The 72,089-nt window shown below is 32.4% G+C and overlaps 1 protein-coding gene across 12 annotated transcripts; it reads right to left on the bottom strand.

The window, feature by feature from the left end:
- Positions 1–12,758: 12,758 nt before the first annotated feature.
- On the bottom strand, positions 12,759–70,406 carry LOC143241036 (leucine-rich repeat and calponin homology domain-containing protein 1-like). 12 transcript variants are annotated; one of them, XM_076484484.1, is made up of 18 exons: positions 70,075–70,406; positions 66,422–66,566; positions 62,983–63,109; positions 62,257–62,362; positions 57,528–57,664; positions 56,965–57,089; positions 54,833–54,950; positions 49,185–49,361; positions 48,918–49,030; positions 45,876–46,052; positions 45,364–45,439; positions 44,449–44,874; positions 38,025–38,142; positions 33,799–33,911; positions 26,627–26,764; positions 23,191–23,268; positions 20,093–20,196; positions 14,690–14,824 (listed from the first exon to the last, which is right to left on the bottom strand). In XM_076484484.1, exons 1-17 carry the CDS (start codon positions 70,250–70,252, stop codon positions 20,113–20,115), a joined length of 2,436 nt encoding a protein of 811 aa, XP_076340599.1. In that variant the 5' UTR covers positions 70,253–70,406; the 3' UTR covers positions 14,690–14,824; positions 20,093–20,112. The 12 variants fall into 12 exon arrangements, 11 of the variants coding, with proteins under 11 accessions (XP_076340605.1, XP_076340597.1, XP_076340601.1 ...); XR_013022157.1 differs by having other exon boundaries at positions 14,713–14,824; positions 20,034–20,196; XM_076484482.1 differs by lacking the exon at positions 20,093–20,196 and having other exon boundaries at positions 12,760–14,824; positions 57,528–57,625.
- Positions 70,407–72,089: the final 1,683 nt, after the last annotated feature.

Below are 72,089 nucleotides of genomic sequence, written 5' to 3'. Positions count from 1 at the left end.
CTTATGGTTCTGATTAGCTTTAGCTAACGCATACGAAGTGCGTATTTTTAAAAATAATTTCTTTCAATACTGAAATTATAATTTAATAATTAACGTAGATAAGGGCACTCCACTTGTAATCTGAGGATCACACCAAATATGCTCGCCCGCCCTTTCAGCAATGAGGGCGTTATAACGTGACGATCAATACCGCTATTCGTGGTAAAAGAATAGTCCGAGAGTTAGCGGTGGGTAGTGATAATCAGCTGCCTTTCCTCTAGTCTTACACTACTAAATTAGGAATGGCTAGCACAGATAACTCTCTGTATCGCTTTGCGCAAATTTCAAAACAAACAAACAGTTAATATAGATCTCTTAAATTATATTTATTTTAGACTTAATACAACAAATGATACATGTTGTAACACCAACTCTGTTGTGTAAATAAGTTATTGAAAATTTCACCATAAAAATAGTAAAGTATAAAAATTGATGTATTCCCACACGATTGAGTGGTGCCCTTCAATAGGTTTGGTTTGAGTTTCGCGCAAAGCTACATGAGGGCTATCTGCGCTAGGCATCTCTCATTTAGCAGTGGGAAGGAAGCTAGTCTTCAGCACCCACTGGCAACTCTTGGGCTACTCTTTCTCCGAGGAATAGTGGGATTGACCGTTACATTATAATGCCCTCACGGTTGAAAGGGCAAACAAGTCTGATGTGACGGGGATTCGAACCCTCGAATTACGAGTCGAGTGCCTTAGCCATCTGGCCATGCCAGGCCGCTTCTCTAGGTAAAATTCGCAAATCAGTCTCTGTGTTTTAGGTTTGTCTTTCTGACTTAGTTATTTAATCTATATCACAACTCTACCGAAGGACTTCTAATGCAAAAGGTTAACCACTGAAATTATTTATGCTAAGACATTCTCGTTTGTAACCATATAACATTAGAAATGCTAGAAATAGAACTAAAACAAATCAGAAAAGTAAATTAATCAGAACTTACCAACACTAAGAAAACATTGCGAAGATGTATACGATATATATAATCAATTTTCGTTTTTCTTTCTGTTTCATTTTTAAGGAATTTAAAACATTGTTTCCAATGTTCTTCTTCATTTCTCAGTTTAAAATAATTATTCTCAGTTGATCGTTGGGTAAATTATTTTTGAAATATTTCATCGACTCCCTAATTTTTACATGAAACAAAATGGCTTCCTCCTTCTTCATGTGCTAAATCATTGTGTTTCATGTGCTTACAGACTTTGATATTTTTCTCAAAACAGCTAGTGTATTTTTTTTCGTTCAAAACCCTCCTTCCACACCACTGCTTAGTTCTTCTCGAAGTTTATAAAAATCAATAAATAACTAAAATTCGAATGCTTACCGAAAAATGCATTGTCTTTCCCGACGTAATCAATCCTTTCTTTATTCAGATAACCAAAAAACCTTTTTGAAATAAATAACCCGCAATTTTCCCTACCTTTTATACATAGTCTCGTCCTACAAAGAAAACAATGTAGCATTCTTGCGAAACACTGATTGGATAATGATTGTAAATTACTTGTCTTTATATTTCTGTATAGCACGAGTCTAAATAGGCATCATGACCAAAGTTAACAAACCATACCGTTCTTCCTGGATTATGTCCTCTTACTTGAGCACTATTTAGTGCAGTGACTACAGAAAGTCAGGTCTTGGATAAGAATCTATAATAAAGTACCAGTTTTCATTTATTTTCACTTTCTTTCTTTGTTATCATAATTTTCTTTTTTGTAGAAAATATCATTTCCAGGTGAGGAATAAAGAGTACAATTGAAGTTCAACCACTCAAATATCAATTTTAATATCTGTCAGTAGCCCTATCATCTGACACCCAGTGGTAAGTCTGAGAGTTTACCACTCTAAAAAGTGGGTTTTGATACCAGCGGTATGTAGCTCTATGGTTACCAAAAATCAAACAAACAAATCTATCACCTAGACGATCATTTGACTTCTGTTTAATTATTATGTTTTGTTCATTCATAAAATACTTCACATGATTTTTGCATCTTTTATTCTGCTAATGACAAATTACTACAATTGCCTTTCAACAGGTACTCGAATCTCCATTTATTGCTAAGTTCGGATATCTGTGAGTTAGGGGTATCAATGGCAACTGGTAATGATATACTGCTATCAAACAATCATGATGGTTATTACGTAGAAACTATTTTATTTTTATTTTTGAGAGTATAGGAGAATATGGCCCGGTATGGCCAGGTGGTTAAGGCACTCGACTCTGAGGGTCGTAGGTTCGAATCTCGTCGCACCAAATATGTTCCTCCTTTTAGCCGTTATATGCGACGAGCAATCCCACTATTCGTTGGTAAAAGAGTAGCCAAAGAGTTGCGGTGGGTAGTGATGACTAGCTGCCTTTCTTCTAGTCTTACACTGCTAAATTAGAGAAGGCTAGCGCAGATAGCCATCGTGTAACTTTCTGCGAAATTCAAAATAAACCAAACAAGAGAACATACTGTTAACAAAAACTAAATTAAAAAATACCGTCAAATTGCTTTTACTTAATAATATTTCCAAACAAAAGTGTGATATAATAAACTAGAGTACTGTAAGTATCAATGAATAATACAAAAACACTTGTTGAACAAAAAGCACCAAACGAAAAGTTAATGTAAACGAGAATGACTGTTCACATCGTACGACTGTCCTTCTATGTACCTTGCCGTTTATGTGAGGAAACTGTGTGTATGGTGTGTATGGCTTAATTCAAAGACAAACGTGTTTTATCAAGAAGTTGGAAAAGTAAGTCGTAGTTAAATAACAGCGGGATTCAGAAGAATGTTAATTCAACGTCGAAAAAAAATGTACTATTATCTTATCGTAACCTCAGAGAGGTGAATAGTAAACAGCGTATTCTGAGAATAACGACTAACTCGTGCCTCTTCATTAAAAAGTAATACTCTCTTTCTCTTCCTCAGCAGTAAGTCTAAAGGTTTATAATTCAGAAAATAGGGTTGCGATACCCGCGGAAGCGTAGCATAGATATCTCATTTTGCAGCTTTGTTATTAACTGCAAACAAAAACAAAACTCTTTCTTTTTAACGCTTATGGATACTTAAGTAACTTTCACAGGGCGCAGATAGCATAGTTGCTTTGCGCCACAAAACGCCAACCAACCAACTTTCACATAAGCCACGGTTGTCAGTTTGACAATAACGTTTACTTAAAACATTTTAAACTAGTCTCTAGAATTCATGTACTGTATCACACAGTACTGATTCTGACTTAGTTGAATTGTTTAAAGTGTGTAGTGACAAATTATGTAACGTATGCCTAAATCTACTATACAGGTATTAAATTGTCTTGTCTGAACTTTGTCAGGTATAGAAATTTTACAAAAATTAAATTGATTTTATGTTAAAATAAATACCATTTATCATCGTGAAGCCGAGGACACGGTTTTCAAGTTATGACAAAATGTGAATAGAATCACGAAATGTTCTTTGAAATAATTTTAAGACACAAAAGTGAAATCCAACAACAAAACACACACACGTTTAACATTTTTTTTCTGCAACTGTAGTATTCTTCTGTTGAGAAATGTCGACAGAAACTCTACATTCACGATAATTCTACAGAGAGAAGTGTACTGATTAAGTAAGAAAAATTTACAAATCATCACAGCGTAGCTACATATGAAAATGAAGAATTTGCATTGAATAAACAAGACAAAAGCTGGAGATTTTAAGCAAAAGGTAAACGATATTTATTTTACACAACTTTGTAGTCATGTCTCTTTATTAACTCCACTTTCAACTAAAGGCTTATACAATATCACAACTTGACAAAAACTCGAAATACAAAGATGCGAAGCTTCAAGTCTGAACTGCAACGTTCAATTTCTTTACTGGTTTAATAAAACTGAAATTCATGAGTTGCTCAGAGGAAGACTGAGAGAGAACTTCATCTGTCAACAACTGACAAATCTAAACTAAACGAAAACTAGTGCAAGACTGAAACAGTTAGAAACAAAGATACTTAGATGTACAGGTAAAGAATGAAAAACGACGGTGCAATCAATGCAAAATGATCTTTAAGGAAGGTGCTCCCCCCAGTGGCACAGCGGTGTGCCTACTCACACCGCTAGAAACTGAATTTCGATACCCGTGGTGGGCAGAGCACAGATAATCTATTGTGTAGCTTTACACTTAACTACAAACAAAGATCTATCAATAGAGGGCTAAGTAGTGGTAAAAAATTGTTTGTTTGTTTTTGAATTTCGTGTAAAGCTACATGAGGGCTATCTGCGCTAGCCGTCCCTAATTTAGCAATGTAAGACTAGAGGGAAGGCAGCTAGTCATCATCACCTACCACCAACTCTTGGGCTACTCTTTTACCAACGAATAGTGGTACTGATAGTCATATTATAACGCCCCCACGGCTGAAAAGGCGAACATGTTTGGTGTGGCGAGGATTCAAACCGTGATCTTTAAATTACGAGTCGATCACCCGAACCACCTGGTCATGCTGGGCCTCTTTTTTCTGAATCAACGTGCCTTTCTATTGACTTTGAACAAGGTTTTGTGTAACATAAATATGAATACATTTTTATGATAAATTTATTGAGAAAAAGGATGGGTTAGCATTAGAGATTTTTGTTGTTTGTTATCTTTTTACACAAGCAATGGTTTGTGACTTAAAACGTCATTCTTTAATACGCAAACTACTGTACGTCCATAAAGCGCGACTTGAATTTCAAACTATTAATTACTCAACATAGTACGGTATGACTTTCTAGAGTAATTGACAGTACTGAGCTAATTAAGCCGTTTAATATGCATGAGTTAATGCTATATGTTTCTTGATTTTTTTTACAAATTCTTGCGTAACCTAGATCTCAGAAATTGATATTTTAGTATGTAAACGTTTCTACACCTATATCATATCTTATTTTTATTTACACTGTATCAGGAAATTAGTTGTACTTCTGTAAGTATAGTTGTGATTAAAATGTTATGTATCACGATTCTCTATAAATTATTATCGTATTTCACTCCTGAATTCATCATGTTTCAAACGTAAACATTAAAACATTTGCTAGGGTTCACTGCATGTGAGACAATAACAAACTTACGTTCACTCGTTGTGACTGTCTTTGTTATTACAATAGTCCCAGATGTGTCAGCTTATAGGTCAAAAGGAATGGACAGTTCTACAGAAATTCACTCAACAGCAATCATAATTATCATGCTTCAACAGATAAGATCCGATAATAACCATCACGTACATAACTACGTTATTTTTAATCGGATCTAATACATTACACTTGGAGCTGACTTCGGATATCGGCTCAGACATCAGATTTTCTTCGAATCATGTTTACTGTTTTAAAATCATTTGTTTTATTCATATATTTCCGAAACTATCTCAGGATATAATGTTATTAACCCTTTCACTGATAGCAATGTTAATTCATGTGGAACCTATTATTAATTATAGTACAACGATAACATGTTCTCAAAGGACGTTTTTCTTTTTCGTTTTTTTAGTACGCAATGCGCTAAGTGAACTTTGTTCATTTCAGGGAATCGAACCTTGGATTTTAACATTGCAAGTTCGTAAACTTACTGCTGACCGCCTCTGGACTGTTTTAAAGAAAGTCATAACATATCATCATTCACAGTCACATCTATACTGTTAGTAGTGAGTTCATGCAGGGCGCCAACTCGAAAGAAGGCTTTTGTTTGTTTGTAATTAAGCACAATATACAATGTAATAACTTCTACCAGAAGAACTGCTGAAAATACTCAATACAAATGACTATTAAATATAATAAGTCTTAATTATCAGTGACACCTCCCTTCACAAAAATAAATAAAAGCTCCATGGTTACTCTTTTTTAGGTAACACGTTAAGCACTTTTCTGTTGGTGGTGTTTTCGGCTCTTAATCCAAGAACATCTGGCCAGGGTGTGCCTGCTTTGTAATGTTACCAAGCACAGAAAGAGAATTATAACATGGAAAGCTTATTGTATCATGCCTATTACATTTTGATAGTGTAGTTATTATTTAAGAAGTTTAATGTTATATATTCAATATACCTAATACTATAAATAACTACAATACGTATTGAGAGAATTACATTTAATGCTGTAAAGGACATATAAAACACATAAACTTATGCCTTATTTAGTAAGTGTCAATTACATAGGTCTGTGCTAGAAACTGCTTTTACACCTTAAGTATGCTAAAATCTGATGTTAACTGAATGAAACTTTCGGTATTTAAACTACATTAAGTATATTATATAATAATGCAAAAGATGACTAATATGTATGTAAAGTGTCTAAGAAATCGGACAAAATCGACTTGTAGAGTCTCTAATATTAAAATAAGACTAAATTTCGTAAAATGTTACCATATTTTACAATTTAAATGTGTAAGTCTGTACGTGTTTTCTTAGATCAAAGCCACATCGGGTTATCTACTGAGTAAATGTGTAAGTAAAGACATTATTTGTATTAAACTTTATGTCTTCCTTTAACATTAATGAACCTTAAAATTATGATATAGTTTACGTGTCGTGTATCTTATAATTTCGACACAAAAAATAATGTTCATAAAGAAAATATTTCACGAAGAAAGCGATGTGGGATTTTAAGTAAGTAGCTGCATAAAGAAAAATGAATAGCTGAATAGACACAACTAATATTAAAAACATTCGGTATTCTCAACATAAACAGCATTTTATGCAATAAATGGGTTAAATGACCACGTTTCGGTCAGACATGCCTAAGGTTCAAACTAGCCACATCTGATTTAGAATAGGTGGAAAGAAGAGCAACCAATCATGAACAATATATGAAGCTATCCTTAACTGATTAGTTACACAACTAGTTAGGTGAATGCCAGCCATAGTCAGGTGTTTAGTGCTCGACTCGCAATCTGAGGGTCAAGGCTCGAATACCCGACACACCAAACAGGTTCGCCCTTTCAACTGTAGGGACGTCATAATGTATCAGTCAATCTCACTATTCGTTAGTAAAAAAGTAGCCCAAGAGTTGGCGGTGGGTGGTGATGACTAGCTGCCTTTCATCTAGTCCAGTGGTTATTAACCTTTTTCAATCTGAGGGTCAAGGCTCGAATACCCGACACACCAAACAGGCTCGCCCTTTCAACCGTAGGGACGTCATAATGTATCGGTCAATCTCACTATTCGTTGGTAAAAAAGTAGCCCAAGAGTTGGCGGTGGGTGGTGATGACTAGCTGCCTTTCATCTAGTCCAGTGGTTATTAACCTTTTTCATCGTCTTACCCCCTGAGACTCTCCAGGGTATTACCGTGACCCCTATAATAATTTTTGTAATGGTGAATTTTGCGTAAAGGTAGAATAAAACAAAACTATATAAAGATCCTAATTTATTGAAAATGTTACAAATAAATGACCTTGAGAAATGTTATAAGTGCTAAACAAATGCAAAATCCATGGAATTACTGAACATCATACAAAACCTACATATTCACTCAGTGAGAGGGTTGATATATATATATATATATGAGAAAATATACTAAATGCGATGGAAACTTTGATATTTAAATTTTAAGTTCGATGTATTAATATTATATAGTTAAAAAATGTAGGCAATTCAAAACGTTGTAATATATGAAAATTTTACTCAAAATTAGACAGGTGGTTGCGCAACAAACATCTCGACGCGGTTCAACTGCCGCACTTCAGCGTGTTTCTCATTGGTCAGCAATTACAGGCACCTGCCACAAAAACTACAAGCTGTTCCGTGATTTCCCCAATAATTCTCAAACCTTCCGTGACCCCGAGAAACTTCAAATGCCCCCAGGGCTAAATTAGGGACGACTAGCGCAGATAGCCTTCGTGTACCTTTGCGCGAAATTCAAAAACAAACAATACAGTAGAACCACATTCAACTGTTCTTCAACTCAACACTGTGTTATTACTAAATAATTTGGAACGTGTACATCACAATAGTTATATGCTATATAATGTGCGAGACTTTTATATCGATACTTATTAACCCTTTAAGGGTCCAATAGGCTGTTTATGGAAAACTGAGATTTTTCACCTCGAACCTAGATTTCTGTAACAATCTTTACTGTGATCGGATTCTATCTTCTATCAAGGAGTGATTTTCATAACGTAATTTTATGCATAAACGTTTCTTCGGTCATCGTCAGGTTCAAGGTCGAAACGTTGTTCGCTCTTCTATGTTTTTTGCATATAAATTTCTCATTTGTTATTATTTCGTTTAAAATGTTTCATTTGTTGTTTTCTACTCCTTTTCCATTAACATATTGGGTCACGACGCATATTAAAATCATTTCCGAAGGATATGACCTTAAAGATGACTTTGAATGACTTTACTGGTATTGTCATCGGGTAGGCCCACAGCATGTCATTCTATAGTCTTTACCGTTATTTCTTTCCGAGTCTGAACTACTCTCCCGTCAATTGATTTCTGAAAGAACCCTGTGTAAAGTAGTGACTAGGTTTGCCCTCAAGTGGTGAGTAGGGAAACCATTTCTTTTTGTTAAACAATAGCCAGTCGTAAATACCAATACTGGCTTAAAACCAGCTTGTGATTAAGCTCTAATGCCTAGACTGTTTCTTTATCATCTTTATTACCAACTATTGTGTTTTATTATTTGTTCCATTAAACGTTTAGGCGAGTTACTAAGGAAAAAAAAGGCGAACCTATATGTTATATTAATCAAAGTAAGTTGCCCTTCGAGACAGACTCTCTTTACTGAGAAAAAGAGATAACATTTAGGAAAATAATCTGTATCTCAGATTATCTGTATGTATATTAAATGGGCAGAAATAAAACAGTGTACATGATAACTATAAACATTGTAAACTATCAGTGCAATGTAAAACATTAGTATGGAAAGTAGAATAAATAGGTGCAATACATGTGACGTTTGTCTTTATAAAAAGACAGTTTTAACTTCGGAACTTCTGGTGAGATCTAGAAAGGTTCGTGTCCCGACGTGGTCAGGTGGTTGAGGCACTCGACTCGTAATCTGAGAGTCACGGGTTCGAATCCCCGTTGCACAAAACTTGTTCGCCCTTTCAGCCATGGGAGCGTTATAATGTGACGGTCAATCCCACTATTAGTTGGTAAACAGTAGCCGAAGAGTATACTCTGTCTTGCACAGTCATGCTCTTTCTCTAACGATCGTGCCTTTTGACAGTAACCCTACAGCATAGTTTCCATAGTTATATTCTTCAATTTCATCAAATATATCTTGATTATCTTTTTCAACTTACTTTTACCTTTTATTTAGCCTTGAACATGCTATATATAGTTTCTAAGTTTTCTTCATTTCCAACGTCGTTGCTCATTTCTTGTAGCTTCTGGGTGTTTTATAGCCACGTTTTACTAATTACAGCGTCATCGTTCGTTTCTTCTATATCATTTTCACCTACTAAAAACTTACTGGTAATGAAAAAGGCATCTATATCCTATTCTACCTTACCAGCAGAATCATGGCCCTCTCTTTGAGTGTTTATACCTTCTTCATACAACTTATTATTTTTGTTTGTATATAAAACCTTGCAAGAGCTGGTGATTAAGTCATTTGACTTACAATTTTGGGGCCACAAGTTTGAAGTCCATCATCAAACATGCTCGACCTCTCAGCCATAATGTGACAATAACTTCCACTTTTATTTGGTATAAAAGTAACTCAAGAGTTGGCGATGGATGATGTTGATTAGCTACCCTCATTCTGGTCTTTTATTCCTAAATTAGGGACGACTAGGACAGTTAACCCTCGAGTAGCTTTGCTTAAAATCAAATAACCAATATACAAAATATATATATAAAGTGTCGAATGTAATATATAATACTTACAAATTAACTTTAGACAATACTCATAAGAAAGAAGAAGTGATATATTAGTTATAACGAGCATTTACAATCAGAACTGTCCATATATATGCAGAAGAAATGTGTGTTTGTTTGTATCCCATCTTCTTCGAGTTTGTTTTTGAATTTCGCGCAAAGCTACTCGAGGGCTATCTGCGCTAGCCGTCTCTAATTTAGCAGTGTAAGACTAGAGGGAAGGCAGCTAGTCATCACCACCCACCGTCAACTCTTGAGCTACTCTTTTATCAACGAATAGTGGAATTGATCGTCACATTATAACGCCCCATGGCTGGGAGGGCGAGCATGTTTTGGTGCGACCGGGATTAGAACCCGCGACCCTCGGATTACGAGTCGAAAGCCTTAACACGCTTGGCCATGCCGGGCCCATCTCTTTCGAGACTATTGGGCCAATCTCAACCAAAATGTGTTTGTAAGCACCATAAACTATGGGAAATATCCCAAGGGGGTCAAAATTAAACTTAACCCTATTTTGATTTTCTTAAGGCTGTTGGTTAATTACTCCAAGCCTATTGAGTCAATCTCAAACAATCTTGACAGGTTCACGCTTTGGACAATGTTTAATATTCTAAAGGGTTTCGAAGTCAGTATGAAAGTTGTTTGATTGTTTCCTACACAACCATGCTTTTCACGTGGTCAATGAGATCTTAGCAACAGCATTGGTCTGTTTGTCTAATGAACCTACAGTATTGTTCCCATGTTGGCGTTATTTTTATTAAGTTATGCAAAAGAAACGTTAAGGTAATATCAAAAGCTTGAAATTATCATATTTTATACACTGCACTTAATTAAAACAAGTTTAACAGTCATCACATATTTCAAAACAACAACTTGAACATAAACTTTGTCTCAAAATTCTAAAGTTCTAGCAAAGCTTCTTCATGAACATTTTAAGGTTTTCTTTCCATTTACCGAAAAAAAAAAAAAGCAGATTTTGAGGTGATCCCAACCTCCCTTCATAGCGCGTGTATACATATACAAACCGTCTATCTTGGCTAAAGAATAAAAGAAAACGTGTTAGTGAAAAGAGTAATAACCCCAAAAATGCTTTTCATTTATTGTATAATATTGTTTAAAATATGCATAAACTTATCTTAAATAAACGTATAAACTATTACATGTATACACAATATTTTTGCTCAACAAAGAAAATGAGGATGGATATTGTTGTTGATTTTTGAAAATTATACTTTTATTAGAATGATTAAAATAAAGTATATTGGTAATTTTCGTAAGCGTTTTTTTTCCTTATCATTGTTGGTACACTAGTTTCTAAATTTGTCGCGGAATACGCCATTAACTTCTTTTGTGCTATATCACTAGTTGTCAAACATTTAGATAGTGAAACAATTATTTGTTGACTGATTGGTCTAAACAATTAGGCTAACCTGTTAGTTGAGCCAAGCTGAAGCGTTTTGGCACCGAGCGATAAGTCTCATGAGCGGTGGTTTGTGGCAGGATATAGCAATGCTATTACTACAAATCTCTTATTTCAAATCTACAATGGACCAGTTAAGAGAAATTTGAAAATGAATCATAGACATACCTAGTTACTTTGGTTGTTAATTACTTAAAACATGAATACGGTTTTATGTTCAAAAAGTAACAAAAGTAGTGTATTGTACAAGTTTATTAAGCATTCAAGTGTTAATTATGGGTTGGAAAACTATAATAAATGTATATAGTTTGTTTAATTAACAGACGTGCGCGGTGTGGAAGCCTGCGCCTGGAGCTTTTATAATTGAATGCAATTACAAAAACACGTTGTATTCATAGCTCCATTAATCTTGAAAGTTAAATTTTTGGATTGAAAGATAAACAGAAAGTATGAAATGCTTGAATAGAGTAATATATAATATATACAATTAATATTATTTTCTATATATATATTAATATTATTTTCTATATATATAATTAATATTATTTTCTATATATATAATTAATATTATTTTCTATATATATATAATTAATATTATTTTCTATATATATAATATAAATATATATTATTAAAACCAAAACAACTTTTACGAAGTTTAAATTCGCAAGCTTGTGTGTTTGGTATTTGTAACCTGAATAGCACCTTATGCTACACACGGGATAAACAGGCAGGTCAGAGACCACTATTTATTCAAGCGCAACAATCTTTAATTTAAAACTGTTGATCACCAGTGGGACAACCATTCTACATCATTTGCCACTTAAACCATGACTTTTAACCGAATGGAGGGATTGGCTGTCACAACTATGACCCTCCAGCAGAAAGTAGAGAACGTATTCAATAGCATATTTCGGCTTAAATCTTGGATTTTCAGATCGCTTAGCGTGCTATTCGATAGGTCGCACACTTATTCGTATCCAAACAAGTGTCATTGTTTAAAAGGAACAAACACATTCCTTAACTTCGGACAAAAATAATTTGCCAAACTTTGACATTATAAGTGGTGACTTTTAACGTCTGAGGTTAGGCTATATGACGTAATCATGCCAAAAAGACTATCTGACGATGTTATATTTGCCTCCACTCGTTAAATACCTGATAATTTATTAATTGACTCTAAATAATTTATTACCTATACAATCTTTACAATTTAAGTTTTGAATAATACCTTAGCATCTTTTATGAGGTTAACCATTTATAGGAGCTAATGATGCAATTATAAAACCTACGGCACCGATAAATGACACATGGACGTAAAAATGGCACTTGCATGAAAATAACAGTGTGTTAAAGATATCGACGAAAACAGCTTATAGTAAAAAACAAAGTGGCAAAAACAGTTTAACGGGATTAAATTTATTTTTCAGGAATATGAATAATGAACTTGTACATGTTAATGATTTAGGAACAGAAATTGAGAAGAAAAGCTCTCACAGTGATTGACATGCTTTATTATTCCAAAAAAGTATACATTAAAACACAAATATGTACTCAAGGTGTATATACTCGTACTGACTGTTGCAGTGATTCAAATATCTGCGAGATATTTTTGTGTTCGTTCTTACCATTTTCTTTAAAACTGCATCAAAAACTTTGTATCGGAAGAAAAAGATAAAGTACATTAATAGTTTCTTCCTTCAAAATAGTCTTTAAAAATATGTAAATAACTTTGCGTCAGAGTAAGATTGTTGAGTATCTTTGTCAGAAATCCATCTTTAAGAGGAGAGATTGTTGAATATTACATTAACATTGTATCAATAGAAATTGTTGAATATCTTTGTCCAAAATCCCTCTTCAAGAACACGTTAAGAGCTCTGTATCGAAGGGAAACGATTAAGAATTTTCATACAAAATATAATTTAGTAAAGTTCGGTAGCCTTGTATCTGAGTGATATTACTGAGTTTCTTCGCTAAAAGTCGTATTTCAAATACATTAATAATTTCGTATGAGAGCGAAATTATTACGTTATTTCGTTTCAAGCTCTCTTTAAAAGCATATTATCAACTTTGTATTGAGAAAAATATGGTTTCTTCGTCTGAGAATCCCCTTTAAAAGTACTATAAACATCTCCGTATCTGAGTGAGATTGTCAAGCATTTTTATCCGAAATGTTTTAGAGATATGTTGATGGGTGTCTTCGTCCAAAACCTCTTTAAAAATGCGTTAATAACTATTTACCGGAATAAATTGTCTTAAATGTATATGTCTTATGTAAAAAGTACACAATGTAATAATAAGCAGACAGAATGTGTTATTAACGATGTAATATTTATCCGTTACTAGCTAGGTTCACAAAACGCTCAATGTTTATTGCGTATAATACTTTGCGCAAACGTTAGAAAAACTCTAATTCCAAAATGGATCACAATCCAAAGAATTGTTTCTTCATACAAAATGGTCAGAATATTTTAACACATTCGTTAAAGTAATTACAGGAAAGTTAAATTTTCTTTTACAAAAATAAAAAAAAAATGTTCTTTTTAATTTCGCAAATTGGGGAGAAGTTTCAGCCTAAAACTAGTAACCACGACAAAACCGAGGACACTTAATTATCATACATTATTTCTTAATGATTCTTGCTTGTAATAATTGGTTTTGTCGTCTTTCATTCACTCAAATCTCTTTCTTCCTATAACTCTTTCCACCCATTTTATTCAGGCTTTTTACGCTGATTTAAAGAAAACAAATGTCAGAAAAATAGACCTATTGACCTGCCATACTGGTGGGTATGTAGTTAGTTATTTATTTTTGCGCAAAACTATTCGAGGACTATCTGTGCTGATTATTCCTAATTTTAACGTGACAGACTATAAGTAGGGCGGTTCGTTAATACTTTCCATCGAATAGTGAGATCTGACTATAACTCTCATAATTCGATCCGGATATAATGAAAAATCGTTAAAACAGTTAGATTTATTACTATTGGGAAAGCGCTTGACTCACTGAGTGGAATCGATTTCATACAAGTGATTTACTTGATATGTTAAACTACTATGGAAGACTTTAATATATATGTACATGTCGCCATATGCATTATAAACCATTAGTTTAATTTATAACACAAAAGATTCCGAAACTTTTGTGTTGAAACTGCCTCCTCACAAAAACAATAAAAAAAAATGTATTACAAATGTTATGTTTTTGTTCTTTACTTTATTATGTGAACTTTTAAAAAACATAGAGGTTCATGTCTACTCAGGTTCCGAATTATTAGTAACTACAACATGAACAATTCCTCGTGTTTGACTCTTAATTATCCATTTGTTTCTTATCGAAATTGTTCCGTTTCATATAAAACCAATTACTTTGTAACCAATTACTCGAGCTAGTTTTTGATATCGTCAACTAGTTGCTAGTAAATACATTCTTTGAGCTAGAGTCTGCGTGCTCGTACGTATCCTCTGAAGATCTAGCTATTTCTTGTACTGTTATAGCTATCCGGACCAGTCCTTTTTCTTCGAGAATATCCTGGATAGAACATAAGCGGTCCTGTTTAACAAATAAAACAAAACATTAATACAATGTAATTCTTTTTTTGTTTCCTATGACGAATAATGCAAAGTTCTTTAAATAAAGGCAGGTGATTTGCATATTTGTCTTAGTAATTGGACTTACTATCAAACAGTTTAAAAGCACATTTCTGAATACATACAATAACAACGAAGTGTTGTGTTTGTCAGGTTCTCTTTTTTATAAAATAAGTTTTTTCTTGTGCTACTTCAGTATTTGTTAATAGCGAATAAGTAGGTGAACAACTAAAAACCACACAAAATATAAATAAGCTGGATGAACAAATATGTTAAACCATTATATATGTTATTTTCTCGCACACTTCTCTCTTTATGCAATAATACTAAATTCTATCAAACACATAAACACACACATTGTGTTTTAAATTTACAAAGAAAAATGAGAATTGTCAATAATTATTAGAAACGAACGAGATGGTTTTTTATTACTTCTAATTTACTCCAGTAATTAATTTTTGTGGTGGTTCTCATACATATATATTTTTTATTTTAGCTGAATAATATGATTTTGAACCTGCGAGTCGCGCGTTATTTATTCTTTTTCTTACACACAACTGCTTCTGAAAGCTTTTCTTCACACTGGAGCCAGATGAAGGGTGGTTAATTGTCCGAAACGTTATTTTAACGTTCGCCATCAAATTTGATTTAATTTGGCGACTGTTCTACTTTGTTTTCTTCCACATACTGTAATATCTTTGTCTACACATTTCTTTTATTACCAAAGAAACAAAATGTAGCCATGAAATAAGCATGTTTGTTTTGTTTTGAATTTCGTGCAAAGCTACAAGAGGGCTATCTGTGCTAGCCGTCCCTAATTAAACAGTGTAAGACTAGAAGGAACGGCTCGGTGCAGTGGGCTAACAACCTGCTCACTTAAATACTTGTTGAAGAATCCGCAAACGATTGCGGCCCTATGTTCCTAGATGGAATCTAATGGTGATAACTAACTAAGACTAGAAGGAAGGCAGTTAGTCATCATCACCCACCGCCAACTCTTGGACTACTCTTTTACCAACAAATAGTGAGATTGATCGTTGCATTATAATATTGTATTCAGCATCATACAATTAACAGTAATAATAAACACGTAGCCATTTTGCCTTCAGAAGCCTTAAACTACCTCTAATTTGTAATAAAAAATAATTTTCTTATTAATTTAACGTTACGCTATACAAGAATTAGCCACTCATAATTTTCAACCGGGAGGTAAAAGCGAGAGCAGCTAAAACAGCACCACCAGTCACTTCTTGGCTAATCTAGCCAAAGAGTAGAATTTGATTGTTACTTTTACACGCATCCAAGGCTCCAAATTGCGGTTTCTAGCCAATATGCTGTCTGCAATCAGATATATATTCTATATTTTCCATGTACTAGAAACAGTAATTAATATTATATTTGTTTCATAATATAATTATGAATTACGTCGTATCAAGAAAACTGATACGGAAAAAAAACTTTTAAAAAGTCGTGTACTTTTTCTCTAACGCAACTTAATATGATTAGCATTTGGTAACAAGAGGAAGAAATGTTGGTTAAAACTATTAACAAAATAACTGAAACAGTTGTATTAGGACTTAACTTTCTAACATTTAAACAATGATGTATGGGATCTTGGAGCATCTCGCTGGAATCCCATTTTGTGACAAGTTGCATTATGTTTTCATAATGTATTTTTAGCAAATTACACTTGACAATTATCAATATTGTACAACCAACGTAACAGAGTTGAAAAAAAATCCTTTTCACCAGAAGAGGGATGTGAGGTTAGCGGTGAATGAATTAAAATTCAATTTCGACAGCATGAAAACTCATGAACTTCAGGATTTTTTTTAATAGGGAATAATTCTCTATAGACTTCCTTGATTCAACACTACAACATGATGGTATATAACCAATGAAATGAAAAAGTCACAGGAACGTTTCAACGAACACTACAGAAACGTCACAAGTGATATATATGGCAAAACTACACGAGGGCTATCTGGGCTAGTCGTCCATAATTTAGCAGTGTAAGACTAAGAGGGAAGGCAGCTAGTCATCACTACCCACCGCCAACTCTTGAGCTACTCTTTTACAAATGAATAATGGGATTGACCGTAACATTATAACACCTCCATGGCTTAAAGAGTAATCATGTTTGATGTGACAGGGGTTTGAACCTGCGACCCTCAAACTGCGAGTCGAGCACCCTAACCACCTACCAAACCCAGGCCGAGGGTGACGGAATTACATAAGTTCGTAACGATATGTATGGAATACATACACACACAGTTTACAGTAAAAAAAATCTGAATTAATTTCCAGTTGCAAGTTGTTTTTAAAAACCCTCTAGTCAGACTTGATCTACAATTGTCACAAGGAAAACATCAAAACATTCTGGAGGTATTGCACAGTCTAATAATTTATATATAAACAACTGCATCAATACTAAACGACGATCTTAACGAGCTTTACATGATACAATATTAATATATGTGTCACTAGGGATCGTTTATTTGCTGAATCTCGCGCAGAGCTACTCGAAGGTTATCTACGTCTGCCCTCTCTAACATAGAAGTGACAAACTAGAGGAAATGTAGATATAAAATATCACCCACAAACAACTCGTGGACAACGTTTTACTAATGAAAAATAGGATCGAATTTTATATTATAACGTCCCCATGGCTTAAAGGGCAAAAACTATCGACGACAGGATTCGAACTCACCCTAAACAACCACTAATACCAGGTATTCACTACAGGTAGATGTGCAGATACCCCCCTCGCAGATATTTATATATTTAAAAAGACTAGTGAATACAACTAGTGCAGTGTAACATACATACAGCTAGTGACAGCACTAAAGATGCCCCAGAGTATTTTTGTAAAACCAGTTCCTAAAACGGTTACTGACAGATTATTAGAAATATAGTTATTCAAATGTGCCCTTCTATGAGATTAAATAAAGATCTGTAATAAACAGACTTCACGTATAATTGAGAACCTTGGCAAAAATAAAGTACTTTTAAAACACGTGCCAAGTGATAAGAAGAAGGTTTAGAACGAACTGTGCATATGTATTTTAAGCCTAAATAAGTCGAGAAAGCCAATAAAAATTGTATTTAGTGTAATGTTTATTTTTTAGGATGTTACATGTAGATTAAGTACTTTTTGTGTGAAATAATTCTTCTGTGTTCTCTTTAGTTCTTTGTTCTGTATGCGTAATTTTGTATATGTTCATTAAACGTGTTTTGATGTCCTTATATCTTTGGCATCCTTTATAGTTTGCTGTGTGTTGCTGTTTGCAGCTATAGCAATGAGTTTCTGTGTTTTCTCTTGGTCAGTTTGCGTTTCTGTGTTCTCCCTTCACATCTTATACAGCATGGGAGAGCTTGGCATGTGGCTACCACATTTCCATAACGTTGGCAGTTGTAACACTGGGTTACAACTCTTGTTTGTTTGTTGAATTTCACAAAGCTACATGAAGACTACAACTGGCACCATGAGAGACTTGTACTGTCTCGTTCAGTTCCAGTGACCCACCCAGTTTCATATTCTAAGTTGGGTGCCATATAGTATTGGCGTAAAAAATATAAACAGAAAAAGTTTTGTGCTAGTTTGATTGTGTTAAGTGAGCACACACCCCCATTGGAAAATCATGCATATGCACCAGCAAATAATAACAAATTATTTAAAAAAATGTGTAGTTATTAATTCAATTTGCTGATTTAGTAATAGACCTACATAAATTATTCATTTAAGACTATATTTTTGTTATATATCTCCATTCAATAATAGTATAATCTTACAACACATTTCTGTTTAACCACAAAATTTAAATTTCTTTAATGCCTTCAACCTAATAGTTTCTGTCTACTAATAATATAGTTTCCTACTTGTTATTCATTTAGAACATGGTTTGACCCTTTGGCTCAATCTATTATTGTACAGCTTTTAAACAAATTTAATTTAAAACCTCATGATTTATCCTATAAGTTACCACAGCATACCTTATTATAGCTCATTTTTATCACTAATTTCAGTCTATTTTCTTATTGCTCTATTGCTTAAAAATGTTGTTTTGGTATCAGTTAAAACCTATTAATGATCTGGATTTCAGAAAAATGTTTTCAACGATTTTGATTTTAATCTATTAATGAAGTAATATCCTAACAACTTTATTGAAAACCTGAAAATCTGTCACTTAGGGTAATATGCACATAACCCTAAGCTCATTCACAAAATAATAACACAGGTATAACTTCTTACAGATTTCATCTATCTCAAAACTTTTGTATAAAACATTTCTATTACTTTTCTAAGATTCTTATTAAACAATTTTAGATCACAGAACATTATAAACTTGTGTTGTTTAATTTCAAATCTTAAAGCATTTTGTACAGTGTATTTGATTGTAGATAACCACAAAGCTACACTATGGGTTATTTCTGGTATCTCATGAGTATCAAAACCAGGTTTCTACCATTATAAATTTGCAGATGACTTACCACTGGGAGGCATGAGCAGAACTACTCTATAAGCAAAATCTACAAAATATATCATATAAGGATCATTATGAAATCGTTCCATCCTAATAAGATGCTAACCTCAAAAAGTAAGTTTTCAACTTACTAAGCCCCAAATGGTAGTAGCTTTTTTTTTTAATTCTTGCTTTTATTTCAATTAATTTTTCTTCTTTACTTTAAAGAGCAATCATCTTCCCACAACTGTGTGAAGGCAGTGAAGTGTAATATAGATGTGGGACATTGTTGGCTTGAGCACCCACATCTCACTCTCCTAATTTATATATCTGTTACTACTCTTTTATTTCTTATGTAAGACTGGTGAATGGAGGTTAAGACTGATAGACTGTGTACCCCCACCACAATGTGGGTCCTACTTCTTCAGTCACCTCCAAAACCTAAGGTACATTTTATAATCCCACATTATAGTTTGTACCCTGGGATCTTTTGAATTAGTGCAGCATTTTTTGTTTACTTTATTTTTGTTTCAGCTTGTTTTTAAGTTATGACAAACTAATACAATTAGTGAGAAGTGTGGATTTGTTGTTTTTAACACAGTCCTTTCTTGTGATTTTGTTTACTTTATCAAAATGTACTGATTTTTACTAATATATATATATATATATATCAAGAGAGAGAACTGAGTGAAAATAAAAAGTGGCTACTGTGATTTAATTATGAAGGAGAAGGGCAGAAAATTAAGAAACAAAGTCCAACAAACGACCCAGCCTGGAGAGACAACCATCACCCCAACATGACTTTGTGAGCAGCCTGGCTCCAGAACCTTGGTTCTTGCATCACCACCTCTTTCCATTTAAACTGATTTCCCTGCAATAAAAAAAACCCAGACAACTGTCGGACACAATCCCACCAGACTAACTTCTAGCTTAAAAAAAAAGTAAAACAGGAATAAATCAAAGTTTGTGAGCAATATTTTCCAAAAGTGATCAAACAAGTAACCATCAATGACCTACACAAAACATTTCTTTGAAAGAAATTTCACTTTAGTACTTTTACTAGTGTCAGAAGACTGAATTTACTCTTAACATTATTTTCAAGAAAATTATAGATCTAGAGCAAAATGTTGAATTTGATAGAAGAAACAATTTAGATTTAGAAGTTTGTTTTTAAATGCAAATTATGAATAATATACTATAAACAGTATGCACATAATTTTTCTAACACTAAAACTTGTTACTGTAATATCAAAATACATTACATGAATTCAAAACATGCATTGCAAAATCAAAGGGAAGAAAATATATTTCATACCATACAATTACATGTAAATTAATGTAAAAGGTAAACTAAAAATTTGGTAACAGTCCAGTTGCAAACATGCTTTGTAAACAGTTTCATAAATACTCTTTAATTTCTGTTATTTTAACACACTGATATGGCATTTTGGTTGCAAACATTTAGATACATTAAAATAATGATAATCAACAATACAAAACAGCATCGTTTATTAACCATAACACAAGTCATACCTAAAAAAACTTTATAATATTAACAAATAAAGTGTAACTCTTCTTATTTTAGTTTGTTTAAAATCAAATTAAAACACACACTTATTTATCACATTAAATGATCAGGTACCTGCTTAACATACTTGTGTAATAACATGCTTGCTTTTTATTAAATGATAATACATAAATAATAAAAAATTAAATGTTCAAGTTAAAAAACATCCAAACAACTACGAAAACATCCAAAATAACTGTTCTTATTTTAAAAAACTAGTGGAAAATAAACTAATTAAAAACTGAATACTTACTTAAAGTATATAAAAAAACAATCATACCATTTCAGCTCAAAATACAAGACATCAAAATGTGCCTAAACAGTTAAGCATTTTTATAAAATTTATTATCAAAGTAGAGAATGTACTTCAAATTATCTAGCTTTTATTTCCAACTTGAATGAAATAGTTTGTCTTACCTACCAAACAATTAGAAAATCTACCCGAGGAAAATAAAAATAGGATTACTATCAGAAAAAGTAAGAAACTTCTATTACAGGACATGAATTCTATAAAACCTGAGACCCAGTAAATATTATATCTAATTTGCAACAGGTGCAAGTTACAAAAAACCAATTATCTTTTGTTTGAGCTAAAAGACACACTGGAAAAAGAATTTAGATACATAACTCTGCACACATTATTATAAGTTGCCAAATAGGGTTTTGTAAATACATCATTGAGAAAATGACATGAAAAAAAAAAAAAAAAAAGTGGGGGTATGCTCAGCCTGGAAGAGGTAGTGGTGTTTTTTATGTTTCAGCCTTTTCAAGCAATAACATTCAAAACCTGTTGGACATAGGGATAACCACTTACCTAATGAAATACAGTTCTGCTGTATTAATTTTCATTACATTGAATATCAGTATGATGATGTGCTGATAGTAAAGCAAAATGAGCACCTATCTACATATACATAAAATAGACTAGAAATGTAATAGTTTTACAGCTCTACATATTCAAAATTCACATCTATCACCATAAATTAACTTGTTTTCAGCTTAATTTGTTTTTTACACTTGTGAAGAAACACCAACAATGATAATAGACAAGAATGTGATGTTTAAGCAAATATTAATGAATTTTACTTAGAACAACATAAGTCAAAGTAGTGATATATTACTAGCAATGGGTTCATTATGGAGAAAAAGTACAATGATAAAGGTTAAGATTAGCAATAAGACAAATTAATTTTTATTTAAAAAAATTTTGAATGTTTCAGAACAATCTGGAAATAATATTATAATTACACCTATTGAACAAATGTTATAATAACTTCAGTAACTAATTTCCTTAAAATATTTAGTAAATGGAAGGAATTACAAATTATAGACTAAGTTAACCCTTTTGCAACAGACCAAAATTCAATGGCCACATCATTGCGTTTGTTGACTTGCATTCAAAATGTTACTGAACTGCTATTTTACGAATTTAATTCAATATGTTTGGAACAAAATTGTAGATTGTAATCCAAACTTTAATATCATATACGAGTTAATTTCTTAATTTAAAAGTAATATTAAAAGAACACATTTAAAAACAGATTTTAGTGAGTCCCATGGTATGTTGAATGCAACACTGTTTAAAATTAGATGTTTGTGATGTCAAAATACTAACTTTATAGTTTTGTACAAATTAGGAACTCAAGTTACTAGTAATATTAAGCTAGAATATCAAATAAGAACCTCGTATCTTTTATTTTGCTGAGATATGGCTTTTGTACTGAATCAAACAGTGACCTTGAAGCTGGTATGGAAAGTTCCTCTCCAAATTTGGTCTTGATCTTGATTCAGGAAAATTTTTTTTATAATGGAGAGATAGGGCACTTTTGTGTTTGGGGTTAATAATTCTATAAGTTTGACTGGATTTGTACCAAATTTCATAGGCATGTTAAGGTTGAAAATCCTCGTAACACTACAAAACATAATCTGGATCACTGATTTTTTTGGACTTGAAAAGAATATTCTGAGGTTTTAAAAGTGAAAGTTGAGGTTATCCAACATAAACACATACAATCTCATAAGGGAGCGATGAGACTAGGGTATGCAATTTCTCTGATTGCTTATTTATAAGAATATATCTATAATCTATTATTTATTCTCTATGCAATAGAAACATTAAATTTATATCAACTTCATTTAGACTTTATCTTAAATTATGTCTCTTTATACACTTTATAAAAATATTTTAAGAACAGCCCTTAAAATTGAAGAAAATTTCAAACACCAGTTTTCAGTAAAATTGAATAAAACTCGCATTTAGACAACTACTTCACAGTTTTGTTTAGGTATTACACTGACCTTTGGCACACCTTTCTTTCTGCAACTCTTCAGAAAATTTTCCACATTCCATCTACTCTTTGCTACAGATAATTGTGGCTGTAAAAATATACGACTCAGGAGTTGAAGTAACTCAGATAGATTAACAAAAAACACTTCATTTCAGATTAATTTTTCCATGGACTCTCTAATGCATGTGAACAAAGGTTTTCGAGACCTATTTTAAGCAAACAAAAGGTATAAAAGTCTATTGGAGCTACACAAGAGTCCTTAATGTATGCAGCAAGTGGGGTTGCTGTGATTTTGTTTTTCTGATAATTTTTTCTTAAGAAAATAGCTACTGATTTCAGATTATGAGTATAATTCTCGTATACTGAAAATATATTTCCAATAGACACTTCACTCATGTATATAGCTATTCATGTTCAGTGCTTCCCTCTATAAGCCTTGGACTCCCACTTACTCATGATTATCATAGTTTCACTGCCTCTCTCATGCAAATCTTCATACAGCAAACTTCTACCAACAGGTAATCAATACAACCTACTGACGCATGTGACTCCCTCTATTTAGTTTACTGAATTATCACTTTGCACTCAGGAAGGAAAGGAAGCAACAATTTTCAGTGAGGATGGAAAAAGAATATATTTTAAAATTATAACTTTTGATACAATACATTAGCTCCTATCACATACATAACTAGAATTTCACATTGAATAAGTAGAGAAAAGTGAGATACATAAAGACACATCTTTCACCAGCATCTAAAGAATACCCTATACTGATGATATTCTTAATAAAAAATTACCTCTGGAAGACTGTACCACCTCTGTACAAGAACTAATCTTCAATCAATAAGAAAAAAGGTATTGCACACACAGGCAGAAAAAAAAGTACAACCACAAGAGAGAGAAACAGTGGGATCAGAAAACACTCTCAATCCTGATGAAAAGAAGCTATAGATGAATATTCTATAGACAGTACTGTGCTTCAAAGTTTAGAGTAGCTATGGTATGATGGAGTATAGGTAGCCAGTCAAGTCCAATCCAAAACAAAGCAAAATTAGATACACAACCTCCAATCTGTGGTAGAAGGAAGGTTCAGACAATCTTCACCTCAAGATCAATAAAGAAGTATATATTGTGTAATCCAATCTGTGGAAGGGGCAAGTGTGCACAATCCACAACTAACCATAAATCTGGGAACCTGACATATGAATGACAGCAGTAACAGGCAACAATTGTATGTGAGGACTTGCGTTGCTTGGTCCTCCTCGAAATCCAAAACCATTCACCAAACACTGATATCCACGTGATGGTATGATTAGGAGGATCCCAATTAAAGGGGTGAAGTATAAGGTGAAAAGATCAGCATCATCTCCTCTAAAAGGGCTGTACAGCATCAGTGCACATCACAAATTTCTGGATACCATTGCACAAAAATGGATTCCCCAAAATCTTATGCAACCTCACCCTCCAGATAGTCATGGAAACCAAGTACAACATCAATCCTTGGATCATAATGCACAGAGATGGTGCGTTTTTATTATTAGTGTACATGTGAAACCCCATTCCTTGAACCAGGTCATACAGCATTGGAGCATATTGCTAACCTCCAGTTACTACTGCACTGAAGTGGATTGCCCCTCTAGATGATATGTAACCTCATCCTCTAAATATTCACAGAAGCCATGCACAACATCAACACTCAGAGCCCACCAGACAGAGATGATGCACATCAGTGGAATATCAGTGTCATTTACACCAGTAGAACACTACCACCCTACTCTCAAACTGAATGTAGTTTTATATTTATTTATTTGTGTAAGATCATGTTCAGGATGATACCTCCATGGTTCACCACCTGAGTAGCTTCAAACCGAAAAGGTGGCAAGGACTTGCATACTCAACTTGAAGAACAGGGTGGAATTAAAATGCAGAGGAGAGCCCAGAAGAACACCAACACCAGAGACAGTGTAATAGGTGACCACAAATACTTTATTTGAAAAGCAGTCTGCCACTGATTTAATCAATCGTATACAAATCCAGTAAGGAGCAATCAGATGAACTTCACACAGGTTCAATTCTTGACTATAGGAAGAAATTCCTCCAGAGTCTGTCATACTACTAGAAGCTCCAAGGTGTTCATATGGTAAGACTGTTCAGTCAAAAACCATTGCTTGGAATCCACCTGCTAATTGACCCCTGCCCTTCAACTAAGTTTAATAGCATCACTGAAGAGATTTGTATCTAGATAAGGAGGACAAAGTAGTTTATCCAAGATTTGTAAGGGCCTTGTTCAACCTCAGCAAAGATTGTTGATGAAGGAAGGATGAAGGCAAGATTCTATTCATCATATGGATTTCACTGAAGAAAACACATAGGTGCCTGACCCAAAGGGAGAGGAGCTTCCATACAAGCTCACATACCCAAGAACATCAGAACCTCACAAATCAGCAAGAGATGAAGTAGTAATAGTATGAAGAACTGAAAGGTACATGGAAAAGAGTTGAAGAGCAGAAGGTTGGGCTTGATTGAAGTTGAAATTTTGGTTTATGAACCTTCATCAATTTCAAATACTTATCTATTATCTTGTTAATTACCATTAGCTCCATCCATTCCTCCAGATTGGCTTGGGATGTCTATAATTGTATTAAATGCTATATTGTACAAGCCCTTCCAATTCCATGTGGAACGTTCAAAGCTCCAATTTTTGAAACATTATGTCTGTTGACTCAGTCTACTTTGTTTATCAAACTCAATGCATCTAGCATAAATATATTTTCTGCAAAAATTTCAAGTCAAATGCTAAATATTTTCTGATGAATTAACAACAACAATACTAATCATGTTTGTCCATGCTACCACAACTTGTCACACACTGTGTGAGCATATACAAGTTGTTAAAATAAAGCACAATTAACTCTCTAAACAAGTTTCACTTTTTCGCAAAATTAATCTGAAGCTGTTATTTAATGAAAAATTATTTCATACTCTTCCTAGTTTGTAAAACAATTTTTGTTTTTAAAGTTTAGTTAGGAACCAACTGAACTGAATAATCAATATAAAATACAATAACAGCAAGTTTTATAATAGGCCCACTCTGATTTTGAGGATAACATTATTTGGACACAGAATATCAAGTCACCATTAGCTAAAAGTTACTTTACCTGATGATGAACTAATACTATGGTACAAAACTTTGTAATTCTTAAAGTCAGGACTAGTTGCTGTTATTGTATTTTGAATCATAATTTTGTTTTTATTAACAACTTTAGACAACTGTGTTGTGCTCTAGAGCAAATTTTTAATACATCCTACAACAAATTAATTTTAAAAATTAATTTTTACAACATAAATTTAATTTTCATTTATTACAGTCAACAAAAAAGCTGAAAATTAATATTTTAACTTTCACCAAAATAACCATCTTAACAATCCAAACAGCTACTACTTACCACTGCAGCAGAAGGCACATGGATATTGATCAGAACATTAGGATGAAGTTTGTTCAATAACTGACACAAAAGCACTCCATCTCGAAGTGCTCCTCCAATGTCATCTGGTAAAGCTACTTTTAAGTTGTTCTTAATTATCTATGTGAAAGAAAAATCATTACACAAATGTCATTAAACCCACACTGTAAAACATGACTGTTAAAGTCAAAACCAAGAGAATTTTAATTATGTATGAAAGATAATGAATAGGAAGAATCACATAAAAAATTTAAATGTACTAGTAATGTGAAAAACACTCTACTACTCACTTTGAAACATAAAACAAATTTGTCTTTATATATTCTGACACACTGGTAAGATATTACAAAATTCTTACTATTTGATAAAAATTAAAATGTGCACAAATAAAAGAAAATTAAAATTAATTGTAAATACACTCTCCTCTTCAAAAGTTATTTATTTGGATATAAATTTTGTAAATGTTTAACATATGGGCTTCCATTAGAAAAATAACTCTCTTAGCCACTGTGGCTAAACAAAGTAATTTTCTTTTAGCCACATTGACAGTTGTTTAGCCATAATTTTAGGTCACCAAAAACTGTGGTGCATGACTTTTAATATGCATAAATTCCATCCAGTAAAAAATAGTTGTAATTATGTGAAAATCTACAAGACATTAAGTTTTGTACTATTTTTTTATTCCCCAGCAATCTTCCCTGTCAAAGAAAAACAAAATAAACATGATAAAGAAGAAAATAAAGAGATACATTTCTCAAAATAACACAGGAACAAAAAAATAACTTAACACTAGAATATGGTAAAATGACTGGTAAGTAGATAAATCCAATGGCAGCTCTTCAGCCAAATCATTCTCAACAGAACATGTGGTAGACATTGATACCTGAAGTTCTGAAGCACATTTCTTCAACAGGGAATGGTACCCACATCTGTCTTTGTGAGTGACCCAGTATCTGAATGCAGAGTCGAAGTTAAAATAATCTAAAGGTTTGGACTCCATGGATAAGTTCAGTAACATTTCTGTCTTGGCCACAGACAGACTGCTCCTAGCATCTGTTTTGATGCTGTTGTACCTGATAATTTCCTGCTCACAATCAACAGATGTAACTGGAATTATTAACCCAATTGCTGCAAGCAGATTGGGAAAAGTTTGACAAGTCTGGTGGATGTATTTCCTTGTAGAAGCTCTTCATGTTTCTGTTTTTGTGAGCAACCTGTTCCATTATGTTCCTTAGTAACAGCCATTCAGTCAGTGCCTCATCCTCACTGATGAAAGGAGAGAAGTGCTGGATGAGTTTCTTCAGATCATCCTCAACAGCTACTGTTCGGCTATGACATGGGCTAAATATTGAAAAAAATGACATGATGTTAGTATCTGGGAATGCTACTTGTTGTTTTGTGATCACCTCTTTAACATATGTGTGTGTGTTTTCTTATAGCAAAGCCACATTGGGCTATCTGCTGAGCCCACCAAGGGGAATCAAACCCCTGTATTTAGCATTGTAAATCTGGAGACATACCACTGTACTGGCAGGGGGCACCTCTTCAACAAACGAGTCAGCAGCTGATCTGTACTTTTCACGTTGTTTATCAATATCTTTGTCATGGCCTCTGTTAGAATTGTAACCACTGGCATCAGGAGCTTGTGGGAATTCCTTCAGTGCAGTCTGTGTGTAAGGACTAGGGATGTGTACCAGCAACTGAGTTGAAAGAATTGACCCATCAATAATTGCTTTAGCCTGATCACAAGATAAATAAGCTCTCTGGAGAGTTTTTGACAAAAGTCCAAGAATGCCAACAACATCAGCCAAAATATGTGTCATCATGACAAAGCTGTAACATGACATTTGCTGGACTAGACCATGTAGCAAGGCTCAGCCTGGAGTACCATGTTCCATTGATACGACCTGCAGGCAGCTTATCACAGATGCAATACAGTTGATTAGTGCTTGGATGGAATCATTAAAAGAGAGCCATCGTGTGAAGAACACATGTTTGGTTTTGTTGCTTTTCTCTCCATGCAATGCTTTGCTCTCTTCTAGAACTTGGGAGAATATTTCAGGCTTTTTGCAAACTGGTTCAAAACTGAAATGTACTTCACAAGGTATGGCACCTGGTTTGCTGCCTTTTCAGCTGCCAACTGTAATCTGTGTGCCAAACAATGACTTGTTATTATCCAGGAGCATTCCTCCTTAAATTTTGTAGCAACACCTGTTTTCATTCCCACCATGACATTTGCACCACCAGTTGCAAGTCCAACCAAGTCAACATCAAACAATCCTCGATCTACTATGACTGAGCGCATTGTGTTGTAGATAGAATCAGCCCCAGTGTAGGTCAGCTCACGCACAGCAAGGAATCGACTTGTAACCTCACCTAATGATGAAAGATACCCGATATAAATCATCAGTATAGAGGTGTTTCCTGCATCAGTTGCTTCATCTGCTTCAAGAGCAAAAAATGGGAAAGGCAATGCCCGAAAGTCTGCCTGCATTTCATCCTGAACTACATGATTTAGGGCACTGTACATATCATCCAGAGACTGGCTGTGGGTGTATATGAAGCTCTCTGTTCCACTTTGTGATTGAGTCTGTAGTTTCTTTAGACAGGTCACTCCATGTTAAAAAATATATAAGAACTTGTGTTTTGAAATAAGACCACCAATTAAAGTAATAAACAAAGATATTTGGAAGAGTTGGCTAGCTACTTAATTTTTGATAGATATTTTCAAAATGTTTCACTTTTAAAAAATTGTCAAATTGCCTTTTGTTTTAAGAAAATACTGTAGAAAACAGAAAGTACCTTATCAATACTAGAATGAAGAATATTCTTACATTGAATACTTGTAGTGAAAAGAGGGAATGAAACTTTACAGTTGGGATGGCTTTCTTTGCTTATACAAGTAATGTGGCCATCTGTGCCTGAATGCCACCTTTACACCCCACATACACAGCAGCATTTGATATGCCCTTCTTCAAAACTTGTGATGCTACTGCACTGTGATGATCTTCTGACCGTGCATGCTTCACCAAGTCGTCTTTTTTTTAGTCTTAGTAGCAGTTTTCCCAGTGGTAGCATAAATATTTGTCTTCTTGTTGTCCCTGCACAATTTGCAATGAAATGTATTCTGTTAGGAAACATGTTCCAGCCAAGGAAACTCTGAAAACCAAGTTTCTTTAACAACTCTATGAAAATCGTGGGTATATATATTTTTTTTTTTTTCCCACTGACAGTCTGATCACTGCTGCAAGCTTCAGAGCTGTCTTTTCTTTTGGAAGTGAATTTCCTACCATCAGTTGATGTTGTTGCTTCGACCTTCTTTTGAAAAAAAACTTGATATATCTAACTGTTTAAATGTTTTTTTTATCTGATCTAGGAGTTGTCATAATTTCAATTCAAACACATGCCAAACAAAACCTGGGATTTCCACTTTGATACAGACCATATGTTGGTTTGACGAAAGTCAGATTTTCTCTGATTACTGTTTGTGTACCACGAGCAGAATCAAACATGTAGCATAAGAAATGAAAATAAAAGAAATTATTAGCACAGCTGAGTAATAATTTTTTAAAAATTTAATTTGTCAGTTGTCATATCCCTGAAATCATAAAAATACATATATAAAGAAAATATAGATTACAGTCAGTGGTAGTTTTTAAAGACGTTTCTTGGTTCTTCAACTCACTGGGGGGGGGGGGGTCTCTGGTCATTTGTCATCATTAATGGTGCAGATGGCAATAAAAACCATGAAAGCTGTTAAGGCCAAAACTTGAGCAGAATAAAGACCGAAAACTTATTATTTTTCACCACTGTGGTGAAACCAAAACTAGATTTTTTAGCCACAGGCTATTTCTTTTTTGCCAATGGCAATGTAGCTAATGGCTAGCAAAAGCCTAGAACATGCATATAACAATAGATACTATTTGGTTGAAATTTAAAATTATTTCTATTTAGTTCAAATAAAAACACCTATTGTGGAGAATGAAGTAACTTACGTAAACTACACATGTTTGACAGTGGGGCACCTTCTATGGATGACTAATTTCATTATTTTTAGGAGTTCATAAAGTAAAATATAATGGATTTAAATTAAGAATCTGACCACAATAAAAATTAAAAAGCTGTGAGCCATTCTGTTTGGGAGTTTTTAACACAAAAGGAAGTTACATTTAAAAAATGTAATCTAAATTTGTATGTCATGTAAAAGAACCAAGAGGAGCTCTAAACAGCTGATTGATCTCCAATAGCACGGTAAAGTTACTAAAACTAATTTATTAAAATGCAGTTCCTGTAAAAATTGTTCCATCATATTGTAGCCTTAGAATTTAAATATGAAAATAGAATAAGTGTAATGTTTAAAAATTGTTCCATCATATTGTAGCCTTAGAATTTAAATATGAAAATAGAATAAGTGTAATGTTAGGCCTTGATAACAAATTATTATTTTACAATAATAGTAATATAAAAAGATACTATTCATACTGTTACCAGTTTACAATTACATAAAAGTTAAGCTCAAGAATTCTTATTAAGTTTAACTTACAAGGTTATAAAGATTTTTACTGCTTCATACAGTTATTTAAGTTTTACCCTGTAGAATCAGATCTTATCAATGATTAAAATGAATCACACATTATTCTACCTCTACTACATATCTGAATATGTGTAATGCTAGAAGTGATTTCAGTGTTCATAACAGCACTCAATTTCTAGCAACAGAAGTGATCATCAAATGAAATAATATGAAGTTAAAGTGAACTAAAAATTAACTAAAAACCTTAAATTAAAGATGCTATAAATGACTACAGTTGATCCTTTTGGGGGTCCTTATTTCATTCAAAAATTGGTTTGTTTTGTTTTGAATTTCACGCAAAGCTACACAAGGACTATCTGCACTAGCCATCACTAATTTAGCAGTATAAGACTGACTATTCATGACCAATGAATAGTGGGATTAACTGTCACATTATAACACCCCATACAACTGAAAGGGTGAGCACGTTTGGTATAATGGGAATTTGAACCCGCAACCCTCGGACTATGAGTTGAGTGCCTTAACCACCTGGCCATGCCGAGCCCTGTTTAAAAATAAAAGGCAAAACATCAAATCATATAAATATTCAATGTCTACAATTATAAGCATAGAATGAAAATATCTAACCTCAAAGTCAAAGGGGAGAGATGAATTATATAATATCACATATTTAAAGAGATTAGAGTAAATGTACCCAAAATTATGTTTTAAATCCTCATGAACATAATACTGTTTCTTTCAAAATTTTAAAAACTAGAAAATATGGGTAATTCTTATGTTTTATATATTGTTTGTTGTTTTAAGACAAAACTACACAAAAGGCTACCTGCATTCTTTATTGTACAAGGAATCAAATCATGAATTTTAGTGTTGTTATTCCATAAACTTACTGCTGACCCATAAGGGAGCATTTATAGGCTTTTTAACAAAAAAGCTCTTCTATTTGCAAACTTTAGTCTTAGATCTTACATTTTAACTTTCGTACATTTCAATGAATAAAGTCAATCCAAACAAAGTTTCCTGCCTACCAAAAGATATCTGTGGCCATAGATATTAATTTCTCATGCAGTAGTTTACTAATATAAACAAAATTTCAAATATGGCTTAAATTCATCAATGATATATGTACAATCTTTGTTGGAATATTCTTTTCTTTCACTGAAGTGGAAAACACAGTATTTCTCCTTTCTACCCACACAATAAAATTATACACCAGTGATTAGAAGATCCTTATTTCTAAAATATTAAAACTATCAGTTCTTTCATCCCATAGTTTCCTAAGAGTAATAAATAAATTTGTAAATGTAATGATAATTTTTTTTAATAATTATGTAAAAATGAATTTAATAAAAAAACATTGGTTTTCTTACTGTAAACATAGGAGTATTGTAAATACATTATATTTGTATTTATCACTGTGTAAATGTATTGGTATTACACTGTTACTTGTTTGTTTGTTTTAAAACAAAGCCACATTGGGCTGTCTGCTGTATCCATTGCAAGAAATCAAACCCCAGATTTTAGCATTGTAAGTCTGCAAATTTAAAACTGTCTCACAAAGGAAATTAAAATGTTGTATCCATCATGTTCACTCTCTAATTATACGTTTAATTTTTTTTTGTACCACATGAAGATGAAACTTTCTGAGAAGTTTATTCTTTTTATTATTGTGTGATATTACCATAGACAATTTGACATGTGTTTCAACTTATTAATAGGATAGGTACAAAGATTTCAATTTTTTCTTTAGAAAAGTTTTCTTTTCAACTTCATAAAATAAATGGATTTTGACAAAAAAAATAAAAATATAAAGAACATTACAAAATCTTTAAGCATCTTGTTTAAATGAAAATAAACACTCAGTTTGTATACTTAAAAAAACAAAGTTAACAAAGTAATTGAGATATAAAGAACGAAAAAGATTTGTTTTGAGCCATATTTAAAAAAAACTTGAACAACATTTATGCACAGATACCCTCAGAGAGTTAGTAATAAGTATGTAGCTTCTAGAATAGAATAAAATAACTTACATATATCAACTTCATTTTATTAATAATAATTGCAGTAGCATTTTCACATGCAGTTAATACAAATATATATCAAACATTAAAATTATAAAGTACTGCTGTAGCTCAAAGCAGAAGCAGTGACTATTGACCAATATCAAACATTCACCATGGGAAAGGTCTCTAGGAAATCCCATGTAAAGATCAACATCTGTATAATGAAAGAATTCACTTCCATGTTTTCAGATACTTCTAACACGTTTTCACACCTTCACCTATATAAACAATTATAGCCACAATAAAAGAGCAGTAAATGCAGGATCTGTCTTTACTGCCATCTGCAGACAAAGTTTGCTAACAGAACTTTTGTTTCAAAATGTTAAACGGTGGGGGTGGAAGGGATAAATTATTATACATCTGTGTGTGTGCGTGTGTGTGCGCATATAGTCACACATCCATGTGGAAATCAAACCTTGATGCAAGAAGCAAGATATTTTGTTCAGGTAGTTCATATAAAAATAATGGTTAAAAAATGCAAGATGCACAATAAAACATTGCGACTCACCTTTCTCGAGTGATCGACATGCTCTTGGTCATAAAACATTGCAACTTACCTTTCTCATGCGATCAATGTGCTCTTGGTCTTCTTTGGCTTTATTTAGTCTTCTTCTAATTGTGAAGTTTGAATTAACTGGCTCAGTAAATGAAGATGGATATTTCTTAAAATCTGTTAGACATTCAGAAAAGAAAATAATTCTCTATGTAATATGTAAAACATTTTGGTGGATGTTATACAACAATTATTTCATAGATATAGAAATAGAAAAAAGAGATACTACTTCAGAAATTCATAACCAAACCAGTATCAATAAAATAAGACATTTTATATTTTTAAGCATCTTGAGGACTTCAAAATAAGTATATTTAATTCATTTTGAATGAAAAACAATAAGAAAGTGGATGATTGCACAGTGCTGTGAAGGCAAACTAAGGTTGAAATAATACATAACAGTTTGAAACATACAAGTTGATTAGCATGATAAAGGAAATATACAAGACATGTATAAAACACAAAATAGCATAGTAATATTAATTGCTAGTACTTCTTCTATTAACTCACATGATAAAAGTTCAATATGACAAAAACAAAACACTGCATCACTCTGTTTATTTTTTTACATTCATTCATGTAAGCCCATACCACTGGACTGATTCTATACTGAAGAATAAATATTGATTATAATTCCAGATTTATTATGTGTATCTACACAAAGTGTCATAAATATTTAGTCAAATGTAAAAGTATATTGCACAAAAACAAAGATGTGTTACTAATGTATCTGTACTCAAGATATGTCTGTAAATTGATGTCATCAGTATTGCTCATACTTCAACAAATCAGAGCACACTGTAATGTTCATTTGAAGAATAAAAATACCTTTTCTATGATAAAATTTGCATATTGCACTTGCATAAATTTTAGAATGACCAAAAGTTGTATTACATTTTCTTCGGTATATCTGTATATTGTAATTGAATGAAATGTTTTTGAAATTTTCAGTAGTTGATAACTCTGATGGTAAATACAAAATATGGATTAAATGGCACTTTATAAATCATGACATTTGCACTTTGACCCCCACCTGCACATATACAATTAATTAAACATTTCATAAACTGATTAATTTTTAAATATTTTCTGTTATTTTATTATGATCATTATTAAATTTGCACAAAGTTAAATTGCAATAACCATACATATCTTCACAACATAAATTGCACATGAAAGACCAAACTACTTCTAATAGTGCACTCTTTCAAATTAACAATGTAAACAGGGCTTTTATGTTTTTTAAGTTTAGTAAAATGTTTTTTCATCTTTCATCTTTTCTTAGAAATATGTACTTTACAGTAGGAATTTAAATGTGTGTGTATAAATGCTTAAAACCCTATGATTCTGTTTTAAAAGTGATGAAAATATTTCTATTTACTTATCAACTTTTTTTAGGATTAAATTTTGTTACTTCCAAATTTCTCTCTTGTGCAAGTGCAAAACAAAATCTGTTTTCCAAAAACTCTGCCCATCCTTCAGCATATGATGTTATTTCTGTGAGAAAGATCCTAAGCTCTGAGGATTAAATGGAATATGTTCACCATACGCCTAAAAGAACATATAAAAACCTAATAGGCACTTTGAAAAACCTTTGGAAGATTTCAGCTCAAACCACTAACCAAGTTTTCCAGAAGAAAAAAATCAACATTTTAGAATAAAAATGTATAGTTTCATTTTCACTGCAAGAAAAATGTTAACATTTAGCAGTACATTGTGGAGATGTTTGTTTTAATTATATATCATTATATATAACTTGTTGTAAATAAAAAATGTTTTTCCTAGAGATATTTAACTCTTCTCACACAAAGCTGTCTTGATCTTTTTTTCTACCTACCAAACATTGATAAAAAAGGCTCATGCTTACTGCACCAGTCTATATATCCCACCATTTTCATATCATTACAGAACATGTACATATCATGTAACTGCTCTTCAACAATAGTGTTGGCACAGCTAATTCCCACTCAATATTCACTTTCAAGAATTTCTAAAATCTAAAATAATAACACTGGCAGTAGGAATGAAGAGTAGGATGCGAGTAGAGGTAAACACCTATCAAATATATATTTTCAATGCAAGTAAATGTTAACTTCTGATACATTCCTACCTCACAAAGCATGAACCTCCTATTGCAAAGAGTTGGATCCCATTATCAGTGGTAAAACGAAAAAGAAGGTTTCTGAAAAGGAAGCTTAAACAAATTGATGTAATAAGTCTTATTCCAGCCAAAGGCAAATGGACATGTACAGAATCACTATGGAAGGAAGATGATATCTACCCAAGGAAGATACAGCCAGATTATGTGCAAAATGAGCAACAAAGGTATTGAGAGTGGTCTAAGTTTGGACATGCACAATCTTCCCCAATGGACAACACAGGCAAGTGGCCAAAAACATGATGACAAATTGTGAAGACTTATCTTCCATGGATAAGTCAGAATACACTAGCCTAATCAATTGATAAACCCAATCAGTTAATGTCACATTGGATAAATCATGGGAAACAAAAAGATTTCAGGGAAAACATATGGGAATATGAACTCCAAAAGGAGATAGTACTGGCCACATAACAGTATAAGGAGTGAACAAGACAAAAAAAAAAAAAAGAGTCAATATGGATCAAAATAGGTGTATAGATAGGCAAATGAATGTAAAAGCCAAAGAGCCTTGACAGGCAGCATAAATCTTTGGAAGAAGAGTTTTGTCTGGATATAAGACAACATAAGTGGAATAGAAGAGGATTCTGGTAACATTAATTACATAAATATCATTTCAATGACATCCTCATGCAAAGAGAACAAGGAAATAGGTCTTGCAAGAGAGATGGTACATGGAATACATTGAGAAAGGTTCAAAGGGAGGACATGACAGGGCATAAAGATCCTATTCAGATCCTAATCAGGCATGTCAAAGGAATGTGAAGGACTGTAAAAGCAGAGAAATGGCAAGGGAAGACAAAACCTTATGAAGTTTGGAGAAACAGAAAGTGTTCAACAAAACTGTTTAATAACCAGGTGAAGAATTAGGAAAGATGAAGAGTGGAAGGGTGTGAAGGAAGAAAACTATATTGAAGAGACTAAAAGGCAAAAGATAGACCATTACCTTTGATGAAGAGACATAGAAGAAGGTTTTATGGACCTGGAAAGGAAAGACTCAACAGGGGACTTAACAATAATGAAATAAAATTATTTAAATATAACAGTGAATTAGATTTACTAGTGGGAATGATATGTAAAGTACAAGCAATCCAAACATACCTAATTAACAAAGTACTAATTAATATCAAACTGACAAACTATCAAATTTTATCTAGTCTACAAAGTATGTAATATTAACAAATGTGTAAATTGACTATAATTACTTGGTACAAAAGGTAATAATCAATATTGAACATATAATAAATCTAAATTAACTTATATAGCAAAGGACACAAATACATAACTTACCAAAGACTGAGCACTAGTGACATAAAATACTTAACTCTCCCATGTGTAAAAACAAAAGGACAAAAGGGCATCTGAGTCCCACCTACCATGAATGATAGTAATCAGATATGAAGTGTAAGAGTAAAATAAATTACCACTAATCCACTGAGATCTGGAAACAATAGAAAGGCAGAGAAAAACAAGTCTCCACAAAATGAATGACAACAGCAGGAAAAATAAAACTAGTAAAATCACCCTTATCTTGGACATACAGAGAAAACTAAATATGCAATGACTGTCAGTTTGAGTAACCAGCTGTAAAAAAACTGTCCAAAGTGTGACAGACCAAAATAAGAAGGCATTGATAAAAAGAAAGTCCAAATTGTCTTCTACATAAATGTACTATTCCTCAGCAGCATTGTTAGGTTGAAAAGGAGAAGCCAAAGATATAGTTTTTAATAATCCAAAATACATCTACACTGAAACTAATATGTAGGTACACTTGTATTCCTGCTTAAGAGCCAGTTCTGACTGCTGCCTCCTTCATTGTTTTTCTGAACACATTACTTAATCAACTGCTGTTTTACCTACAAATATTGAAAAAGCAATATATAAACTGTTTTTCTAGCTTATTTCAAAACAGTCATATAAAATATTTAATAGATTCTCTGCCCTAGAACTCCAGTACTCATGCCAGGTTATAAATATAAAACAACTGTTTTTTAGCAAATGGTTTCAGTTAGATTATGAACAACAAAAAATTAATAGCACTTTCTATACTCTTTTTACACATATCAACTTACCAAAGGATCCATTTTGTCCATTTGTTGTGAATTCAGAATGTTGGTTTGTAAATATCTTCTTATATCTTGCTTGTGTATTACAATCATCACCTCTATTCTGGTTTGTTGTAAAAGAATTCTAGAGGGAAAATGTATACATATATACTAATCAGTGATGTCGAGAAAACCCACTTGTAGAGAAATATGTATGCAAAAACGGCTCATTTGGGATAAGAAAATATTTTACGTAGAAGAGTAAAATAAGGTATATTTTACAAAGTAACAACTTCATGTTGTTAAAGAACGTTTCAACCTTCTTTGGTCATTGTGAACAAAGTTTTAGAAAAAACAACATAAATAGCACTAAAACCAATGTTTACATCTAGTCTACATTGGTAAGAGAAAAACTACAGTAATACAAATTGTAAAGGACTTTCTGTAGCATAATTATAATTGTCATAACTCACCAGGAAGACTAACAGGGAAGTTCAAAAACCACCGTCAGTCACCTAAAGTTGGCCTTTCCAGTCCTATTTTGAGTTATTTGACATTATGGCCATTTTCAGAAAGTAAAGTTATAAAAGTTTTAAAAAACTTATAGCAAAATTTTAATAATAACTCGCTAGGATGACTAACGGGTAGATCAAACAGCAGTGTTCATCACCTAAGTTGGCCTTTTGCAGTCCTGGTTTCAAGCTATTTGACGTTACTGCCATTTTCTAACTTCAAATCAAACTAGACTAGATGGACTTTGATTCCTAAGAGGGAATCACATTAAAACAGGCCTAATGTATAAATTAAAAAGCTTAAATAGCATTAAAAAGATTAAAGGCCTTTAAAAAACTAAAAACATTTCCAAGATGGACAGTGTCACCATCACCAATAACACTGTCTAACGTCACTGATAAACCTTGGTACAGAACATGTTAAAAATAGTGCCATAGTTGAGAGTCATAATGACAGCAAGACAGTAAAATATGGTTTATTGTGACCTGAGTGTTACACAAACAACACACTGGTGCATCAGTCCCAGATAAAAGAAAATCATGAGTTAAAAAATTGTGACCAATGCGTAGTATAGTTAGAACAACTTCCTCTTTCAGATCCTTATGAAAACAAGAAGGCCAAAGTCCAATATAAAGTTTTATTTGGTAAAACTTGCTTTCATGTTGCTCACTGCAAGTTGACTGTCATCTGGCATGGAGCCAAGCTTTGAATACAGGATCACAGTCCATGTATGGAACAGGCATAGTAGTGATAGTGCCAGAGCAGATAAATTTTGCTGCTGTGTTGGTGAGCTTGATTCTGTGGATACCAACATGGTCAGGTATCCAGAAAATCTGGATAGAAGTAGATGTTAAAGAGAAATTGGCCAGTTGGTTTTGAATATCAGCAAGAATAGTGTGTGAACTGACATGAAGTGATTCCAGAGCTATTAGAGAATTAAGCAAGTCAGTATAAATAGTGCAGTTTTAATACTGCTTAGCTTCTATGTGATCCAGGGCAAGAGAAATGGTGTACAGTTCAGCAGTGAATACAGAAGCTGTAGAGGGGATTCTGCATACAACCACTGAACCACAACAAACCATAGCAAAGCCCACACAGTCACCTGATTTCAAACCATTTGCATAAATAGGAATGGAAGGATGGTTTGAAAGATGTTCAGCAAATAACAGACTATTTCTAATCAGGAGTGTCTGCTTTTTCTCAGATGACTTAAAGATAGATCACATTTGGGGACTGTAATAAGCCATGGTGGGATTGGCTGACCAGTGGATACAGCAATGTTATCCATGGACAGATTCAATTCATCAAACTGCGCCTCGATACAAAGGCTGAAAAAAACAATAGCAGACCGTCTATTCTGAAAAAGTATGACCCACTGAGAAAGAAAAACACAACCCCTGGTGGGATGTTTTAGTAAGGAATGAAGTTTTGAAGCATATAGTAAAAACAGTTGCAAATGGCAGAGATGCAAAGAAGGTTCATGAGACTTTATGTATAAGTTCTGAACTGGGAAAGTGCAGAAAGCCCCAGTGCAGAGCCGAAGTCCTTGATGATGAATGAGTGTACAACATTTTTAAGGCCGAGGTTCTGACAGAGCCATAGATCAGTGATCCATAGTTGAGTTTTGATCTAATAAGAGCATGATATATCTTTAGCATAGAACTTCAATCTGTTCCCCAAGTGGTGGAAGAGAGGACGTGGAGGAAGTTCAGTGCTCTTGTACATTTGACCCATAGCTGCTTGATGTGTGGTATAAAGGTCAACTTATGGTAAAAGATCTTTGTCTCAGGGACCACAGGCAGCACAACTTCACCAATACAGAATTCAGGATCAGGCTGAATACCCCGTTGGTGGCAAAAGTGCATGCAAAAGTTTTAAAGAGAGAGAAAGGTTAAAGCCATTTGCTGTGGTCCACTTCAATAAACAATTGAGGGCAGTCTGTAGCTGCCTCTCAATATACCTCATGTTCGACAACTGACATGAGATGTGAAAATTGTCAATATAGAGCCCATTTGCAACAGTAAGAGGGAGTTGTTCAGTATTGGCATTAATCTTAACACTGAAAAGTGTGACACTCAAAACAGAGCCCTGAGGGACTCCAAGTTCCTACAGAAAAGAACGGGAAGTGTTGAACCCACGTGAACTTGGAATCTTCTGTCTATTAAAAATTTTTAATAAAATTGGGCAAATGGCCATGTGACACACATATATGGAGGTCTCACAAATGCCCCACCTCTATGTTGTATTATAAGCCTTCTCAATGTCAAAAATACTGATATAAGATGTCGTTTGAGAAAGGCTTCTCTGATTGATGTTTCAAGTTGAATCAGATGGTTTATGGTGGAGTGCTGTCTTCAGAACCCACAATGGGTGAGCGAGAGGGGGTTGTGTGATTTGAGAAACCAAATAAGATGAGCAATAACCATCCTCTCTAAGGTCTTACAAAAACAGCTCGTCAAACCAATTGGATGGTAGTTTGAAGGAATCTTGGGTTCCTTCTTAGGCTTAAAGAAAAGTAGGACAATAAGTTGGTGCCAGGCATGAGGAAAAACATTCTCTTGCCAGATCCAGTTAAAAACAGTCAGAAGAATAGCAAGAGAAACAGGAGATAGATGGCACAGCATCTAATACTGTACATCATCAGGTCCAACTGATGTACTGCCAGACTGATAAAGGACCAGTTTGAGTTCCACCAGTGTAAAGGGACAATTATAGTCATAGAGACAATCAGCTCAACAGAAAAGAGGTGATCACTCTGTCCAAGTCTTGATGGCTAAGAAGTAGAACTGCTAGATGCTTGGCAAAAGCTCTCATCTAGAGTATCAGTAATGTTTTGGGTATCAGCTATTTGCTGGCTATCAAAGAGCAAGATACAGAAGGAGACAGAATTGTATTGCCCACTAACATTTCAAATCTTGTCCCAAATGACTTTGTAACTGGTGGTAGAAGATATGCTGGTTGTGAACTTAATCCAAGATACCTTCTGGCTTTGACGTCTTACCCACTGAGCATGTGCATGGGCCTGCTGGAAAGTGATGCAGTGTGAGAGTGTGGAATACCTACAAAAAAGTATCCCACGCCCATTTATGAGCCTTCTGTACCATGTGGCAGGCAGGATTCCACCAAGGACGAGAATATCGTGGAAAATGTGTCAATATTTTAGGAATATATTTACCAGCTGCTTGTATAATACAGTCAGTTACTGCTGCCACACAGTCGTCTATTGATGGCTTACAGATGATGGCAAGAACAAGTTTTGCGAAAGCAGTGAAATAGGGCAAGTTTGCTTGATCTTGCTTCCACCGGGGCATGCGGATCTGGTGGCATTGATCACGGCAAGTCTTTCTCAAAATTATTGGAAAATTATCACTGCCTCGTGGATTATTGTCAACCCTCCATGTAAAATGGGAGAATAGTGAAGGGGAGCAAATTGAGACATCAGTAGCAGAAAAGGACTGGCTATGTGGATGGAAATAAGTAGAAGAACCAGTAATGATAAGAGAAAGGTTGTGGTCACTCTACAGAGTGACCCCTCCTATCAATATCAGCACTTCCCCAGAGAGTATGATGTCCATTAAAGTCCCCCAGGATTAAAAAGGGAGACAGCAACTGTTCAATGACATCATTGAGGTCTGATTGATCATAGGTCTCTCCAGGTGACAGGTAGAGAGAACAAACAGTGATGGCACGACCCAAGAAAACATGGATGCCTGCAACCTCCAAGGGTGTTTTGAGTGGCAAAGACCAGGTGGGCACATGCTGATCGATAAACAGTGCTACCCCTCCATGCACTCTTCCATTACACAGCCTGTCACTTTTGTACAAAGAGAACAGCTGAAAGGTGACTGTATTGGCAGGTTTCAAAAATGTTTCCTGTATGGAAAGACATACAGGATGATAGGAAGCAATTAGTGTTTTGATGTCATCCAGATCAGAACGTAAACCTCGACAGTTCCATTGTATCAAGGTGGCCATTTTTATTTATGTGTAGGAAAACTGGGTGGAGAACCCTTTTGTTTGTGACCACATCTTTTTTCTTTACTGTCTTTATATGAGGTAGGTCTATCAACCTCCATGGATCCTGTATGGGTCGACTGGGTAGGTCTTTGCTGTTGGAAGAGGATTCTAGCAACCGAGGAAGTAAATGAATGATCATTTTGCATCTTGGAATGGAAGAAGAAGATGTACCCAAGGAAATGCCTGTACCCAAAACGAAAGGAAGTGGATCTTGGGATTTGCCAGAATATATGTTACGGACAGAGATAGGTATTGAAGTTGATTCATAAACTTTTTAAACCATGGAGGTCAAAAGACTTTTCACTTGGTTTGAGAATGATTCTTTTGGAGGCACAGAGAGATCCATGAGCACTCCCACTGTAGTAGTGGAACGAAGTGCAGCAGCATACGTCCAAGATGAAGTAGTGGACAGCAACTTTCAAGCCTCATGGTAAGTAATGTTTTGAATCGTTTTCAAATGCTGTACCTCTTTTTCTTCCAACCATTTAGTGCAGGAAAGAAAGTATGATGAGTGAGAGCCATTGCAATTTATTCACATTCACAGGCATCGTGGTCCTCACCACTGCAACGAGCACATGTCAAGGACGCACAACATGACATCTTCAAGTGACCGAACCATTGATACTGAAAACATCTGAGAGGGTTTGGAATGTATGACCATACCCTGCAATTAAGATAACCTGCCTTGATGGTGGCAGGTGGGTGTGGTGATGTAAACATCAGAATGAGGACATTGGTCAGCACCATAATTCCATCTTTGCGAGCAGAGATATGCCTTACTGAAGAAATTCCTTGGGTGGAGAAACCAGCAAGAATCTCTGGCTCGGGGATGTTTTTCAAATCCCTCTCAACAATAACTCCTTGTGATGAATTCAAAGTAGCATGAGGTGTAACCTCAATAAGTATATTCCCAATCGTCTTTGAATGCAAGAAGAGTTCATTGTGTTGAAATGTGGATGTTTTCACCAATATGCCACCAGATCATAGCTTCTTTACTGACTTTGGAGACCCAGCAAGCCCCTCTAGTTCCTTCTGAATGAAAAAGGGAGACATTTACCCTAAAGGTTTGTCTGAAAGAGAATGTAGTATAAGAAAATGAGGTACAACAGATGTTACAGATGTTGAAGATTGCTGCTCAGAATGTTCAAGATGTGATCGTTTATCTATGGACTGTTTTTCACTATTTTATCTTTGATGGGAGTAAATTTAAATTTTTTTTTTTACAAAGAACAGCAGTAATATTTTTTTATAAAAATTAATTTAACTAATTACAAATTATTTTATTATTTCAAAAGGTGAAATATCACAAAGGGTTAATTTAGCAAATTAAATTGCCAGCAATCAGAGAATGCTTATTTTTTGCAGCTTCATTGCATGAAATACACAGATCTAGTGCAGAACTGCAGAAAGCTACAGGGTGTTTGGAAAGTCACTGTTCACTTATATATTTATTAACAGACATGTTTCAATATAGAATACAGGAGGTAAATATGAATGACAATTATAAACAATGTTGAAAGTGACCCCTGGTGGCATCAATACAGGCTTGGATCCTTCTTATTTTGTTTCTAAACACCACTATCAGTTGCTGGCTTGAAATAGACTGAATGAATGTTGTTATAGCTGCTTTCAAAACTGCACAGTGACTTTCTGAACACCCTGTACAAATATGCACCCATTAATTACTGTACTACCGTTAAAGCAGCATGAGCTGTAATTATTTTTCCAAAACAGTAAAACAAACAACTTCTCAATATTTTTAAGGCCATAAATGAGATTTTTGAATGGGATTTATGCTGGTACAGCTCTTATCTAAAGCACTGCTTTATAACTTACTGTTTATAATAAGTCTAAACATGTTATAACTTTATTATCAAATTTTACAAAGTGATTTATGAATTATAAATTATATTGAACTTACCATGTGGACATCATTTTCCAATACCTCACAGTCACAGTCTTTTCCTTGCCATGTACACGATTCACTTATCTTTCCTTCAGGTCTCTCAGAGCCAACAACTGACATATGTAATACTTTAACACAATCTTTTGATAAAATGTTAGCTATTTTAACACACTCACTTTCCAAGCTACTTTCAACTTTGGTAGAAATTTCTTTTACAGTTGTGTCTATCTGATTTGTATTTTTCTCAAAAGGTTTTTCTACTTTGCCACAGCGCTTCTGTAAACATGTTTCAAGTTTACAAGGAATGCTTTCTAAATGGCCCTCAAGATTTATGTTACTTGCTAGCTCAGAGAATTTTACTTTAACAATACATTCTTGTGAAACATTATCACCATCTGTTATGTCATATCTGACATTGTTTGATGTTGTAGCATTTTCTTCCTGATGGAAAGAAAGAAAAACATTTGCAAATACTACAGAGGTTTGTCTTGAAAATTATATATTTTAATTGTATATAGCTTATGAAAAGAATCCTTCATCTACTATAATATCTTAAAATAAGATTCTTTATCCTTTTTAGATTCTAGCAAGATTAAAATAATTAACAATGCATTTATTTGTAAAATGCATTAAAATATTACACTGGACTTACAGCTTATTCTAACAATATGCACTATACAATATAATAAACAAAATCTCAATCTGCTTTGATATATGCCATAATAGTTCAATACTAGTGAGATAAAAACTCTAAAATAAAAATCTGGCTTTAGTTGTTTTGTACCCTGAATTAAGAGTTGAATTATTATTACATAGGAATAACAAACATTTCATAGCCTTTTTACTGTTTATATCTAGTGACTTTGAACCTTCGTACACTTATACAATAATAGTTTAAAGTGTTTTGATATTTTAGTAATATAAACATACTGGTGCTTGAGGTGATGACAAGTTGGATACTGCACTGGATATTTCCTCACTTGGTGGATCACAGTTTCTTGTATAACTGGTTTGTAAATAAACAATTATACAAAAGAGTTACAGATACAAACAGACAACATTTCATGCTTTTACTGATAGACAAATAAGCATCTTGTAAAACTTACTCATGTCAATACTTAGTTTTCAACAGTTGATTTTTATACTATTTTTTATAAAAAATTAAATTTCTAAAGCGAGAAACAATTTTGTCTACAAAAAATAAACTTAATTTATTCAGATCTAAAGAAAATTTCAAAACGTAGTTTAAAATTATGCGGATAAATCATTGCAACTTTTAAATGCTTTACTAACAATATATATAAATTTCTATATATTGAAATCATCCTAGCTTATTATAATAAAACATTTGTTGGTTAATGAAATATTTTAAAACTTAAAAGTATGTAAATTAGTAGATGAAAATATTGATAAGAGTTGTAGGTTTTACATGTTTTTCTTACTTGCACACAAAAGGATTTCTGTAAACATCAATCTTATTTTGTGATCTCTGCCACCTAAGTTTTTCCTTGTACTCTTTATACGTCTGTAAACGAAAGTTACAACTGTCTGTACTTCCTTTCACCTTGGACATATTGCTATTTGTGGCTGAACTAAACAAATTTGGGGAGTACCAGCTGCTAAAATGAGCAAAAATATATATTTGTATACTGTAAGTACAAAGTAAACCACAAACAGAGTTTTGGTGTTTACAATTTGAACATACATTACAGTGAAACCCCTCTAAAGCAGCCACCTTCGGGACTGAGACAAACTGGCCTGATTAGAGGGGTTCCACTGCACATAATTAAGGATTATGAAAACAAAAAAGGGACTGTGATTGAATGACTGCTCTCAAGGGTTGACTGAATCTGAGGGGTGGCCGCTTAGAGGGGTTCCACTGTACATTAAATCTATTTCAGCTGCTTTTCCATATTTTTCTGTGCAAGCCTAACAGATTGTTTTCTATTAAATATTAGTTAGATATATCTGAATATAACACTGACTGACTAGTTTTCTTTTCATTTTACTTTAATCCAGCAAAGATAATATCAATAATAAATGTACCACATTAATTAGCAAAATATACTCTCTACAAATGCTGAATATGTTTGTGTAAACTAAATTTCTAATATTCCCTGCTTCTACAAACTAAACAAATACATATTGCTTGATTTTTTTTAGGAGAAATGAAGGAAATTATCATTGTATAATTTTATATTATCTGATTGAAGCTTTCAGAAATTAGAACTTTACACACAAAAATATATACCAAAATTGCATAAAATATAAAAATTAAATTTGAAGTTAACAACAGTTGCTGAGAATATATAATGGCATTAAAATAAAAACTATGAGCAACTGTCTTTCTCATAATCTGTGAATCTGTGATCAGTCTAACTTATCCTACAAAGAAAGGTTACATTTTACACTGTATCTTAACTTTAACTATCATGTAAAGGTGGTCCAATTATGATAAACTGATAACTCACTTGTATATTAGTATATCATATTCAAATGAAAACAAAGCTAGAAATATTAACACACTTATTCTTCTTTGCCTGACATCATGATGACACAAATATGACTTAAGACTTTAAAAATTTAACTTTCTATTCAAAAATACAATAAAAACCTTTTATAGAAGAAAAAATTGAATTGAATGATTTCAGAGATTTGAGTCACAATATCAGATTATAGTGGGGTACACTCAATAAAACAGATTAAATGTCAAATAACATTACAAGAATCACAATTACCTATAATAGCTAATAGTACCTGTTATGGAAGCAAAAACTGTAGAAAAGATAATGTTAAATAATGTTCCCCTTCTTTAATTATTTTGTTATTAAATCCCTGATTATCTCATTAAATACTATTTTTTAAAAATTAATTATTTCTTTAACTAACGTGTTGTGTACATGTATCTTTACATTTGAAGAAAAACATCAATAAAAAACTGGAAACATGCCCTATTTCAAAGTCACTTTTAACCTTTTTAAAGGCAAAAACCTCAAAACAAAATAGCACGTGTACATCATTGAACATTTACTCACCACAAATTACAGTAATTGAGCCACCCAACATTAGGTGATTCAAGTTGAAAGTATATTACAAAAGTAAAAATTTGCCACTTTTTATTCCACTTCTCAAGTAAACTCATAAAACAAAATATCTCATATACTCTATTGGATAGTTTTCAGTAATCACATCACAATTTACAGTAAATGAGCATCCCAACTTTGGATAATGTAAACCAAAAGTCTATAAAAATGAAATTTGTTCAGGGGCTTTTTTTTTTTATTCCCTTTTTCAAAAAAAATTCCTAAAACAAAACAACTCATGTACACTGTCAGACAATTTCTAGTCACCCTATGAAAAAATACCATAGTGAAGCCAGTCAACTTTGGATGATGGATGTTAACACACACATACACATAATGGATCATCTTTATAATAACATTACTACTTTAACCTCCTTATTTTACAAATTTAACACCACCTACAAACCTTGTCCACACTATTGAAAGTATGTAATGTTCTCTAAAATTCAATATGCTTTATTAAATGTAAATGCCTCCTAAAGATGACTTGGTACTTACTTACAAGTTAATGTTATTGTATTTTTGAATTAATTAACTGATTAGTAGGTTACTCACCAAAATTTAACTTTCTTTTCATTTTATGAAATTAAAGATGTTAAAAGTTGTATACAAAAAATATGAAAAATATATAGAACTGATTAGTATTGGCATATATTTTCCTCTTTTGTTTATTAAATCACTTCACATTGTTTAAATATCATCACACTAATTTGATCAATCTACTGTAACTGTACTTATGCCTAATCTCTTAGGAAAAAATAAATAATAATAGAAAATTATCAAGTATTGAATAGATAATAAAAAATGACTTTAAATATCTCTATTATTATTATATATTAATTTCTTAATTTGAAATAAGTAATTTATAGAGAAAACATCCTGTGTATTTCTGCTAATGGTTTCATCTTTAAAACCAAACATTTACTAGTAATAATTAAACTATTTCTATTCATTATGATTATCTTAAACACATAAAATAGCCTCAGCACTTTATAAAAATGTGCAAAATTAAGTGCTGTGAGAAGATAATATAAAAGTTTGATATATATGTATATCCATTAAATATCACTAACCAGTATCAAGTATAATATCACCTTTTGTGCCATTTTCAACTGTTCTCCAAGCATTCTTACACAGTTGTTTATTGTACAAAGGCTGAGCAACTGAGCATATGGATAAAAGTGAACTTACAATAAGTACATGAATTAAACTACTAAATTCCACAGGAAATGCACTGATATGTACTAATAAATCATACATGTGAATAATTATTTATAGGGAAACACAATAAATTATCCTGAATTAATGAGCATAAAAGAAATTCATAGTTCTCTGTACAATACAAGAGAAAAGCTATTAAAAAACTTAGTTATACACACATTTCACTTGAATCATTCCTACCCTGATCTTTGTACTTTATCCAATATGCTCTCTTGTTTTCTAATTACTTCAGTATCGTCAAATTTCCCTTCATAGTTTGTAGAACTGCCACACATAAGTTTTGGTACCTGATTCTAAACAGAGGGTAAAAAACGAATGAAAAAATGTAAAGGGTCTTTAATTAAATACAAGAATAATACGACTGTCATCTATTGCTTTCATCTGATTTTAAATACTGTTTTGAAAAAATTGTCTCACATTAATGATGAGAGAGAATTATAAACAAACCTGAAATGTGATGCTATGTTTCAGATGAGGTGTTTCATTTTGTGTAATTGAGGATGTTGTGTCATTATTATCAGATGATAATGACACATGATAGCAGTATCTTTCTTTTCTTTGCTCTTTGGCTGTTTGAGCTGTCTGAAGGGATAACTTATAAGACACTTCTGCCTCTCCAGCTGACTAATGAAAGTAAAATGTAAAAAAATGAGTAAAATGACAGATCAAAATTACTTTTTAGGATACAATTAAAAAGTACTTAGTCATCACTAAGTATGAAAACACAGTAATCAGCAAAGACACATAATATAAACCAGAAAAAAAAATGTGTAAAATCATAAATACCAACTTAGAAATAAGAAAAGTCAAAAATCATTCATTTGGTAGAATTCTGACACTTTCCTTTTCTATACAAATATATTTTAATGGTTTTCAATGCTAAAAAAATTAAAGCCCTTTAAAGTTAACTTCGAAACTGAAACATTTTTTCAAAGGTTCAAAATATTATTATATACAATTAATTAAAACAGTTTATCTATTGAAAAACCCAGTTAGAATCACTATAAATTTGATCACTTGCATCAGAAAACATATTAGGAAGTTAAATAACTCTGATGAAGAAATTTATAGGTTAACTCCACTTAAACTTTGTCATTGGCAAAAAAATCACTAAGTTATAAATTAACTTCTCACAACATATATTTCATAATTTACAGCAACCTTTTATAATAAATAATATCAGCTTGACTTCTTTTGCATTATCATAACTTACTGTAAACTTATACACATTTTCAGTTCAGAAAAAAATGTAGCATGTAGAAAGAAACTCATCACAGACATAACCCCATTTTTATACCAGAAAATGACAGTAAAGGCAATGGTTGAGGTATAATGTAGAACAGGGATGGTGAACCTTTTTGCAAACGTGTGCCCAAATTGGAGTTAATGTTCTAAAAACTTTCCCTCGCATATCAATGGTAATTTTTAGCAGCAATTTATTATTATTCTGAATTATTTTAAATAAAACAGCTTTAGTATTAACATATTATTAATAACTATAGTAATTCACAAGAAGTAAAATCAATGAATTAGCAACAATAATAATGGACTTTTTTTAAGGAAAAAGAAGGAGTTCTCTTTATTATTCACATTTACTCATTGTTTTACTTTTAACAGAAAGCATTTTGTCAAATGATAAGCTTTGGTTCATATTATGTAACATAAAAAAGTATAAAAACTAAAAAAGTTTGTTTGTTTTTGAATTTCGCACAAAGCTACTCGAGGGCTATCTGTGCTAGCCATCCCTAATTTAGCAGTGTAAGACTAGAGGGAAGGCAGCTAGTCATCACCACCCACCACCAACTCTTGGGCTACTCTTTTACCAACGAATAGTGGGATTGACCGTCACATTATACACCCCCACGGCTGGGAGGGCGAGCATGTTTAACGCAACGCGGGCACGAACCCGCGACCCTCAAATTACGAGTCGCACGCCTTACGCGCTTGGCCATGCCAGGCCCAAAACTAAAGAAAGGAAAATAAGCATATTGTACTCTTAGTGAGAGTTTTGCTGCTACACTAATGATGACAGATTTTTAAATCAGACTTGTATTCGGTTGTTTTGAGAGCTATGCATGCATCACTAGTTTCATCAGCAAGTCTATTCCTATAATTACACTTTACAAAGTTCATTACTGAAAATAATGACTCGCATAAATATGTTGATGAAGCTACAATTCATACTGATATTGTGACATTTTTCAAACAGTCAAAAGTTTCAGGAATAGAATTCCAGAGTTTCAGAATCTCATTTTCTGCATTATTCCAGTCACTAACTAATTTCTTTCAATATCTTCTAGTTCAGCTCTTAAATTGACAACTTTTTGCTTCCAAATTGAGCTGCTTTGTAAATCAACAGTTGAACCTCAAAATTATAGAAGTCAATCTACTAGAACATTTCCAAATTCAATTTGTCTAACACTACACTGCCTGCATCCTTTATGAATTTTGCAGTTTCTTCAAATCATTTAAGGACATAGTATCTACTTAGCCAGTGAACACTGTCATACATAAGTAGTTCTATGTACACCGAATTCACCTCTCTCAGTAAATTTTGAAATTGTATTTTTTTCAAAGCATGTGCAGAAATAAAATTAACTACCTTGATTACAGTTTTCATCACTTTTTCAAGCTCCTCAAGCTTTTGCACACAAAGCCTTCTCGTGTATAATACAATGAAAGCCTACCAGTGGATGTCCAGCATATTTTGCAAACAGATTTACAAAACCTGCTTCTTTACCAATCATACTGGGTGCACCATTATTTCTCACCGAAACTATTTTTAAAAGGTGAACCTGTTGATTGAATAATTCTTACACATTTTAGCCCCTGTGGTATATTGAAGCAATGTTATTAAGTTAACAAGTTCTTCGTGGATTTCATCACCCCTACAAAATTGAGCAATAATGGCTAGCCTAGCTGATGATGTAACATCAGTTCTATCATCAAGACAAATGGAAAATAATGTACATGAATCAATATATTTTGTTAGCTATTCTGCTATGTTCGTTTCCATCTTTAATATTCTATCATTTACTGTATTTCTACTCGCTGCAATTCTTTAATGCACTGGAAGACCATCAAAAAGGAAAGGAGCACATTCTAGTCATGATTCTTTAATATACTTCCCACTGCTATGTGATTTTACATGTTGGGCAATAATCTTTGAAATGTCAAAACTAGCAGCAATTAAGCTGGAACTGCCTGAAACAAATTTCATCAAAACATTTGACTGTAAGTTGTTGTTGCTGACTTCTTGAGAAGTGTTTTTTTTTTTATTCCTCACTCTTATCACTAATCCATTTATGAACAGTTTAATAATGCTGCTTTACAGAGAAAGCCCTGAACAACACTGTTTCAGAACATAAGGTGCATAATGCTTTATCACTCTTTTAGATCATGTCAAATATTTCAGTCCATGATTCTTGAAAAATCACTGCTGCTGCTCCTTCCATTTGAACGTTTTTGTTTCTTTAAAACAAAAAATATTTAAAAATATCTCATCAGTCAACTCAAATATGATAATTTAACTTACCGTAACATAATGGCAGGGGAAGATGTATGTCACCGATATAAAAATAAATCTATAATTAACTGATCAAAAACATATGCATGCTACATTAAATAACATAATTTTAACAATATATTTCATATATTTACTGCATAAAATAAATGAATATTTACTGTTATTATCACTAAATAACCAGTATTCATTCATAAACAATGGAAGAAAAATATATGCAGAGCAAAGCCAATACCAACAGTTTACTTCTATATTTACTCAAAACTGATGTGTCCACTGGGTCTGTGAGGAATTCAAAATGAGTCATTCAATATCACATGTTCCTGCAACCGCAAAGTTATCTCCAAAAGAATGCTAGATGTCTCCTGTGGACATTTCTCACTGCTACCAGGTTGGAAAAAATCATTCATTGTGGCATTTAGCAACATAATGATGATTGTTACATACATTTATTTATCATGGGTTGGGCGTTAGGGTTTCAAGAATCAAAAGGCAGCACTGCATGCCGAGTGCCAACAAAATTTTTCATGTGCCACCTTGAGCATGCATTCCATAAATTCGCCATCATTGGTGTAGAAATAAAATATGCATTCATGAACAAACTAATCTCTGCATATTTTACAGTGGTATCATTAATGCTACACATTAAATTAACCACAACCTACACCCCCCCTTTTCACTTCAATCAAAATTGGTTACTTTATTCTGTAAAGATGGCAAAAATGACTGAATGATGCTGGCTACATGCTCAAAGAACTTCAATAATATCTTATCAAAGAGATTCCAGACATTAAAGATATCCTGGAAATAATTCTATGAATAAGTGGTTAAAGGACACTGCAGGGTCTTATTAAAATCACTTCTAGGCTGCCCTTGCTGTTTCTAGTGATCATACTTCATACTGAAGTAAGTGTCTGAAATGTTAAAATACAACATTGTTTAACAAGTGTTCATTCATAGGTGCTGGTAGAATTATTGATCACTGATATTTCAAACTACACAATAAAGCATACAAGTGCTTGATGTTATAATTGTTTTTTGCCTAATTAAACTAGTTGTACTAATAAGAGTCCAATTATCTTTAGTTTTTTTATAGTATAAACCAACATTTACACAAGTGTTTAACTTTCACATACACACACACACAGTTTCCTTTTTCACACAAAACATTCTAATTCTCCACACATTTCTTTTGCATGCAAGGTTAAATACAAGATGTATCAGTTGATCAATAATTACTGATCTATAACCAAATAGGCCTATCTATTCTAATGCTATATGCTAAATTGAAAGTTTGCTCAAACTTACCAAAAAATGTCTAGTCTGTGTAGAATCACAACCACGGAAAATGAGTAGCTCACAGTGTATTCAGTATAATCATATAAAAATAAGAAATCACTCTAAACTGTAAATAATCACCTGTGTAATGTATACCTTAACAACAAAATTACTGGTTCACCTAACATGTGACAGATAAACAAAAAATTATAGTTTTTTTACACTTTCATATTTATAAGATGTTTTCTGCAAAGTGAATGAGTTGGATAAACAAGAAACAGATGGATTTTGAATTTCATATAGAGATTATATATCGTTGAATTATCAGTCTTCTGTCACAGTAGTTCACCTTATTTTATGGGGTTTTTTTCCAAAGTAGTTTTTTCTTTAATATGATTTCCAGTGCCAAAATGTTTATCTGGTGCCACACTTGTTTTGAAATTTAAATGTTTTTCTGAGCCTAAGACCTTTTTGTTTTTAGTTTAAAATATGGTTTACAGAACACAATTTTGTAACAATAATTAAAAATATTTGTAAAATATTAATTATAACACTAAATTTTGAAAAACTGTTAGATTGCATTGAAATATTACTGTTAGCAGCATTTTACTATAATTCTAAGATGCATTTATAATGTTTAAAATAATGCTTTAAAAAAAAATAACAGTAAGCATGTTAGCTATGCTTTAAGTTGGTTTATGTACAGCAGTAATACTTTAAATTACTCAGATGTTGTATATGGTCAAACTGATTTGGAGTGCTATATTACCAAAGGCCATATGAACTAAAGATTGCAGTTAACTAGTTATTCTTGTTTTCTTTTGTTATGGTAAATAAAAGTGTTGATTACTCCCTTCTAACACTGAACATAGTTTATTATTTTTCAAAATTGTCCGAAAACTTAAAATGGACCTTCTTACAGTGGAAAGGTTTTATTTAAAATCAGTGGAATAATTTAATCCACTAAAACTAGTTTTGACATGTATCAGAATAAAATATTTAGTGAATCACTTCTGCATTTCATGAGATCAGTTTGTTCTCTTTACATAAGTTTGCAGCAAATCAATAAATGCAAACATGCACAGTCATGTTAACTTTTTTAATCAATCAAATGTACCATACTCATATCATTCATGCAACATTCTTCAATTTATAAGAATATTACATAAATCTAAAAATATATTTATGACAATATAAAATCCATAACATTGTATGTCTTTACCATCTTACCAAAATATACATGAAATAACAATTAACTTTTTTAAACAAGGTAAGGAATTTGCCAGAAATGTACATCACATGATTCTTGCAACCAGTAACAATCCCCACCATCAGAGGTACTGTAACCTGAATCCAAAGTTTGTCTTTTCCTTCTATCCTTTGAGAGGCTATTCTGGATTTGTATGTCACCTCTGAAATGCAAAAATAATCTTAATGTTATTAAGATTACTGATGTCTCCTTAACAAACTTTGGATAGTCTGTTTTCAAACAGTTGTGAGAAAAATATTTAGAAAAAAAATTCAAATAAATATATAGAAACAGTCATGCAATAAATACACTCATATTTGACCTCTGATCTGATTGATAAAATTATGTACTGTTCAGCATATGAAGTGATGCAGAATATATAAAATTATCCATTGATTAAGGAGCAACATTTTAAATTATGCAAACTTTACATAATGTAAAAGTGTTTAAAATAATAACATGTAGGACATTAGATATAATTAATAAAAAAATTCCACCATCACCATCAATTCAACACTTTCATCTCTTAGGAAATAATAAGAAACACAATTTACACTTATAACAATCTTCTGGAAGGCTATTAATAACAATGACCAGCAAACACCACATACCAAGTAACAAGAAGAAATATAGTAACCATGTTAAAGTTATCAATTTAATTTTATCAATCATAACACACAGACCCAAACCTGACTTTATTAAATCTAGAAATCCAGACTTTGATTATACAATGATGATGCAGTCATATGTAAATTATGCAAATAATGTAAAGGTTGAATAATCTTATTAAACATGGGGCCCTTGACTCATAAAAAAAATTATGAAATTAAATATTGAACACAATTCTTCACATCTGATAAATGCATGAGAACTGTAAACAGCTCCTATCAAACAGTCCAAATGGGCTAATATATGTAAAAATGGCTGGTATAGGTAGAGAAAGCACTAAGTAGAGGAGCAAACAACGTTTTGACTTCCTCTGGTCATCGTCAGGTTCACAAAGAAAAAAAGAGGTAACTGACCAATAGTCGACCACACTTTTGAAGAAGCAGGTAGACAAATGGAAACCAGATTCAAAAAACACATGTTTGATTGGAATTATTGTTTTTATATCAACAAAACAAAATTTTGCTGGCTAAACTGACACTAGCATACCACTGAACTGAGACAATCTCAGATCAATGTGGCAGCACTTGAGGCCTTGTGTCATGCAGAGATCAGTTCACCTATCAAACACAAATTACTGCAAAAACATTTGTGAATGATAATTCTTATTCATGAGAACTCATCATTATAACATGTTAGACTTGTGTAAGAAAATAAGGTCTGATTTTGACTTGGATATTTGTGCTATGCAAAGCTACAATATGTTTCATACCCCTTCAATTACAAAATAAACATTTCAATATATCTGTCTACTTTGTGTTGGGTTTAATACAAAAAGTCAGTTAAAAAGCCATTAAGTTACTCACTTTAATAAAACACAGACATGTTCCCCATTAGGAAAGATTACATTTGCATGAAATATGCTAAAGATAGCAACAGTGATCATTCCTTGCAGTAAACAGGGTAATATTCTGAGGGTTTAACATCTCCTTGTTAACTTAAAAGTGGCCCTTAGTCATTTGAATGGCACTATCTGTGCCTAGACTGAAAATATTTTGTATACCTCAGTTACTTTAGTGTGTTTTGTTTATTTCAGATAGCCCTTCATCTAGATCCCATATACAACAGATTTGGTAAGGTTGTTTGAGAATTTGTTTGAGACAAATTTTTCAGTTCATTAGTTAATACACATTTTAATTTAAGGCAGTGTTCCCTTAGTTTTCATTCAGATTTGCAAGTGTGGCTAAAAACTGTTATATTGCACAACATCTTACCTCAATTATTTCACACTCAGTTGTACCAGAATTATCATAGTGAAACTCACAGATGTGGTTAAAGAATGTTACACTGTATAAAATCTCACTACATTTTTCTCACATTAAACTCTACTGGCATCATATCATCCAATCTCACCAATTTACATAAATATTGTTATGTTAAGTAAAATATACATTGCAGGGCAAATGAGATCCATTCCTGTTCAATTGTTTAATTACCCACCTGAGATGCAAGTAGTAAACAATGTTTTAGTTTGAAAAAAACAACAAACAAACCACAGAACATGAGCTTACAAAACATCAGCTTTCCCCGAGTCTTGGTGATAGCCTAACTCCACAAGAGCACTTTGTTTTTTGCTGTCTTGAATGGCTTGTAATTCAAGGTATTTGAAAATGTGTGCCTGACCTCTCATACACATCTGTAAGTTATGTGACATTTAAGAATACTGCTTATCTAATAATTTGAAGAACACTGTATTAGTTCAATAATCTGAAAATATAAAACCATTTTCATATTTATTAACAGATTTGAAAGATGTAAATGAAGAAAACAAAAAGAGTGAAGAGTGATAAAAAAATTTTTATCAATGACATTAAATGAAAACCTTCCTTCTCAATCAGGTATGTAAAGTTAATTTTTGTCATAAAAGTATCAGAGAACATGTAAGCAGTTTTTATATGCTTGGCTATTACACTGGTTAAAATGATTAAATGAAATAATTTTAAAAATGAATAAGCAAAAATACCATACAACTCTAGTCAAATCAAGCCCAACTGAAGGCTTTCTTAGGTTTTAAGCATTAAAAAAATCCTAAACTTTTAGTGATGTGTGCCAAATACTATAAGCACATACTTACCACAGCTGGTGGAGATATCATAGGGTTTCTGTCTACAACCAACTGCAACAGTGAAGTCATCTGTCTAAGAAGTGTGGGTAAGCAAGTAATTCTATTGCCTGAAATATCCAATTTGACTAGATGGAGGTCACATACTTCTGGAAGTAAGGATGTTAGACTGATAACTCGAAAAAGAAAATTCAATCACACACATAAATTTATAACGTATTTAGAAGAAGAAATTTTGTTTTTTATAATCCTTGCAAAATGAAAATATATTTTGAGATTAATATGTTTTATCCTAAAAAAATTAATTTCAAGAGCGAAAATGTTCAAAGTCATTATTTTCCTATACTGAAAATAGATTTTCAATAGACCCTCTCACATGTTTAGCTGTTCTTGTTCAATACTCTTCTCTATGTGCAAAACGTTTACAGCATGCTACAAGCTTTGAAATCCCACATACACCACATTTAATGTAGTTCAACTATGTCTCAAATGTACTTCATCATGCAACAACTCTCCATAATAGAAGTGCTCCCTGCCCTCTTGGTGCATATGACTCCCTACATTTGATTCTACTGAACTATCACTTCGGGATTAGACAAGAAGACAGCACCAGTATTTAGTGGGGAGGAAGAGTGAGAAGTGTGAAAAGAGGTATCTATCAAAAATTTATTTCAGTACAAGAAAATAATAACATCTGACACAGTACACTACTTTTCTTCTTGTACAGATGGCTAGAATCCCACACTGTATAAATACAAGGAAAACAAACGAGTATCCTCAGAAAGTGTCCAAAGAACACCCAGGAAATGTGATCCCTACTGGGAGAAGAACATGTGTGTGAAACCACACCACTTCTTTACAAGGTGGACTCTGCACCCAATGTAGAAATAGGTGTAGCATACATGGGTGTAAAGTAGGAGGAGCACAATGAAATAGAGACAGAAAACTGGCCTGGTTGTAATACAAATCACAGTATACTGGAATCTCAATCTCACAGAAAGCCAAAATAATTTGCCCAAGAGTGTAGAGTAGCTATGGTGCAACATACAGTATACTTAGTCTGATAAACTCAGTCTAAAACCAAGCAGCATCAGGAACAGAACCTGTTATCAATATTAGGAGGAGTGTTCACACTTTCTTCACCTCAAGTTAAGTAAAACATAAGTGTATACTGTGCAAATTGAAGTACAAAATGAACACATGTGCAGACCCAAAATCAACCATACATCTGGGAATCTGACATCCAAATGATGGTAGAATGTGATGTGCAAATTTTGCAGGTCACATCAAACTCAAACTCAATCAGACTGGAACCTCACCCTGAGAAGGAATGAGAAGAACTGTTCTACCAATCAACATTATCCTTCAGATGGAACTATACAGAAGCAGGAATGCAATACCACCCTCTGGGTCCCACTGCATGGAGGTGGATTGTCTCTGAAAACATATAGCAACTGCACTCTCCAGAAAGAAATGTACAGAAACTTGGCACAACATTAACCTCCAAGACCCACAGTATGAAGGTGGAAATGCTGAAGCAAGTTGAGTGTGGAAGAGGAAAGACAATTATCATATGTGCAATAGCAACCACCAAGATCTCACCCCATGAAAGTGAAGTGCCTTTCTAAATTATAAGCAACCTCACCTTTTGGATAAAAGCACATAGAAGCTGTGTTCATCATCAACCTCCAGTACTCATTACATCAGAGTGAAATGTACTTACTTGTAGATATAAGTAACATCCTCACCTTGATAGGACCACACAAAAATATGAACTCTATACCACCCTTCATTTCCTACCACACAGAATTGGATCACATCTAAAAAAATATAAACAAACTCACCATCCCGATAGAATCATACCCAAGCTGAAGATGGAACATGAGGTTGGAGAATTGTATGCCAGCTACACTAGCAGAACACCACCTTCCTACTCTCTACCAAATGGAAGCAAACACATTCAGGAGGATTCTTCCATGGTCCATCCCACCACCAGTTCCAAACTTAAAAGTGACAAGAACTCTCTAGCTTCACTTGAAGAACAAGGGGGATAAAATGTAGTGGAGAATTAGGAGAAATAACAACACTGGAAACAGTGCAATGAATCACTACCCCCATTTTCAAAAACAGATTGTTCCTGATTATTCAGTCAGGGAGGAGCAGGGATAGGCAGATATGAATCCAAAGACTCTGAAAAAAATCTCAAATCAAAGAGATGAATAAAAAAAATTGATACTGTAGTCACAAAGATTATGGAAAGGTGGATAAACCCATGGAAAAAACAGAGTCCTTCCCAATAAGATCCCTAGTTGAAGAGATAGGACCAAAAAGGACAATAGCACTAATGAAGGATAAGGAGGTATACTGTATTCTTGATAAACCTCTCAGAAGATTGGTGGAGTGCTTTGAAAAGGAGATGTATATTTGGCAAGTGCTGCAGAAGAGCTTTGAAGGTAAGATGAAGGTAAGTAAAAATGAATGAAAAAAATGGATAGGATTATCAGGGACAGTCCCACAATTTGGCAAAATAACTCCAACATGGAAAACAATAGATTCTTATGGCAGATGTAATGTTAAAAAAGAAACAGTATATTGTGAAAACAAGAAAATTAAACAAATCTGTAAAAGCACATTCAAAAAAGGCAAAGTTAAGCCCAGTAGATTTTGTAGGAGGTGCATGGGGAAGCAAGGCATAAGTAGTAAGGAAGAAAAACAGTCCAAATTCTCCTTATCGTGAACAGCTTAAAATGATGTAGAAAACACCAAACACTATCAAAAGAAAAAAAGTACTTCCTAGAAAATGATCAATCTCCAGACAAATGATAGCTGAAAAAAACCTCTGTTGAGACTCCCAGACCTGAAGCCAGTAACATCATTTGAAGCAACAGTAATAACATCAGAAGTTGTAAAACAAACTTTGGAATTCATCTTGAACCATACAAAGGTCAAATATGATTAGAAAAAAACCCATAAACAAAGGCAAGTTATCACAGCAAACTACAACAGCCAAAACCAACCCTGTAATGTTGTTGCCTTATGGTTTTATATAGTTTAGAAGTGATATATAGGTTTTCTGTGTAACAGATATAACTGATAGTATTTGAAAAGCCCTAGCCTGACTATTAAATGAGCATGATTTACTGTAGTATTCTTTTGCTAGTTTGTGAATTTGATCTTTCATATTCAGTGAATTTTTAAGGTTGATTATGTATTCTGAAAATGTGTATTTTTGTAGTTTGAATGCTTTTTTAATAATTATGTGTCTTTGCTTATGGATCTTTATTTATATATATATGTCTGACATGTTGTGAGTAACATGGCAAAACATTTCAGGACAATGTCGGACTCGCTGATCCATTTTGGCTATTCCACACTCAAAACTAATTTAAAAAAACACAACTTAAAGCTAGCCCTTATCATTCATATACTTGTCAAATGTTTTTCTTACATTACTTTAAATTTACTGCCTATACAACATCTGAAGACAACACGTTCCAAAGACCAACCACTCTATTACAAAAATGAAACTGTCTCAGCTTAAGATGGCTCCTACCCTTTCAAAAATTTATATTTGCATCACCTAGTTCTACTATTATCACTGATAAGTATGAAAAAAAGATGGTGCATTAACATTATCAATTCCCTTTACAATCTTAAACATCCAAAAAGTCCAAAAAAAAACAACTAAGACAAATGGTAAAGCAAAGCATGGGCTTCCATATTACATGGGATTTGAGGAATATTGACCCCAGAATGGATATGATTTTCAAACTTCTTAGTGTGAACCTCAGTATCTGGTGAGAGTGAAAAAAAACAGTGGTTGTAATATTAAAATCTGAATTCATATTAACTGTATGTGGAAACAGTAAAAATTTGATACAGAAAGTTTAATAAAAGAGAAATCATGCAATATTAACACATACAAAAGAAAAGAGTAACAAACTAAACAAAAGATAAGCTTTCCTCCAGAAAACATACAAGTAACTGATTTGAATTCCATTAGTAAATATTTAAATGTTTTCTTACTGACATGAACATTGTAAATCTTAGGACCTTCATTTGAATTCTGTATTTAATTATTAATATAATATCTCTTGAATATTTATCTAGTTTTATACTTTCCAAATAAAATTATTAAATCTTTTAAATTTCTTGTTTCATTACCAAACAACAGGTTATCCATACTGCACCCACTGCATACAGCAAAATGTGATTTTTCGCATTATCAACACTCAGACTTATCACTGAACCAACAAAAAGCAATTTGAATTATACCATTTATATTTATTATGTGAAGAAACATTCAACTAGCTAAATTGAATATTATATACAGTGTGAAGTTCAGTAAATAACATTGTTAATAAAATAAAAAAGGCTACCATATTATTTACATTTAAATTTTAGGTTAATGTACCTAAAACTATATATACCCCAAAAACCAGGAAATTTTTCAACTATAAGAAAAACTCAAAAACTTGCAACAAAGCTACTGGTAAAAACCATAGTTTCATGGAAAGTTTTACCAAATGGTTACAATAATCTTCATACCATTAATGAAAATATGTATGTAAATAGTACTCTTCTAACTTATCCATTGTGTACAGATAACTTATTTGTTAACACTTAAATATTTCATAGCCTTTTTTTTTTGTTATTGAGGTGAAGCTAATTCTAAATTATATAAGATGGAAAACATGTTTACATCTTACAAAAAACTTCACAAGCTACTGCAAAAACCCACCTAATGGTAACTCAGTTAATAAGTTTTTGCGTAAATTAAGTGATCTGAGAGCGTTCAGGTTTCCAATTTTTGGTGGCAAGATGACAATCTGGTTGCAGGCCACATCCTGAAAAGTTGCACTAAATTTCCATTAAACTATATATATAGTAATATTTATTTCTTACATATGCAAAACATAAGTTTTCTTTTAAACATTTCTATATTTCTATATCATTGCCGACTAAACTACCCACCTGGATGCAAAAAGTCGTGGCTAACAAAAACACAAACCAATATGAAACTAGTTGGGATTAAGGTCATACTGGTAAAAAAGAAAATTCAAGTATTCTACTTGTTATATGTGAACTAGCTTTAAAATAGGTTCTCAATTGAAAAGACTAATGAAATTTCCATGACAGGGCTATCAAAGTGTTTCTTATATTTTATGATTTTAATTTTCTGTAGCTTTATTTATGAACTTGGGGCCAGGTATAAAAATTACTGAAATATCATAAGTAAAACTGTTAATAATATATGTTTCACAACAACATTTTTCTCAATATTTAATAAAAGATTTTTATTGCTTTAATATTAAGAAAATGACACTGAATTAAAGTTTCTTTAATTTCTTTATCTTTTGCGAGTGTTTAAAAGTTACATATATTTTGAAGTAGAAAGGAATTCAGTAAACACATGTAAGAAAATATGTTTAATAAGCTACTAACTTATACATAGTTTGTTTATTACCAGATCCATAAGCTGATCCATATGGCAAATTTCTTCTGGAAGAGAAATAAGTCTGTTGTCGCTGATGATCAGTACTTGAAGAGGAAGCTTACATAGTGATGCTGGAATGGTACACAGTTGATTATGGCTAAAAATGAATGAACATTAGACCTGAGATAAAGGAACATATGTGATCATCTGATTATGTTTTTACCCACACAAGTAAGTCTTTTTATAGCTTCTTTATTAAAGATATAATTGTTCTTAACAGAGATTTATATGTGAATAAATGAATATCTATTTATCTTGTATATTTATGAATATCTGTTTAAAAATGTTCTTCATATACAATTGAATATATCAGAATATATCAGATGATACTAGATGAACATTAATGAAATTTCTTAATAGTTATTTATGTGTGTAAGTATTTCCATTTTTAACTGAGTAGGAGTTTTAAATTGAAGCTCTTGAAACTTCCACTCTACATACTTTTAAAGGACAAAATAAAATAAGGAATCAACAAATTATTGTACATATATCGAAAGAAGCAAAAATGAAATATAATTCCCAAAGTACTAGTAAAAGTGAAATGTAATTTCTTCTTAAGATGTACAATCACAACACACCACTGTGGAGAGGACCAAAACACCTCCACAATAGCCATTAACGTGCCATAACTCCTAGCAGGAGGTTTCAGCATTTGTGGAAACAAACATTTCAAAATCCTAATTTTTTTACATAATGGAGTGTTTATGGTAGGATTCATTCATACATGTTTTCATATAAACACATAAGAAATTATACATTTTGATTGCAAAGCCATACCACATTCACAGTTTTGTCTATTATAATTTTGCTGTGAGTAAATAAAATAAATTTTACTGTCAATAATAATTCACACATTATAATATAGTTATTTTAAAAATATATTTCAATAACATGTTAATCCCTAGTTCATTCTGACCAATGTATATTAATAATAAGTGGTTTATATGGATACCAAATTTAGCTGTATATTTTTGTAAATTACCCCAAGTCCAATACATCTTATATAAAGGTAATTTGTTGCTAATTTATCTCATATTACAAGAAATGAAATAACAGATCAGTACGTACAAATCCAGTGATGAAAAAAATCTACAAGCTTTAATAAAGAACTAACAAATCACACATTATAATACAACCATAATGGAAAATTATTTTACAACAACAAAACACTATCTAGATAGACTTACTCAATGTTTCATTTTCATTTATTCATATAAAATAGGCCAAAAGAGCTAGAATCTAAAATATACAAGTCTACAAATAATGAATTATGAAATTAGGTTTTTTCCCCTCATTTCATTATTATTGATTTATTAATATTTATGATAAATTGTTTATTAATATTGTTGTAAAATTCTAACCATCACTTATTGATTAACTGTGTTGAATTTATCTCTAAGTGATGTTATTGTGAATAAATTGTGTTTTTGTTGCTGAACTCTGATTGCAGCAGTATGTTCATTTTAGACCATAACAAAGACATTGTATCTTTGAATTAAGATGATTTCTTGTACCTACATGGTTTCCTAACATGATGAATCTATCAGTATATAAATTTATTATTGTGATATGTAGTTGTTAACTTGAACTTTGTCCTTTGCTTTGACATATTTTATCCTGATTGTACTAAAATTCTTTTTAGCTAAACTGAAATCACTTCAAGTTCAAAGAAACTTTTATAAAAAATGAGATGGAAAAAAAAAGTAGTAAAATTTATTGTCTGTAACAGTTATACTGCTATAGACAATTAATTTTACTATTTAAAATCAAAATTAATTTCTTGTGGAAAAAAATTTAAACATAAAAATACTTGTAAAAAAAAAAAAAAAAAGGAGGAAAATCTGATTGGGTTGGATTAAAACCAATGATTGTCAATTATTTAGAAGTTTGAGAGAACTAAATAGCTACTGCCACAAATGTCAGCTTTCAACAACTCTTTGTTAAGAATGAATAAAATGAGTATTGAGGTTAATAACATTCAAGATATTACAACATATTTGGTTATGAAATCTCACTGTTGGTAACAAGTATTCAAGACTCATCCAATCTCAGATGTTTCTTCTGTGGAAAAATTGAATCTTCAGATGATGGCATGCTAGTTTTGAAATTTCTACAGGGTGGCCCGTAAGTCCCTACCTATCCATATGTTATTATGTTATATTCAATTACACATGTATTATAAATTTGTTTCTTTTTTTTCAGAGAAATATGGCTGATGTAAGCTCATTTACGCTTGAAGAGCGTATTGTGACAAGTATGCGGGTACATGAGCGCAAAAACACTGATGACACCACACAGATACACTGGATACATAGATATATGGATGAGTAGGGACTTACGGGCCACCCTGTACAGTTAATCAAACACAGGAACAACACAGTTTAGTGGTTAGTGCTTTGGATTCATAAGTGAAAGGTTTTGGGTTTGAAGCATTTAGTCTTATTTCAGTCTTAAATTAAATATGTTGAAATTTGTGCAATCTAATTACATACATACATTATGTACATGACAAAAGATCAAATAAATAATTTTTCTCACATCTTTTTAATTACAAAAGCAAAGTTTTTGGGGATGAAAATTTGATCCCTACTTTGTATTTAAAGTTTTAGAAGTAATTCTATTTGAACCTCACAAGTTGTCTCTTAAGTACTTGTAAGCTTCATGTTTGAAATGTTTGAAAATCTTTCTTGATTAATTACGTATTAGTTTAGCAAACAATAAATATACTTGTAATGCTGAAAACATTTATTTTTTGTTGGTGCTTTTTTAAACTGAAAAATTAACTAGTAACAGGTAACTAGGGAAAAATACAATGCCCTAAACAAGCTCATTATAAGAAAAAACAGAATGAACATGGATATTAATATATCAACTTGGATATATTAATGTAATATTAAAGTTGACCTGGATTAAGCCCATCAACAAACTACAACGCGTTATTAAAAACTTCTTATTCTAAAATGTGAAACCAGTCTAAAAGCGAGATACTTTTTCTAATGCATGCATATATGTGAAAAAAGACCCAGAGGTACCATAATCAAATTCAGTGTGTGAATACTGTTAGCTTTGTAAATTTATCTGAAACTAAGCAGAAAGTTTCACAATAGGCTATCTGTGCTGTGCACATCTTGTGTATCAAAACCCAGTTTATAATGTTTTAAGTCTGCAGAAATACCACTGTGCCACTTGGGAGGGGGACAGCATTGTGAAATACAATAAAACTACACTACTTTGACAAAGAAAATTGTTAAATTAAAAAATGATTAATTAGCACACCAATTAAGAATTACACTAAACAATTCAAATAATTACAATATTATTCTGGAATTAGCAAGCTAAATAATTTCAAAGTCAACTTAGAATTTTATAATTGCAAAAAAGACATGAAAAAATATTGCTTTCTAAATACCTAAGATTTATGAAGGTTAAGGACTGTAAGGCAGTTACACTGTCTGGAAGACATCGAATAACATTGTGGTAACAATTCAAAACTTCTAAAAGGAAAAATTCACACACTTGGTTTGGAAGTTCATTGAACTTGTTTTTGGATAAATCTAGGGAAAAAAAAAAAAAACAGGATATTTTTACACACTCATGTAGCTTCTGAAAATATTAAAATCTTTAACTAAAACTGTAAGAGTTGTATTTTTGATTTTCACAAGATTTATCATAAATTTAATTTTAATTTGTAAGATTTTTTGAAATACAATCAATATGGGACAGTTAATACTTAAATTTGACAAGATAAAAACATATATTTATAGATCACATATATATGCTCTTTGGATTAATACTTCATTTCATGAAACATTATGTTTTTTCAAGGCCTGTAACATGTACAGCCAGTTCCACAGCAGTTGTTTTTAGTGGTGCAGAGATCTACTTAACCTTTCTGAAGAACACATTTAAGTATTTATATACATATACTATGCTTACAGTAATGTAATTAACAATTTATAATTTACCTGCAACTAAATATCTTTATACATTTTTGTAATTTCTTACTCTTGCTTTACATCAGTTTCATTTTTTTAAATTATGCTTTTTGACACTCAAATAAATATACATGCATTTGAATCTTATAATCTTGTTAATGGATAGTGGATACATAAATAAAAAAAGCAAACGATTTTGTATGATTCTACATTAAACTACAAAAGGTTTTTTTTCTCTCCATATATAAATATCTTTTAATAATGCAACTGATATTTTACCCATACTAAATATTACTAAAAAACTTAAAAAAACAACAACAATCATACTAATACAAGAGAATCATTTCATCAAATATCACAACTGTACTTGCTGAGATAATCTCACAAACTGTCACATATGTTACACTTTATATATGTACACACACACACACATTTATCAATACTCACAGAAAGTAATTCTATGCTGAACATGTATTATTGTTTAACCCTGATTCATATTCAAAAAACTAATTTATATTACTATTCATAACACTATAGTTTTTTTTTCCTTTTGATACATACAGATTTCATCATACCATAACTTTCCAGTCAGTCCTTTTTTTTTTTTCAATAATATATAAAATAATATCTCACCCTCTTGAACCTGATTGCACTGACTATTAGGACATATTTGACTCTTAATACTTGCAATGATGACATTAATTTTATCATAATCAAGTCTTGGCTGTTTAGTTTCTTCTGGATGATTGTCAAAATAAATCTTTTAATGTCCTAATGTTTTGGATTATATCTATAAAATATGATTACTCTCTTTTAAAAAATGTGAGGTAAAAAGTACATGACTGATATTTTTAATTATTTCCAGAATAACTTAAGCTAACTTATGTCAAAAATTATACTCTAGTTAACCACTTCTAACAAATAATAATAATCAACAACCAAGTGAAACCACAAATACATCTTAATCACATACCATGATAAACGTAAGTGTAGTGATTATTCCTTAACCTAATAATTAAAGACTTTTCTTGATTTATAACAAAAGAAATCTTCCTTTAGAAAAATCTTTATAAATGAACCAAAAAAATACTGCACTCACTAACCACAGTAATATGAAAAATATATACTAAATAAGAATTTAAATTTTTCACATATTTAGTAAACTAGAAAAGGTTTTTTCACATACAGTCAAACTTCAAAATATTGAAATTTTTGCTAAGGTTTAAGCTGAATGAATTTTAAGGAATACAATGCACGATATATTCTACTATTGAAAAGAAATATTAATCACAAACCAAGGCTGTATGACAAACAAAGCTTAAAACCCACCACATACACTCCCTGCTGTAAGACTAAAACTGAATTCTTTCCATTTGCTATTTTAAATACAACTCAAATCTCTGATTATTGTTTTTATCCAACCAGATCAGATTTATTTACAATTATACCCTAATCCTGTAAATACAAAAATAAAGAACAAGTCTTCCTAAAGAAGGAATGTAGAAATGTTCCAAAACACAATTATAAAATAATTTTAAGAGCTTATAACATTAGAGGGAAGATATCCAATAAAAAACAGCTTCCTCATTATTTGCTATTGCAAACCATGTTTCTTAGACAAGATATTTGCTCTGATGCCCTTCCACCCAGAATATAAATTAATTAATACTAAATGTAAAAAAAAAAAAAATGACAATTTCTGATTAAAATTCTTCTAAGCTTTCTCACTAACATACCACTTTTTTGCTTTTCCTTTTTGATATTTTAAATTTATAACAAAAATGTTTTATAAAAATTAACCATTAACTGTTACCTATTTCTAGTGTGTTGTATTTCTGTTTGGGGGTTAACCTGTAATACTATTTAATAGAAACATTGTAATTCTACTCTACAGTAATCACAAGAGTCTTCTTCTTTCATGTTGCATAATTAATGCCACATGTTAACAAATAAAAAATCTCATTCACTTTTTTAATTATCCAAAATTAATCAAGCAAATCTTACATACTGTCTAATGAAAGTGTTCCACTAGTTCAAGCCCAATCTATAAACAACTATTGTATTTTGTTTCTACTTACAGAAATGTTTATTAAGTCAACTTGGCTAATGTACAATCTCAATGTATTTGGAATAAGAATATTTTTACCCAATCCTTCACAGATAATTGCTTTTTGTTTGTTTTTTTTTGTAAACATTACTGCTCTTCAATTCTCTTAAGTATGTTCAAAAGGAACTATTTACAGAGACAAGACAATGAACAGAGTCCATATCAATTCTGTAAAGTAACATTCAACTAAGTGTTATGGGAACTCTTACTAGTGCATTGAATTTCTTGGTTCAGACATTAGATCATCTTAACACAGTAAAGAGATTATGTGAATTCCTAGAAAATTTACTGATGTACAACAAAAATAGCAATTCACATAAACTGAACAAGTCACATAGCATGCTCAACAGTAAAGACTATAACACTACAATTTAAATTACCCCAATACTATAATCAACTAAATATTAACATTCGTATCATGCAGCAAGTCTATAAACTACACCGTCTCGCCTGTACACAGAGAGCTGTTGTAAGCATGTTACTTTGCATACATTACTACCCAATCCTTACAAAACTCAATAGTTAAATGTTTATACATTGCATCTCAATACACATGCGTCACTTCTACAATATTTTACATAACTCAATGAAACAAACCAATAAACATCTTGTGCATAGCTCAAAATTAAACTCAGTATCGTTCAATATCAATCATATGACTGATGAGTTAAATAACAGAAAAGATGAGTACAAAAATGTAAGTAGTATACTCGTAAGGTCTTACTAACATTATTTGCGAGTAACGTATTTTGTACTTGATAGCATAATAACAGATACCATGAAATGTTTATTTGCCAACAGACACCTGGCTATGAAAGAAGAAAATGCTTTGTTACCCCAAAATTATACATCCAAACATAACCTAGCCTGTGTGTTTCAACACCTATAGGCTATAGCGCTTTATTAAACTAAACAAAGTCAAATTAAAGTTAAGGTATGAATAACAGAAATAGACACATTAACAAATTACACTATACTATAGTAAAAATAAAAATATTAATATTGTTACAGTGCTCCCACCTGCCGAAACTGTGTCGCTGAGATCGTAATCCACGGGGATGTTTGGAAATTCTTTTAAATTTCTACCACTGAGGTTCAACTGTCCACTTATCCTCGCTTCTTCGAGTATTAAATGTAAAGCTCGAGTATACTTTTGACTCCCATTAAGACCGCTGAAAGTCAAAGGGAACTTTTCCATGCTACTAGTTTATCCGTCATGTTCCTCCCGAGCTTCTCTACTGGCGTCGATACACTTCACCATACGCATCATGGGATTGGTGCAGAGGCTGGAGTGTAGCCACACCTTGGTTCACTCTGTTTGACAATCGCAGTAAGCAGGCGCCCACAGAAAGAATTGAGTTCAGTAATCAGTGGGTACCTCGACTGTCCAACAGGAGAAGAAGAGTGGGGGAGTTCTATAAGGTAGAAGCTATAATCAACAAATCAATTTTGCTTATCCTATATTACTTAATTTATACTTTTTAACTGAAATAAGCAAAAGCAAATTAATACAGTAAGTAATGTAATAAGTCATTTAAACTAGTTTCACATCGCAACAGAGTCTTCTAAATATCTAAACGCTTTGCTGGGATTTATATACGTATACTAAATATTAATTTCAAATTTAAATTAAGTAAAATTCATCCATATCGGTTATTTGTTGTTGTTTTTATCGAAACATGTTCAATTATGGTGTGTGGCTTGGTTGTTGTTAAGCGCAAAGTTACACAATGGGTTATCTGTGCTTTTCCCACCACATATAGTTTGTATCGCCATAAGCCTGCAGACTTACTGCTAAGCCACTGAAAGGCTATGTGGTCGATTATAAAGACATAAAAATTCTCAACAAAATGGAAATAGAACAAAATTAATCATTATAGATGTTTTGAAGTCCAGATTCATTAAAATGTTGCTTGTTTTTCTGTAAGTACGTCTGAGCTTTCAGTTATTTCTATTTATTATTCAACTGACTTACTTTGTCACGGTTTAAAATATAGCATAAAAGTGTTAAATAAAAACATCTGTAGTTCCAGTTGTGCACAACATACAATTAACAAATGCAATTAAATTTTGATTGCAGAACTTAGCGTGTGTCTGTAGTGGAAGAGAATTAGTTTATCTGATATTCTGTTTTTGTTTGTTGTTGGGCTGTTCGTATCATTTTGATTGCTTACTTCATGTTTTCTATGAAATTACGTGTAAAAAAGATTTATGATAAGTTACGAAAAATGATACCATGTGTAGAACTTTTAAACTAATACCTTAATCGTTTTAAAACATAAAATGTAATTTTTATCTATTGTGCAATAGCTCTTACTCAATACATTGAAATGTTACGCTGGTATTTCCCCTTCACCTCCAAGATTACAAGAAGTTGCCAATGTTTCTAAAGCTGCTGACCAGGTTTTAAATGACGGGATAATATTCTCGGTGCATTGATTTAAATTAGAATAATGAATACTACCCGCAATAACTTGAGCAACAAAAATATTTTTCAGAGTTAAAGTGAGTTTCATACTTGACTCAATTCAAGAAGAAGTATTAAAGAAAAACTAACAATGAGGAATAATATGCAGTAATTTGAAAGTAAGAATACTTTGCTATGTTTGCAAAATGTATCGAACTGACAAATTATAAATTCCAGGGTTCAAAAAAGAACATCAATAACTCTTATGTCTAAACTAATGGTCACTAGTGGAAACTGTTTTAAATTAAATGTTTGCAAAAAAGAAAGTTTTTGTTTCTTTGTTTTAATTTTAAAATTTTGAAGGACCTTTCAATTAAATACTTTATATATTTTAAACAATTACAGATAACCCCTTTCATTTCTTCTTACATATGTCACAAATAGGTAGCATAGTTTACTGTTCCCTTAGTTCCAGTACAAAATTTTCAAAATTTCAATTTACTTCAATGTTATGTTTAGCCTAGAACATCCTTCGAAAAAAAGAAGTTACCAAATTTCTGTTGCTTTTAGCTGTTCACGGGATTGAAAGAGTTACAAAAGATGACACGGTGGTTCTCTTTAAAGAACA

Source organism: Tachypleus tridentatus, chromosome 13 (assembly GCF_004210375.1).
Source record: "Tachypleus tridentatus isolate NWPU-2018 chromosome 13, ASM421037v1, whole genome shotgun sequence".
In the NCBI taxonomy this organism is placed as follows: domain Eukaryota; kingdom Metazoa; phylum Arthropoda; class Merostomata; order Xiphosura; family Limulidae; genus Tachypleus; species Tachypleus tridentatus.
This window is presented reverse-complemented; position numbering and strand designations above follow the sequence as displayed.

Bases quoted from the DNA above. Each gene is read 5' to 3' on its own strand.
- LOC143241036 (XM_076484479.1), bottom strand. From the start codon at position 70,252: ATGGAAAAGTTCCCTTTGACTTTCAGCGGTCTTAATGGGAGTCAAAAG. The intron at 45,440-45,875 runs GTAAGAAAAACA...TTTACAAACCAG, and splicing joins AGAAATCCTTTTGTGTGCAA to TTATACAAGAAACTGTGATC. The intron at 44,875-45,363 runs GTATGTTTATAT...TCTTTCCATCAG, and splicing joins TGTCATCACCTCAAGCACCA to GAAGAAAATGCTACAACATC.